General features: G+C 31.4%; 2 protein-coding genes across 5 annotated transcripts; both read right to left on the reverse strand.

Annotated features, from left to right (window-relative positions):
* Positions 1–1,022: 1,022 nt before the first annotated feature.
* Positions 1,023–5,636, reverse strand: LOC132746252 (N-acetyllactosaminide beta-1,6-N-acetylglucosaminyl-transferase-like). The gene is made up of 2 exons (XM_060735334.1): positions 5,111–5,636; positions 1,023–1,847 (listed from the first exon to the last, which is right to left on the reverse strand). Exons 1-2 carry the CDS (start codon positions 5,571–5,573, stop codon positions 1,525–1,527), a joined length of 786 nt encoding a protein of 261 aa, XP_060591317.1. The 5' UTR covers positions 5,574–5,636; the 3' UTR covers positions 1,023–1,524.
* A 6,037-nt stretch (positions 5,637–11,673) lies between these two features.
* On the reverse strand, positions 11,674–29,011 carry LOC132746253 (glycine receptor subunit alpha-3-like). Of its 4 annotated transcripts, none has more exons than XM_060735337.1 (10): positions 28,877–29,011; positions 23,838–23,966; positions 22,792–22,862; positions 21,091–21,158; positions 20,375–20,601; positions 16,413–16,495; positions 14,935–15,072; positions 14,001–14,371; positions 12,602–12,664; positions 11,674–11,865 (listed from the first exon to the last, which is right to left on the reverse strand). In XM_060735337.1, exons 2-10 carry the CDS (start codon positions 23,942–23,944, stop codon positions 11,722–11,724), a joined length of 1,272 nt encoding a protein of 423 aa, XP_060591320.1. In that variant the 5' UTR covers positions 23,945–23,966; positions 28,877–29,011; the 3' UTR covers positions 11,674–11,721. The 4 variants fall into 4 exon arrangements, with proteins under 4 accessions (XP_060591320.1, XP_060591318.1, XP_060591321.1 ...); XM_060735335.1 differs by lacking the exon at positions 28,877–29,011 and adding an exon at positions 26,784–26,917; XM_060735338.1 differs by lacking the exon at positions 28,877–29,011 and adding an exon at positions 24,434–24,488.
* Positions 29,012–60,320: the final 31,309 nt, after the last annotated feature.

Consider the following 60,320-nt stretch of genomic DNA (forward strand, 5'->3'; position numbering starts at 1 on the left):
TTTTGTTTTTTTGACCCCAAAGGCGGTCGTTTTCCTGATGTTTAAAAAAGCATAGGGACCGTTTAACGCACTTTTGGGGGGAAATTGACCCCAAAATGCGGGAAAAACAGAAAGGGGGTTTGGACCCAAAGTACGTAACGCACTTTGGGGTCGGACCCCAAAGTGCGTTTGACCCCAAAGTGCGGTGTTTCAGACCTTCACATACAATTATTATAATATGTACTAGTATTAATTTCAAATAAACCTATTATTTATATAGCATTTTTTTGGGTCTTGCTTATTTCGAGTAAGCTAAGCAAAAAAAAAACATTACTCTTTTACTTATTTGTAACTGCTTCTTTTCAAAAAGTTGTCTTTCTTAGATTACATGAAGCATGAACAATTGGTAATAAAACTGTTTCAATATGTAGTCAGACAACATGCAGCCGGACAGGAAACTTCAAACGCACCATGTAAGACAACTCAGGTCTATAGATTCGCCGCGGATAAAGTGTTGTATTTTACGGATGACCACAATAGGCTCTTTGACGGACTTCTGTACAACACGTTTTAACATTCGTACTTTCAATGCCTGAGATAATGTTTTATATAGAAGGTATATGATATAGATTGGGCGGAATCCTTTTAGAGCAGCACACCTCAAGATTCATGCTAATTTTCATCAAAATTGTGAAAATGTATTTGAACGTGGAATTTTGTGAAGTAATCAAATGGAAGCAATTTACACATTATCGAAGGCACATACAAACCACGTAAATTACCAAAACAGTGGCCAAAATATACTAAAATAGTCTTTACTGCGTTAGTAACACAGTAGAAATATTGTTTTATATACTGAAAAGTCAGTCATTAATCGCACATAATAAGTAAAATATTACTTGAATGTTGAAACTATTTACTTCTCATCTAAGTACATTTTTTAAGTCTGATTTTAGTGAAACATTTTTTAAATTCATTTTCGTGTAAAAATGCACATAGATAGTAAAAATAAACTTTATTAAAGTTATAAATTTTGTCAATACTTATAGTGACTTTCAAAAATGATTAACTAAAACATTCTTTTTACGGAGGAAGTGTTAAACTCTTGAAAAACGACTCGGATGTGTATAAATACAATGATAAATTCTCACTTATTGTTGTGGTCAAAACGTAACATGAATACAAATGATGCTTTGCAGAGCAATAACAACTCAATCAACTGGTGAAATTTGCGTTACAATTGGTACTTTGGCATCTATTTGAAATACAATTTTTAATTTCATGACTTTATGACAAATTATAAGTATGGGAAATCTATATGTCTTGCTGTATCACTGTGAACCTGGAACTATTTAATCTCTAAATGGCAAATGATTTATTTTATGACACTCACATACAATGAACGTATTAAACGTTGTCTTATGACAGCTCTGGTATAAATATATTATCAGTAGGGCAATTTTTCCTGCCCTTTGACTTGCCATATTCATTAATATAAAATGTGAAATAAAACTTCCACAATACACTCAACAAATATTTAATATTTCAAACATGTCTCTTAACGAAACCCAGGTTTGAATACCAACTCGCATCAAACTTTCTTGTCCCTTGGAATTCGTCACGTGTGCGGTTAAATATCAATTCCTCCATGCACGCGTATGGTAAAGGATTATCGTAAAGATGAAATTTATTTGCAAACAGTTCTTTACGGGTCGACAGTGTATGAAGATCCTTGAAGTTGAATATACACATGCCTCTTACCCACTTGCCATGGCACGGCCAGCGATGCATCCGGGAATGGAGCCTGTTTTTGAAACGAGCTAAATATGGTTTCTTCGTGTTTGATATCGCAGTTGTTTCTGGATAACCTGTGACATGAAAATAAAATAAGATTTAACTGCCATGATTATATGACCGGAAGTGGTCGGTGTAATACAAAGCTTCGTCGTGCATATTGAATATCTTGAAAATGATAAAATGTATGTGGCATGTACAGCGCCTACAAAGTCCGTCCTTAAATAGGAATTTGGTGCGTTCATTCATTATTTTATAAATTTTAAATCTACGTTTTTATTTGTCTTTTTTTTTTTAATAAAAAAACGTTTCATTTTTGATACAATGAGTTATAAATAGCTAACATAAAAAGCCATGATTTTAATAGTTTAGATATAAATGATATAATATGAGTGTACTAAAATAGAAAAAAGTAAAAAAAAATACTTCCAAGGGAGGTAAATCAATCAATGAATGCAGTTGTAATTCATACATAGTCCAGACATAGACTTTTGTTTGGTCTGACTAGGGATAGTAGCTATCAATAAATAATATACTTGAGTACTCAGCATTACAGGTGAGTATTGTATATTTGGAATTATTTAAACTATTAAAATTAAGTTAAAATAGTAAATAGATACAAACATAATTTTATGCATTAAACGTTCATTCCTATTTTAAATTATTTCGTTTGGAAGGGGTGGGTTTTCATTTCAAATTTAAAAAAATCCACAAATATGGGGCGGGGGAAAAACGAAACACGAATATGAAAAAAATAATTTTATTTAATAGCCTTTTTAGTAAATTTTGGCCCTTTTTTCCAACAAGGTTTAGAAAAAAAAAGGGCGAGTTTTGTGATTGGGGGGCAGACAGAAAATAGGTCAGATAGTTAAGTTGGTCAAAGAAAAAAAAATAAAATCGGTACTGATTTGTCACAAAAATTAAAAAAAAAGGTATTAATGTGGCCCCCAAAAACGGAAAAAAGACAAGGGAGGGTGGGGCACAGACAGGAAATAAAATCAGGTAGGATTTTTCAAAAGGCCGGAAAAAAATTGGTAAATGATGTGGTCACAACAGGAAAAAAAAATCTGGAGTGAGTGGCACACAAAAGGAAATAGATCTGGAATTATGTTGGTTCCCCAGAAAGGGGAAATTTTTAAACTGGTAGTGAATTTTGGGCACTTTTTGGAAAAAAAATCCCGGAAAAGGGGTGGGTTGGTCCCCAACAGGAATTGATCTTGTTTCAGGGAGGGGGTGGAGTCACAGACAGGGAAACTTTATCTTGGTTTAAAGATGTGGTTTTTACCGAAAGGAAAAAGATCTGGTTAGTGAAAGTTTGCACACACATGAATTTTGATTTGGTAAAATGATGTGGTTTACAGACATGAAAAAAATTCAGGGTAGTTTTGTGGTCACAGTTTGAAAATTTTGATCAGAAAGTGATTTTTAAAAAAAGGGTTTTGGGGTTTTGAAATTGGGCCCCGGGCAAGAAAAGGTTGGGGGAGTGATTTTTGGTTTTCAAACAGGAAAAAAGGGACCAAAAGCAAAAACTAATTTTTTGAGCCTGGCCAAAATTAAAACTTTTAGGGCAAGGGGGGAACCAGTAAGTCCGGAAGCGCCCCAACAACAAGAGATCAAAAAAAAACATGTAAAATTTCAGGGGGCAGCCTTTAACCCCGTTTTTTTGCGGCAAAAAGATTTTTTGGCCCAAACCCAGGGGCAAAGGGAAACCCTTAAAGGGTTTTTTTCGACCAAAAATAAAAAATTTTATTAAAGGAAATTGTAAATATTTCACAAATTTTTTTACGCCCTTTATAAAAATTTTAAAAAAAAAATCTTTGGAATTTTCATAAGCTAGTGCTTTAAAAGCAGTTTCCCAAGAACAAAAAATAAAATTTTATGTAAGTCCTGATCAAGCCCTGCACTTCAGTAAAAAAAGTATTTTTTTACTTTTTTAACTTTTGTGTGTTATTAAAAAATGGGTACATTTTTAATGAAAATTTATGATAATCAATTTTTAATTTTTATTTTTTTTTGTTTGTTGTTTTTTGGGTTTTATTTTACGCCTTTTTCAACAATATTTATAAATAGGCGGATTTTCCAAAACCATCCGTTTTTTGGGGGGTTCAATTTTAGAAAACCCTTCTGGAAAATACCCAAAAATCCCCGGGATAACCCCTCCAAGAGGGGAGGAAAGAAAGTCATTTGAAATTTTTAATTTGGAAAAAAGGGCTGACTGAAGGAAAATTTAAAGATAAAAAAAAAAATTTTTTTACAATGAATTTTAAAAAAATAACAAAGATTCCAAATCAATTAAAGTTTAACAAATTTTTTACCTTTTAATTTTAAAAATCCCGGCACTGTAAAGTGGGTTATGATTTAGCGTTTTAAAAAAACGCTTCCCCGGGATTTCACAATTTACCACCATTTTAAATATCACGAGCTCTACGGTCATTAAAAAAAAAAATCAAATTCCCCGGGGGAAAGGCACATGGACCGCCCCTTGTTACCCCCGAATACCCTGAGGGGGGGGGGTTCTGCTTTTTCCTCTACATCTTCGGTAAACTGAAGTAAAATAAAACATAAAAATTTAAAAATTATTTTTTATCATAAAAATGGAATCGTACATATAAAGGATAAGAAAAGTTTTACTAAAGAAGTTTACTTTAAAGTTTTTTTTTTTAAAAAAAAACCGTATTTAAACACGCTTTTTGTGATTTTTTGATAAAATTCATATTAATTGTTTCATCCCATAAAAGTTATTTAAAAAAAATTGTAATGTTTAAAAAGAATAATTACCTTTGGGCAATAATTTCTAAATAATTTGTCCAATTTTTTAACAAAATTAAATTTCAATCAAATTTTAAAGGGTAGGGAGAAATTTAAATGGCCCGAGGGGAAAATTCACGGAAAAAACCTTTTTTTCAAATTTATAATGATTTGGGATCAAAAAGGGGTATTAAAGTAATTAAAAAAAATTTTGAAAAACACTTCTTTTGTCGCGGAAAAAAAAATATTTAAAAAAGGTCTCTATGATAATTTTGAATTGATTTTGCATTAAAAAATGTATTTGTCGCTTGACGCAAAAATTTCAAAGAAAAGGGGGTTTTTCCTCTTTTTCATTTTGCAAAAAAAATTTGGTATAATAAAAAAGGAACCTTTATGTTAGGAAAAAATTTTCCCAAAAAAAATTTTTTTAGTTTTTGAAATTCAATTTTAGGTAGGATTTTGACCCATTTTTATTTAAGTAAGTCTATGGAAATCAAATTATGCCTGACCATAAAAAACAAATACTCAATTTACAGGGGTTCTACGTCATTAGCCCATTATAGGGCCCGAAAATTTCACTTTCATAATTTTTTCAGCGGGAATTCCTGCCCTGTTAGATTAATAAAATACTTCCATGTTTTATGTCTTTTCCAAAGTTCCTCCATGCATAAAAGTTCTGGTGTCAGTACGGACATCTTACCCCATATAACATTAACTCTTTTGCGTAAAACAAACACATTTTCAAAACAATTTGATATCCCTGACAACGCTTTATATATTTCAATATTAGTTTTTGAATCGACGTGTATACAGTAAATATTTTGTGGCCTATATATTGCACGTAAAAGACGTTCAACTTGTTCGACATTCTTATACATTAAAATGCTGAAAGCGATGGGAAACTGTTGTTCTTCTGTTGTCAAATGATGTGTTATGTACCCTCTTTCATCGATAAAAGATGAACAATTTCTAGTTTTTTCTTTATATTTATAAATTGTCCAAGACGGCAAGTCCTGAGTGACAATTTTACGAACTCTGTTTGCACCCGACATTTCTCTTTTGAAAACATCCTTGCAACCAATTATTTTATGTTTTCTGTTTTCTCCAAAGTACCTGTCCTTTTTACTTTTTTCCTTTATTTAACTTGGAAACCTTTTTGTTTCATACGATTTCTTTTTATGTTTGGTCCCTTCTTTTAATTATTTTGACTTCTTCCTTAACTTTCGAGACCAAACATAGTTCAGCGTTTTTTTTAACAAATTTTTTCTTTTTTTATCATGTACCCTCTTCGTTGTCATTTAAACACTGTGTTGATCATGGACTCTCGTTTCCCATGTAACTTTCCGTTATTTGATCTTTTTTCGTTTGCTGTGGTCCTTTTTATTTTTAACCCCCATCCTTTCAATACCCAAAGACTTCCCTTGCTAAAAAAGTTTCTAAAGTACTTACTGATATAGAAGTTGTCGGTCCAGTAGCATATGAACTAGTCTGTAAATAAACACTTTCATTATAAGATCTTGTTCTTGCAACAGGGTTTAGTACGACGGTCGAGTCGGTATCTGGCACGATGGATGTGAAAGACAGGAAATAAAACAAAATTACCAAACAGATCACTATTTTAAATCCAAACACTCCTTTGTGTATTCCCTTTCCTATTTTACAACGGTACATATTACTAAATCAAATCATATCATTATCTGAAATTATGCACAGTACAGTAACAAAGCGGGTATGCTGATATGATGATGATGATCAATAATAAATCTTAACACATTGTGAGATAATTAATTTATAAAGAGTACTAGCATGTACATGCACAACTGTCATACCATAGATAGCGAATTTATTTAAGAAATACAACAAAACGTGTTCGATTTTCCATAGCAATAATTGTTAATTATCAATTATACATGAGCCAATGAAGTTATGTAATTTTAAGTCCATTTGGACACATGTAGGAAAACAAAAATGTATGTAAAGATTATTATCTCAATAAAGTAAATTAGGTCCTTAGGGTATGAAAACCAATTTGTTGATAAAATAAACAGTTTGTGAAAAATGGCGTACATTTTGATTATCTTCGTTTTTTAATCATATATTCATCTACAATTTTGTTCAGTGTAAGGCATTTAATTATTACGTTATCATTGTTTTTCATTAATGGCAATATCACTTGATAGGAACTCCACTGAGGTTAATAAGCCTCAAAAAAGAAAAGAAATAATTGTTCATGAACACTTATAACAGAAAAATAAATAAAATATAACTAAGAAATATACAAGAAATACATTGAAAATCGTATGTTTGTGCTGTTATCTGTCCGATTCGAGTGAAAAGCGTTTAAACGGTTTTCAATTTGGGGTCATTTTTCACTATAATGATAATTATTTACGAAAAAAACGGAAAGAGCTAATGATCTGAATTTTTGCACATAAATTATTAGTATAGATCTATATCAAATAGAGTAATAATCTTAAAAAAAAATATTTCCTGTCCCGTCATGTCAAAAAACCTCAGTGGAGTCCCTTTAAGCTCTTAAACTGTTTGAATTCTGAAATATTGTTGGCATATTCCCTTTTATGCGAATGGCGTATGCACACTTTTATTACTGACCGGTTTAAAACTTAAAAACAGAAGCATATTAATATTTTATTCTGTGATATTATATTCTGTAAACTCGCAGTTTTCATTTGTGTTAAATAACCTTTATATTCTATGTAGTAACTATTTCCGAGAAATGACTATGAGATAATAAACATTATTATATGATCTAAATTAATATAGCTGCAATCTCATTGGTCCAAACAGTAGTCAACAGATTTTTTTATAAAATCATATTTACTCGGTGTAGTATCATATTCACTGGCTGAATTGGATTTTCCCAGTCTAAAAATAGATTGAGACTCATATTCAATGATCATACACCGTAGACTGTTAATTACGCGTGTTGATTTCAAAATAATTGTTGCTTTTTGTTCTTTATGGCATATTTCTCGATTAAAATATCAATACTTTACTACTATACTTAAAGGTTACACCGCAATGATGATTAATGATCAACATTATTTTTTGTCCAATCACATTGTATTATTTTTCAAATTTCTGCTAAGTCTAACTTTGGTTAATGTGTACTAACTAAATAAAATTTAGTTAATCTGTCGTCTAACCAGTCTAACAAATTTCAATAATGCATTATATTAGGGAGAAGTTAAAGGTGTGATTTGCACTCTGAATTGTAAACTATAAAGGTTAGCAAAACAATGCCAACGTAAAAAAACAATAAAGCGAGGTCAGGTGTTTTTAAATGTGACGATACAATCAAATTAATTTATTACATAGATAATATATGTGGGACATGCAGAGGCAAATGATTACAAAGTAACTTTTTTTTTATCCTTTTAAACTCTGAAGAAAAATGTCTGTTATAAATTGCTGACTGTTTTAAACTTCTTTTTTTATCTAGAAAAGTAACCAAAACATAATTTTTCTTTTCAGTTGATAGGAATGAACTGCATTAAACAATCCTTGATTATAATTAGGAAACAATGATTACATTTTTGGCTGGAAAAACTTCATTGTAAATGGACCCCCTCAACTATTTTTCAAATGAGCAAATCAATAGGGATTTTAAATGTTAGTGAATAACTTAAAGCTATTAACAAATTTGTATAAATTATTAATCTAATGTATTTTCTCACATTTTCCATTTATTTATAAAGGATGTACACATTTCATTAACTCCATTGTTTTTACCTTATTGCATCATTTTCCTGCTGTTTTTTCCAGATATTCTATAGAGACATGATAGTCTTACTGTAGATAAAGGTATGAATTCTGTGACATTTCAGTAAAAAAAATGTGCCTGATTATTTGTTGATAGGGCGCTTCATTAGCTTATCTAAATGTTATATGTTAGAAACTTGACAAGGTGTAGACATCTTGTGTGCGAAAGGGCGGAGCTATCTGTGATTTAGTGAAATGCCTTGTTTTTGGTTGAAAAAATAATGTTGATCATTAAATAGGTTAATATTTAATAACATGCATTAACAAAAATAATTGGTCGCCTGCCTGCGGCAGGCTTGACCAATTATTTTTGTTAATACATATTATTAAACACTAACCTATACGTATAAACTTGAATTATTTTTGTATGCGCAGCGTTCGCGTAGTCGTTGCACGCCCAACACATGCGTCTTTTTTCCCGCGCTTCAACGAGGCAAGATTTGTACATATAATTATAAGGTTGTACTTTTGTGATTTTCTTAGCCTATTCATATGATAAAACAATTATTGACTAGTGAGCCATTGAATATGATATGATATATTCACCGGCAAAAAGTCATATTGACCTCGGCTATCGCCTCGGTCAATATGTCATCTGCCGGTGAACATCACATCATATTCAATGGCACACTAGTCAATAATTGTATAAGAAATGATTTTACCGTTTTTAAATTTCATAAGATATTGCTTTATACCTTTAAATATTTAGCTTTTATAAGCACCAATAACTTTATACATCTGTCTCGTTGAGTAATTATTGTAATAAAGTTCACCTCATTTTCAAATTATATCTTTTCATCCTTTATTCAATATATATCAATATCAAATAATAATAATAATAATAATAATAATGATAATGATAATAATAATAATGTCTCAATGAATAAAATCATAAACATGTCAGAGTTAAGTTCTCTTTGAATGTCGGTTGGTGTCCTTAAAGTGTATTTGAATTTTTAAAAGTGAATGCTTCCAATATGCTTGTATGAAAGAGAAATGTAAGTGTATGCCTTAAAAGCAGATGGCGCCAGACATGCAGTTATTGCTAAACGGTTAAAACCATATTTAAAACAACAGTAAAAAACTTGTTCCGGAACGTTTTATTCTGTTTATGTACACATTCTATGTTAAAACTTTTCGGGAATAGATCATAGTGAAATGGAAACTTTATAAAAATATTAAATTTGATATAGCTGTATACCCTTTAATATGGTGTCAACAAAAATGTTAACTGTTTGTAAAATATTATATACATGTATATAGTTTGTTGTGTTTATACAATTTCTTATCATTGTATTCTTATTTGAAATGTGAAAAGTTTACTCCGGCCAAATATCAAAAAGCACTTCCAAAGTTGGTTTTATAAACACAGTCAGCTGCATTATACCTCTTGTATGTGCAAATAGTGTATTTTTAATAGTATATATTTAAAAAAACAGGTAAATGTATTACTGTACACGGAGCTTCACATTTTGGCAATGATGATATATAATAAATTATAAATTAGTATGAGCCGCGTCACGACAAAACCAACATAGTGCGTTTTCGACCAGCATCCGCTCAGTCTGATCAGGATCCATGCTGTTCGCTATCAGTTTCTCTACTTGTGACAGGGTTGGTAAGCGAACAGCATGGATCCTGATCAGACTGCGCGGATGCACAGACTGGTCTGGATCAATGCTGGTCACAACCCATTATGTAGGTTTTTGTCATGGCACGGATCATCATTTTTTTGTGTAGTTATATAATTTCTACGCTTGCAAAATACCATATAATCTATTATTATTTTCCAGTAAATTTGGCGTCTGTTTTCTGAACCATGCGTTCTCTATTGTCTCTTTGACATTGATAATAGCAAGCAATTATTGCCGTTCATGTCATTCACCTTACAATTTAGGACTCGAAATCCCTGGAGAATTTGATAAAAATTGGTCCTGTATAATTATTCTGAACTTTTTGACTGTATCTGCTTTCAAGTCTCGAGTTTATTCTAATTGGAGAATATTTATGCACACGTCAGCTGAAATTAGACTGTTTTGTTGCTAAGATGGAAGTAACATGAAATTAATGTCCATTATATACTAGTCCCAACAGAAGTATGTTGATATATACGAAGGTCAGTTCATAAATATTTCAAATATTTCATTTAATGCATATCATATTGTGACTAATTTACTATAAAATATCCTTACGGAATCAATATCTATAATAAAAAAATACAGTTTAATTTCGCTGTTACTAACCCACTCCCTGAGATAATAATAGATTTATATTTATAAAGTGTGATATAATAATTGGGATAGTGATATTGCACTGTCTCGGAGCAATTAAGTCCAAAACGTATCCGACGAATATGGAAAGCCATGGCTGTCTGATATTGTTCTTTTTTAATTTATGTAACCATTTGGATAATATATAAGTTCACTTCGACTATATATGAATTGAAAACACCTTCTTATTTAACCGGAACCCATTATATTAATCCACAGTTACACTATATGAAACCATACCGTCAGTGTATGAAACCGAGTTAGCAATATATAAGTTGATTTTCTCTATATATGATTCCAATTCTTATTCTTACCGGTGGCTAGCACTAATCACTTCCGGTTCCAGAAGGTTATGGTTTAAATTGTGTCTAGTTTAGAGATTAAATAGTCGTTTCACAAAAATCAAGAATATTAAAATTAATTAAATGAGCCGCGATCAGGATCCATGCTGTTCGCTTACAGACCCTATAACAAGTAGAGAAACTGATAGCGAACAGCATGAATCCTGATCAGACAGCGCGGATGCGCAGGCTGGTCTGGATCCATGCTGGTCGCGAAACGCACTATGTTGGTTTTGTCGTGACGCGGCTCAAATATAGATGCTTGCTCCAAACATACAAATAGCAAGAAAAAAGAATTGCAGAGCCAAGCTTTTTTAAATAACTTTATTGATAATACTCTAGGATAAAACTTACCAATTATTCAATTAGTACATTAATGTAGATATAAATATAAACATATGGCAACAAAATTAATCAAAATTGGACACATAATTATGGTAAATATTGTAAAGCAATTGTGAGTGGATGACAAAGGAAATGGTGTTTATATAGCATTTAATTTATTTATTATTTTCTTTACAATATTTCGGAAAGCAAAATACAATGCATACTGTGTGCGTACAAATAACTATGACATATTTGCAGTACTTTATAACAGGAAGTGATGATATAAAACTGGCATAAACGTTTTGGGTTTCTGATACTTTCTGTAAACTTCACAGTTATATAATTCAAAGGTATTTGGCAAATTAATTGTGGCATATAATCAATGGTAAGTTATTTTTGGTTTAAGATATGGTGTAACACAGAGACAACAGTCACATTCAATGTTTTATTAAATGATTATGTTAGAGTGCCAGTAACCACTAATCGTCGTCTGGGGGTGGATGTTTGGCCAACCCACAAACCATAAAAAATATGATGAGAAATAAAATGAATGAAATTGGGAACAAAAATCTTGATACAATGTCGACTCTCTTTGCTTTCGTCTTTGCATCCGGGGCAGGACTCTGAAATTAAACCAATCCAGTTGATAAAAAAATAGTTGAACATATGAGCCGCGTCATGACAAAACCAACGTAATGCGTTTGCGACCAGCATGGATCCAGACCAGCCTGCGCATCCGCGCAGTCTGATCAAGATCCATGCTGTTCGCTATCAGTTTCTCTACTTGTAATAGGGTTGGTAAGCGAACAGCATGGATCCTGATCAGACTGCGCGGATGCGCAGGCTGGTCTGGATCCATGCTGGTCGCAAACGCATTACGTTGGTTTTGTCGTGACGCGGCTCATATATAGCATGATTAAAAAATGTTTAAAATTTGCAGGCAACACAAATGTGTTGGTCGTCTACACTGCAAGACATGCGAATCGGGTTTTACTCTACATCGATGTCAAGCCATTGGCGCCGTAAGTATTTGAAAACCTTAAAGATATATCAAATTGTTTGCTATGAGGAGCGGTTGCTAAGTAGTTAAAGTGCCAGTGCTTTTTACATCGACAGCGTGGATTCAAACCCTACTTAGCCCACAACCGTGTTTCCTCATATGATACCCGTACTGGTAAGTTTAATGGAGCGGACCTAAAAGCGGTTCAGATAGGCTTAAGGCTTTCATACCATCGAGCAAAGGTAAATATGTGTAAACTCATACCGTCGCTTATTGTTTTTTTCAAACTGGCCTAAGGTCAACACTTCTTCTCAGGTTTTGTTGCTTTAAAGTTTTAAAGTACATGTTCAAATACTCACTCGAATAAATTCCAGTATTTTTGCACCTCTGCCTTTGACCTCGTCTTTTTCATTTTTAGTATCCTGAAAAAGAAATTCGGTTATGTTATGAATGGATCTTAGATACTTTCATTGTAAACGTGTTCTATAATACGGACCAAATAGCAATTATGTACTAATAAAAACTATTAATTTAGTTAAAGAGAGAACAACATATGTTGCGCAATACAACAACGTTCATAATTGTGTAAGTTCGGTTTGATTGTGTCATTGCATGAACGACAGTAGCTCTTACTCATTACAAGCTTTGGCAAATAAAGAGAAATGGAATCCCTAAAGAACATTGAAAAGATTGTAGGCTCGGTTTGATTAAGCCTGTTCATGGACAGTAAAGGAAAGTGAAAGTTACCGTCCACGCCCCCTAGCACCGGCTTAAACTGAATTCAACATTTAAACACAATGGAATATAGAAACATCCACAGATGTTTCTTTTTTGAATTAGATAGAATGATAATTATATAAACCAGGAAATGTTGTTGGCGTTATTGGGATTTAAAATGCACTTTTTCACAATGATTGACGCAGGGACAAACCAGATTACCGCTGAGCGATATAACTTGATTGGAATCTTATGAATGGGTTATAGATAAGAAAAATACATTATAAAGATAGACAGTGTTGTAAACCAGAACAATTGATGGATTTTCTTTTGAAGTGAAAGAAACAATATATGTAACGTTTGTTTTTTTTTGTTTTTTTTTAATGAGGTCGCAAAATACCTTGTAGATTAATTAACTATATTCCAAACTAAGATTTCATTCAGCATGAAGAAAAACAAAACTTTTGTTCAAAAAATCCGTTATTTTTTTAACTTTGTCTTATTACATTTTATTATTTAAAATATGCCTCAATAGAACATGAAACAGATTAAAATTGAAATTCACTCGAGTGCAGAACTGTGTGATCTCACTCTACACACTGCAAACCCCCTAGTTAAGAAAACAATCTCAGCCAAATGTAAATGGGCTTTTCTCTATCAATGATATCCTAATTATTGAAACATCGAACTAGACATATGCTTTATCATAACGTTTTGACATACCAAATATAAACGCAATTATTGAAATAAGTAATCCTTTTAAATAGATACAAACAATAATTTCACAATTTGCATAAAAAAAATTATAATATTATAAATAATCAGTTACTAGAAGAGAAAAAAGCTCTAACAAAAAAAATCTTAAAAACAAAATTTAAGCACGATCATTAAAATCCTTAAACAATTCAGGAATGTACAGATGGACGGACGGACAACGCAATGCATCAGTATGTTATGAAGACCCGTTTCGGCCATGTTAAATTACCCCTGAAAAATGTGCACTCAATCTAACAACCGAGAGACACACAAATAAATACATACCTCACCATCTGTTTTTCTCAACTCATATGCTTCATGGCTCACTGGGGCTTTCCTTCGTAGAAGAACGTTAACATAGGCGAACTCTAACAATGCCGCAAATACAAACAGCAAACATACAAACATCCAAACATCGATTGCTTTCACATAGGACACTGGTGGAAGTGACTGCCGTATACCCGCGCTCTGTGTTGTCATCGTCAGTACACACGTGACACCGAGAGAAACCCGTGCAGGTACAGCATTTGGGTCAACCCAGAAAGATACCCAAGATAAGACAACTAAGAGAACGGCTGGTACAAACACTTGTAAGAAGTAAAACCCGACTTTTCTGGTAAGGTGAAGCTCTGCCTTTAATGTCGAAAAAGTGCCGGCTGAAATTTAATATCAAAACATGCTATTTATTATTATATAAAATCTATGTAATTATATATATTATAAGTAAATTATATATATACAAATAAAAATAATTTGCTGGCCTACAAAGGGTTCGGGAAAGCTATACCACTTATACTTTGCGATATACTATCAGTGATATACATGTAGATATTATTTCAGTGATAAAATCCAGTATTGCAATTGGCATACATTAATAGAACTATCAAAGTTAAAAAAACTGCGTCCTATTATTACTTACAATAGCAATATTTTCAAATGCTCCTACTTACATTCATATTCATGTCAAAGACACATAAGCCGCGTCACGACAAAACCAACATAGTGCGTTTGCGACCAGCATGGATCCAGGCCAGCCTGCGCATCCGCGCAGTCTGATCAGGATCCATGCTGTTCGCTATCAGTGTCTTTGCTTGTAAAAGGGTTGGTAAGCGAACAGCATGGATCCTGATCAGGCTGGTCTGGACCCATGCTGGTCGCAAACCTATTATGTTGGTTTTGTCGTGACGCGGCTCATATGATAATTTTGAATTGTTATTACTTTGAGAATAAGGGGAGCTGTAATCCGACGTTGTGATATCGTCCTCCGCCAGTTCAAACTGTGGCATCTCAAGATTTTCAGCTGATACTGGGCTTATTTTATACCAATCCAAATTAATGTTATCCTGTGTGTAACCAACTGTAAATAAAATTATTTCAAACATTTTAACGACAATCATATTATAGTCTTAGGTCTTATCTACAAAGCTTATTCAGATTTTCAGAAATAAGTATTCGTAAGTATTTACTTGAAATTGATTCCTAGTATTCAAGCATATGCCTAATCTGACTTAAGTTTACATATGCGGAGCGTTATTTAAAGCTGATTTTAATCAGACTGAGCATTTGCCTTGTTAATTTTTGAAGCCTTATTTAATGATTTGTAAACATATAACGGTATTGACAGTGCAGAGTCAGACTGTGTGTAGGAACAGGCTGTCCCGACCATTGGTTGGTTGACATGGGATGTTGTAAATGACCTCTAAACTCGTCGATGGTGTATCATTATCAAAAACCAAATGAGATAAACGAAACCACTGATCCCTGTAACCAATTGCGACTCTATACAACTCAATGTATACCCTGTTTGCGAACATATACAATTCAAAGTGTACCTTGTCTTGCGACTCTTTACAATACAACGTGTACCATATTAATTCAAAAAGTACGATGTCTTGCGACTCTGTAGGATTCAATGTGTATCATGCCTTGCGACTCTATACAATTTAATGTGTACCCTGTGTTGCGTCTCTATACAATCCAACATGTACCCTGTCTTGCGACTCTATACAATACAACATGTACCCTGTTTGCTACTCTATTCAATTCAAAGTGTACCCTGTTGATTGAAAGTGTTCCATGTCTGCGAATCTATACAATTCAATGTTAACCCTGTCTTGCGACTCTATACAATACAACATGTACCCTGTTTGCGAGACTATACAATTCAAAGTGTACACTGTTTGCGAGCCTATACAATTCAAAGTCTACTCATTTTACGAGCCTGTACAATTCAAAGTGTACCCTGATTGCGAGCCTATATTATTCAATATATACCCTGTCTTGCAAGTCTATACAATTCAATGTGTACGCTGTCTTGCGATTACAAGCACATGTTACTTCCGCTCACTGTACCTTTCTTTGGAGTAAATATATATGTATTTAAACTTAATCTTTCTTGCAATAACAGGAAACAGACTTGTTTATATATTGTGACTGCTATGTTTCTATTTACACATTAAGTCCTTTTTGGTTTAGCGGAAGAACTAAAATTTATACATAGGTCACAGATCATACAAAAAGTAAACAGTATTGAAATTAATACTTTTATAATAATTTACTTGTGTCACCTTCATTTTTGTGAAGGATGTACAAAGGGAAGAGATACATGTTTTAAAAGACATTTGTGGAATAAAGTTATTAGCAAGCACGTGTTAAAGTAGTCGGAGAGTGTTGAAGGTTAATAAAACCGTTTCTTACAGCTTTGTATAATTAGTGGACACCGTTGACTGTCGAATGGGTAATATTGTAACAACATTGTACAGCTCAGTGCCAACGATAACCTGAAAATAAAATAAAATGATCATTTGAGTGTTAAAGATAACTAGATAATAAAATAAAAGTGAGCATGTTAGTGTTGAAGATTACTTAATAGTACAATAAAAATGATTATATGTGAGTGTCGAAGAAAACTAGATAATAAAATAAAAGTGAGCATGTGACTGTCGAAGCTAACTAGATAATAAAATAAAAGTGAGCATGTGAATGTCGAATATTACTAGATAATAACATAAAACTGAGCATGTGAGTGTCAAAGATTACTAGATAATAAAATAAAAGTGAGCATGTGAGTGTCGAAGATTACTAGATAATAAAATAAAAGTGAGCATGTGAGTGTCAAAGATTACTAGATAATAAAATAAAAGTGAGCATGTGAGTGTCAAAGATTACTAGATAATAAAATAAAAGTGAGCATGTGAGTGTCAAAGATTACTAGATAATAAAATAAAAATAATCATGTGAGTATTGTCGAAGATAACTAAATAATGAAATAAAAGTAAGCATGTGAGTGTATAAGATAATTAGATAATAAAATGAAAGTGAGCATGTGAGTGTCGAAGATAACTAAATAATTAAATAAAGAGATCATGTGAGAGTCAAAGCTAACTAGATAATGAATTAAAAGTGAACATGTGAATGACAAAGATAATTAGCCAATGAAATAAAAGTGAGCATGTGAGTGTCGAAGATAAATAGATAATAAAATAAAAGTGAACACGTGAGTGACAAAGATAATAAGATAAAACATTAAAGTTGTATCATAGTTTGGGGACCTTTCTGTTGAAAATGTGTCACAGTTAAATTATGTACATATACATGCAGAGTGCGTTAACTGGAGTGCATGTATTAGTTACCCGCACTCCAGAGCATGCCCATTGATTGGCTCATTTTTGCTGGGGTTTACATATTGTGACCGCAGAGAAAGGAAAAGCGACAGAAATATCATATTCAGATGTTCGTTCATTGGTTCTCTTTTGCCGGGGTTTCATATTGTGACAACAGGGAACGTGTTTTAATGTTTAACTATGATACAAAAGAGAAAGAACATCAAAACACTCGGCAATCTGATTAATACTCGAGGCTACGCCCCCTCGTACAAATCAGATAATCTCGTGTTTCGATGCTCTTTCTATGCACAATGTGTGTCTGAGATAACGAGATAAGTTAAGGTGAATATGCGAGTACCAGAGGTTATCAGATATTAAAATATAAATGAGCATTATAAGAAATAGAAAGAGCATCGAAACACGAGAGCTTTGTACGAAGGGGCCTAGCCCCCCGAGTGTAACTCAGATTGCCGAGGGTTTTGATGTTCTTTCTATTTTGTATCATAGTCAAACATAAAAACACGTTCCCTGATACCACTATATGAAACCCCACAAAAAAGTAACCAATAAATGAGCATCTCTTTATCTGTCGTCACAATATGTAAACCCCGGACAAAAATGAACCAATCAATGGGCATGCTCTGGAGAGCGGGTAACTAATACCTGCACCCCAGTTAACGCACTATACATGTATATGTATACGATTTAACTATGTCACATTTTCAACAGAAAGGTCTTAAAACTATGATACAAGAAATATATGGATGTCTGAGATAACGAAGTAAGAAAGTTAAAGTGAACACCTGAATGATTCAATTGATACAATAGCTGTGAGCATATGTGTGATGCATAAGCATATACATTCTGTTGACAACATAATTATAGTCTGATAAAAAACCAGTGAACGAGTTAGTTTCAAAGATAACAATATAATAAATGAATTGTGTTTATGTTAGGAACCAGTAGAATATATGTAACAAATGATCAGTAAACGTATTGGTGCCAAAGTTAATAGTGACATTTTGTAGAAGAAAATAATAAGGATTAAACACTGTTGAAAGGTACTGATTGAAAATAATGTTTGATGTTAACAAAGACAGATGATGTTATCTTGGAATAATCGAAAACGAATGTATTTATTTGACATCAATTTTGAAAATGCAAACTATTTCTGTAATATTATGATTTGAAAACAATTCTACATTTCTAAGAATTGATTAAAAATAATTTGTAACCGAATCCTTAATATATAGATAGGATATTGAATGCGTGTAAGTTTAATACTGAATTTATTGAACGAGTTACATAATATTATTTTATTCAACGAGTTCAGTAAATTCAGTAATGAACTTACACGAAATTAATATTCTATTTATCACATACCAAAATTACAGACCATTTAAAGTGAAGAAGATTCATTTTTCATTGACGCGGCTACATTTTAACGCTAACAATAAGCGCGTCTTTACACCGTGTTTGCATAACGCAACTGACGTCACGTCAAAATATATGCACGGCCGTGCAGTACCATTTTTAATTAGTCGCAAAATCGGCACGGGTATGTGATAAATATCATTATGCATTTTGTACTTTTAGTATATAAATACGAGGATTTACAAATAACCAGTGAACGTGTGAGTATCAATGTGAAAAACACCTGCTGTTAAATATCTTCCTTGTTTATATATTTGTAAGCCAGGTGATGTACTTGTTACTCCTATATCCACAAATATAGCAAATTTAAGGCGACTTCTACACGAATATTTAAACTCAACAAATTTGTTTTACTGGTAAGACCGATGTACCTTATCCGGTGATACGGAAAGGGCCAAAAAGTTGAGACTGTGAAACCATTTACGATATATTACATATTCTAATTTGAACGGGTAATATATCACCTTTAAAGATACAGCATTATATAAAATCAAACTGCACATCAATTCTTTTTGCGCATCAAATTTTCATACAACACGTCATGCATGTCTTGTTTATCACCTAGAACACGAGTCTTCATAATCCCAGACCATTAAGTTCTTTGTGTCCTTATTAATACTTAATTTAGTCACATGGCTTGCCTTACAGGCGTGAACATTTTTATACACTTCTTTGAATTATTGATAAATATTTTCTCTTGAAAAGGCATATTGTCATGAAATGAGACCATACAGAGCATGCATATTTATGATCGCATATGACTTTTCAACGACATGGATGAAATGAAATTGTATATGTTCATTATTTCACGCAATCTGAAATTTGAAATTCGCATCATTGGTTAAACATATTTTATTGCACCGAATGCATGCCAAATATTATACAAATGGTGAGTCTATAACAAAAAGCAAATGAATTGGGCAACAAGTTCCTGCAACATTACATGACTATATAATAAGCCCTTCTAATATCCATCCTTGTGTGTGAAAAAACAACAACAACAAAAAACGACATATTTTTTTCACCATGCAGGTAAACAGTGAGGTAATGATAAAACACCTGAAGTTAAATATCTTCCTGGTTACAACTTGATATATATTTTTAAGCCAGATGAGATTTATTTAACAAAGTGCCAATGAAGCTGTTATTTTCTTGTTGATAAAGACCAATCTTATATCAACACAGATACACGATCCATGAAAAGGCTCAATCAAACCGAGCCTACAACATTTTTTAATTTTGTCGTTTTGAACGTTCTTTTGGGATTCCGTTTTTCTCTATATTTTTTTTGTTCAAGTCTAATTATGTTATGGTTACATAAAGAGATATTCAACTTTCTCCCGTTTAGTTTCTGCATATGAAATTGATTATTTTTCCGCGAAATTCATACTTTTTAATTTAAACTATCTAAATCTATCTAAATGTGAGTTTAAGAGATGACAATGTTTGGGAAAAAAAATTGTGCAACCACTAACATTAAATGTGGCAAACATCACAGGTTTGCTGGCAGACTGAGTTATGTGCTTTTTGTATAGACCGATTGATATAACCAAAACGTTATTAAAATCAACATCCATAAAATTTACAAACCTTTTAGTTCATAGATTAAAGTTTACAAACCTTATGCTATATACCACTGTTCCATTTCTAAGGATATGAACCAGTTTGTTTGTCGTAGTCACCGAATGGACAGTCGCTCTTTTCTCATTTTCAAAGAATATATCAGGCTGCCAAACATTTCCTAGAGACTTTGAATCCAATTCTAATTTTGAAATGTTGCTTAAGCCGCTGAAATCTAGTCTCTCGTCACGCCACCACATTCGTAAGTAAACGTCCACTGAATATTCCTAAATAGGAAAATCAAAGCGCTGAAAGCACTGTAAACCAGCGAAGCATTCGAGTTGTAATAGCAAACATCTGTGAGTATAAATACGTCAGTAAAAATCTTTAAACAGTTTTTAGTCTATTTAAAAAGAACCGAGGTGTTCCGACACCAGTCAAATTCTTTAAAATGTTCTTCCGTTTTTAAATAGTATTCACACGGATTGGATGTAACCATTATTTATTAACATTTTATACCATTATGTTACAAGAAATTTCACCATCATTAACAACTTTAACAAAGAAATTAAACTGACATTTATGCTGGTTCTGAAATATTTCAAAAGTCATATGTGTATGCTTTTTTCGTTTCGAAACTTATCATAGATTTCTTTTTGCATTTTGCAATTTTTGCATTTTCTACATTCTTTTTTTTCACACTAATGCATCCTGATAAAGGGCTAAAAGCAAATGTATATTTTAATTTTGCAGAATTTAACTGTCAATAAACTTACCATTGTAGTCTCACTGATTGAATGCATGTCATGTATAGTAATTTGAATCGTCACATTTGTAGGATACTCTAAAACAAAACAATGTATTCATGATACGTTTGAATGTTTTATTATACACGAAGATATGCTTCGGATTAATATTTTGTCTCTTTAAGGTTACACACCACTGACAATGATTTATAGTAAATCTTATTTCAACGTGATGTAAACTTTAAATATAATCACCTGCATTTCCAGGCAAAAAAGATTGGAGTAGTGCATATCGAAAGATAAAATTTAAAAATAAAGTGTGGAAGCAGATGTCAATATAAATCTTTATGTTAATCATAGCCAACAGACTAAATTAACGTTGTAGTGTACGGATGGTTAATAGAAATGTTTTTTCTACCATAAAAGATTTTTACTATGATGAAATATGGTTATACAAGTTAATTGCAAAATTAATTCTAGTTACACAGATACAACTTTAACCAGCATAAGAGTTTTTTCGGTATAATATAGTGCAAAAAAATAGAATGACAATATATATATTTACCTTGGATACATCTAAATAGATGTATTTATTAACCCATTACTTCATATACACACCTTTTAACGCCTTTTTCAACCCCACCCCTTTTTTTTGTTGTCTCAAATGGTGAAAAAATGCCTTATTTAGGCCCCCAACACTTGTTTTTGTTTGAGAAATGTTGTTAAAAAAGTGACCACTTTTTCGGCGCGGCCCCCAACCAAAAGATACATCAGGGGGTTGCCAGAAGGGGGATGTGCCCCCTTCTGTTTGGGTGGTTTGAAGGGGGGCGGAGTCCCTCTCATCGCCAAAAAATTTTGGACTTGTGAGAGGCTATAAATGACCTCAGATTGGTCATAGGGTAACGTGTAACCAACGCTAAAAAGCATTTGACTCTATCTCAATCCATTGAGAAGTTGCAGCACTTTGAAATCAATTATGATGGAAAAAATCAACGCAAAATAGTGATTTTTGGCAATTTTGAGATGTCCCCTCGTTGCCATGGTAACAGAAAATTTAAGCCTGAGCATGTTGTTGCAAGGGCATTGGTCCAGTCAACATTTGTGCCAAGTTTGATTAGTGTTGAAGCAGTATTATAGCAATTTGAACTTGTAACGGGAGACTTTTCAATGAAAACAGCCATTTTTCACACAATGCTCATGAAGTAATGGGTTAATATATTAGTGTGTATTAATCGTACGCTATCTAAATTCAGAAATTAAAGCTTCTTGCCTCCAGATGACCCCCCCCCCCCCGCACATGTACTAAGATATAAGTAAAGATACTTTTAATGTATTAGTAAGAATTTACATGTTACTCGCAATGAACGACTGATTTTGCATTACTTGTCAGCATATACTTACTGCGTTAGATACGCAAAAAGAGCCTTTTTTGTATGTTTTCATTTTTATTTGTTAATTTTTGCGCCTTTAAAGAGAAGTTATGAAAAAAAGTCTTTTTTAATACATTTCAAAATTTTTATCAAAATAAGAATGAATCTGGAAGCATGCTGCTTTAAATTACATTCAATAAATAAAACGGTAACAATTACGTAATAGGCAAAGGGAAGGAAAAGAAACCCGTGCTCCGATATAAAACTAGTTACATAAGAGATAAAGCATATGCTAGAACATTAAAAACTTCCTTTTAAACGTATTACCTAGATATGTGTATATGTGTATATATGTACATACCTTCATCGAAGTCTGGCACGATGTTGGAATCATATTTTGATGGATCGAGCAATGTCGATGTGATCGCACGCCTGTAGTGAATAAAATATAAATTGAGCAAGAAAAAAAGCAACACACATATAGGCGAAATAATCAAAAGATTAAGTTTATAACATTGGAGCGGCCTTAACATTGTTTCGAATAGAAATACGATTCACCACAAGCACAATAATGATAACAAATTAAATATTAGATTAATAAATTCATTTGTAGAAACTGCATTTTTTATATGGTTTATGTTTGATCACTTTCATTAACAGATGATAAAAGTAAATATTTATCAAAGAAAGAGGAGAGAAAAAAATAGTAGTAGCAATTAATGAAATTGTAATGAAGGTAGCCCTTTAGACCATTATTAATTATCTAAAAGGAAAGGAAGTGGACAAATTTACTAAATAATTAGAATTTGTCAGAACTATCAAGTGCTATACTTGATGTTACAGTTTACATTTGCAACATTCTGAATCTATATATTAATGTGCACTGTATGCGCGCGTGTTTCTGTGAATGCGTGCGTACTTGCGAATGTTGCTTTTGCATCTGAAATTGATGAAAAGTCTATGTGTGCAGCCATCTTTAAAAATTTGTGTCGGTCATATTGCATGCTGACCCAGATAACAATAGAGACGTCCATATTGATGCTTACATGTTGGAAAAAATGGTATCTGCTGTAAATGTCGTCTGGTAAGTGGATTATGTTCTTTTCATTATAAAACAATACAATATACATGTAGTAGATTAGCAATACTTCGTGTGAGTCTTATCAGTATAACAATCTTGTTTCAATATTTATTTGTTCAAATAGAAAAAAGAAAAAAACAAACAAACAAAATAAATTAAGGTCACCTAGTAAGATAAACTCTATACCAGTTTAATGCTTAATCAAAGTGCAATGCTAATAGAAAGATTTTGTCACGTAAAAAGGTAAGGTAAAATAAAGATGGACAATTAATTTGACAAACACTATTTCTTTAATAGATTGCATGACATTGTAATTGGATACATACCTCGATAGTACATTTTGTCCATGAATAAACCTAATGGAACATAGATATACACATAATATTAAAATTACAAAACGAAATTCCCCCATCATCATGTCACGTTTTTCCATCGTCCGCCTTCTTCAATGAATCCTAAAAGAATACAATTATTTAAGAACGTATTTGTACAACGATAATATTACATTTTATCTTTCACAAAGTTTATGTTGACTGATTTAACTTCCGCAGTGGAACATGCGTCATATTACATTTTTGCGGCTCGTTATACATTAAATAAGATCTAAATATCTTCCCTTTAGTGAGAAGAAAATTTAAATGTAAATTTCGTAGGTAAGAGCACAAAAAGAGTCAAATGATTTAACAGTCATGTTATACATGCTTCACAATGGCGATTTGCAAAAAAAATGTGCATGCCAATTTTCTCAAGATATAATTTTCATTGTAGATACATATTTAGTTTGTAATCCATTGTCGTTTAAATTCAATATGCACCTAAATAAATCATTAAAGCACATTTTCCATCTCTCAATGTACTAAAGTTAACGATTTTATCACTCAAGTTTTCATGACAAACATTTGTTTACAATATCATAACTTACAGTAATCCAGTAGTGCTAGTGATGTAACATATTGGATGTGATTATGATACAACTGGTTCGTTTTTTCATACACTAGAAATATACATCGTAAATGACATATTAGATTAGCTATAAAAACTTCACTTCTCTTGAGAAAGTGCCAGAAATAACGATTAACACCAGTGTCATTAATTCTGATATGTATCATTTATTTTGCATGCTGTCTGTAAATGCGAACGCTAAAAGATGTTCATTGAACTGGAGTGTCTGGAATCTGGATGCTGTGCACATAACCACATAATTATTTGATCTTATTGATAAATATGCCTCCAGATTCATGCTTATTTTGATAAATTTTTTGAAAATTAAAAAAAAAAACATTAGATATATATTATTGTAAAGTTACCAAAAGGAATCATTTTAAACATTATCAATGGCACTTACAACCCATGTTAATAACAAAAAGAGGTCAAAATATGCAAAAATACATTAACTGCGTTAGTAACGCGGTGGAAATATAATTACACATAATGAAAGAATCACTATTTATCGCTCATAACATGTAAAATATTACTTAAATCTTGAGTCTTTCTACTTTGATTTATTAAAATATTTTTGTGTATCTTTAGGCATACTGCTTTAAATCGTTCATATGAATAATTTGTTGCTATTGGTTGTTTTCTTTTTCTGGCTATACGTATCAATTTGCATGATAACTGCATTATTTTAAGTTAAATCTGATTGTGTTAAGAATCTGATTTTCCCAATCATTTATAGTTTTCACTCAGTAAAATGACAGATAATTAAATGATGGCACGAATTTGTCTATCATGATGAGTTAAAAAGAATTAACCTGCTTCGTGGTCAAGCCTTTACACAGTTTTAGAGGTATGACGTTTATTGAGAAAGTAACCGAGGTAAGTATTAGACCAATAGCCGAACACGTTTTAGAATTATTTAATATATTATCTTTTATTACAATTTACAGACATTTTTTTCCATTTTGGTCCTAAACACAAGTGTTTCATGCTATCTTATTGTGTGCTTTAAGACCGTCGCGGTAAATAGTTACACTTTAATTGGATATCTTTTGTAATCCTGTTGAGTACAACAAAATAAGAACTAAATGGCATATCTTGTCATAAAGAACAAAATTATTGTTCAAAATTTAAGAGTTCTGTTCGTACTATCAGTTTAATAACGTTATTAGGTCGCCGATTAATTGGTAAGCATTATTTGAACCTTGACACTCCTAACGATTAAAATACGATGATGTAACGGGACAGGATGGTACCGATATAATAACTTAAATGAAGTAAAGAAAAATGAAGCGCCGTCAATTGGAAATACAAAATTTCAAACAAGAATGATATTGAAGTAAAACTTAATTTATAATTTATAGGACATTTTCTAAACCACTTCAATTACCATGTTCAAATTAAAATAAATAATCAACTAATGGGTTATTTTGTTTCAGTTTGTAAATATGTTTTACATAAGTAATTGGTAATATGATACGCTTAGATTACTATTATATTGAAGTACTAACGGTTGACTGACATGAATCATTATTCTAATCTACCTTTTTGATCTAAAGCATCCATGCTCCGAAGAGTAAACTTCACAGTGCCATGCCAACAGGGAATTGTATTGATTAAATTGTTATATTTTATCGTATCTTTCTGTTGCAATGTAAAAACTGCATCATAGTATTATTTCAACTTGAGTATATCCATTTACATAACAATGAAATGTTAGCGGATAATTAGACATATCACATCAATATCTGTAAAGCTTTAATTGATAATAAATTTTCTTTCACAATTTATTGACTCATGCAAATAAATGAATGCAGTTAGACAATAATTTGTTACCACATCCGTTTTAATTTTTTAATATTGAAAAGATTACATGTGACAACGCACAGTTCAAAAGTCGAAACCAGACTGTTATGCAAATTCGCCAAAGCCTGACATTACAATAACTAGTGCACTCCCGATATTTAGTGAGTGAGTGAGTGGGTGAGTGACTTAGTTAGTTAGCTAGTTAGTAAGTTATTTAGTTAGTTAGTTAGTTAATTAGTTAGTTAGTTAGTTAGTTAATTTGTTAGTTAGTTAGTTAGTTAGTTAGTTAGTTAGTTAGTTAGTTAGTTAGTTAGTTAGTTAGTTAGTTAGTTAGTTAGTTAGTTAGTTAGTTAGACAGGTAAAGGTTAAAAAATCATTGATTTAGAAAATATAATATAGTGATTCATTGATTATTTACCATTTTTTGTCTTCATTTTACACTAGTGTAACAAATTGTTACTTATTGTTTAACGACAAAGTAAATTTGTCGATAAAGAATTTATTTCAAATTAATGAAAACAACTTACAAATACGATATTCCTTTTGTAACCACTTAGTAATCTAAAGCACATTAATATATGAAAGTGAGGTCTACTTATCATACAGGAAAAGAACAATTATAAAACAAGACGTGTATACTTTCTCTTTTACTTCATTTATAGTTTATTTGTGTATTTTCAGTTTCAGTAAATATTTTTGTATATGTTCGTTTTTTGAAACCTCATCTTTTAACTGTAGTGAAATGCTATTACAAACTGAGAACAAAATTCATGATTTTAAAATATATTTTTATTACAAAGTAAAATAACACAATAGATGTCTGTTAGTGCTAATATCTTAATGCCGTATAATAACTATGTTTTGCTTTAACTCGACAATTCGATGTTAAGTTAGTTTTGCAAGTTGGTAACTCAAACACTCCTAAATAGAATGGTTTAAAACTTCACCCCCTTGTTCTTTGTGGCATTTGATGGACACAAGTCACATAAACCGTGGTCATTTTTATATAGCTATGACCTGGTCGCACTGTTTAGCATTGAAGATCGTCAAGCACGCTGTCTTACGTATAGCTCTTGTTATAAATTAAAGTCCAAAGACTTATGAATCATCAATAAAAATCATACAAAACTACACATGAACACATCAAGCATGAATAACATTTTCGTGGTCAATGACATGGTTTATTTTGGCCGTTTACTGTTAAACCCAATTTCTTTTTAGTCACAACTTAAAACCGCCATCCCTAAAACTGAAAAAACCTGAGTTTTTCAGACCTTCTATTTTTTTTTGGTCGGACAAAAAATGTGTTGACTTTTTTCCCATGATTGACTGACAGACCCCCCGTACTTATACGACAAATTTGACAAATTCCCCAGTTGCCCCAAATTTTTTTAATTTGGGGACTTTTTTAATTGCAGTTGTATACAATTTTATGACAAATGGGTTAATCCATATTTTTCAGTAAATTTTATAAAGCAATCACATTAAAAGGGGAATTTCCCATTGACAAAATACCCCAACATAAAAATTAAAAAATATTCTTTTTGATTTCATTATCTAAGTTACCCCCCCCAAAGGGTTTATGCATTATTGCGGGAAGTAATTTTTTATTATAGAGGGGAGAAATGTTAAACACTGTAGGGCCCCTGGGTTATTAAAAATTTTTTGGATTTAAATCCAAAAAAAAAAACACCTCCTTTTCTTTTTGAATGTCTGTTACATTTAGTTCCCACAAAAAATTTCCACCAAACAAGAACAGATCATGTTGACCTATAAAACAAAATTCTCAATATATATTCGGATTATTCAGGGGATAAAATAATTAGTTCTTCGGAAAGTAAAAACCCATCACGTCGTCTCGATCAGAATTTGTATCAATTAAAAAATTAACATCCGACAGAAATGCTTTTTGTCACAAACTATGAAGAAAGAATTTTTTGCATCGTAAGTTTTATGAAAGAGGCTAATTACATTTTAAATTGTTTCATTTAAACGCTATTTTTTAAACAGTCTTTGTTCAAAAGGATGTTGACATCTTCCAACAAAACATTTGCGGTTGAATTCTTTATTGTTTTTTAGTTAGCAAGGACACGGCATGTTTCAACATATTTTCAAATTCATAATCTACCAAATGCCATAACTAATCAGATAATGGCTCAGATATGTCAATTAAATCGTAAAAGTGTTATAATTATGATTTCTTGTCTAAGGAAGAAGTATTAGTCTACTAACTTGCGTAATGAGCTTTCTTTATCAAAACATTTATCAGGTTTAAACTTCATGAAACTAAACTTTATTATAACCTCCATGCTGCAACTGCCTATAAATATATTTTCTTATATCAGGCGTTGACTTAGATTATCAAATTTTTTTTATAACTACAAACAGTATCACATACCTTCAGTTCTGTGATTTTTTTATAACTACAAACAGTATCACATACCTTCAGTTCTGTGATTTTTTATAACTTCAAACAGTATCACATACCTTCAGTTCTGTGATTTTTTTATAACTACAAACAGTATCACATACCTTCAGTTCTGTGATTTTTTATAACTACAAACAGTATCACATACCTTCAGTTCTGTGATTTTTTATAACTACAAACAGTATCACATACCTTCAGTACTGTGAGTTCTTGTCTAGTGAAAGAAGAAATCTGTTGATGTCTAATAAAGTCTAGACACGCAATTAAAAAAAGTAACAGCCACAGTAAATCATAATTAAGAAAATATCATCACATAAAGTTTTTCTTATGACTATCGTTTCAATTATCGTTAATTATCTCACATTGAAGATTAAGCACAAAGTAAATACTTCCAATTGTTGCTGATTTTGTGAAAAATTTGTGGTAAATGAATCCATGTATCACGTCTGCAATAGAACAATTCTTATTGATATTTCCATCAGAATAACAAGCATTATGTTGACATAAATAAAACATTAAAATGAGTTCACTTTACTCCACATCGCATAGCTCGATATTCATGCAATACTTAATTCACTTGCTATTATGAAAGAAGAAAATGCTTCCTGATCGAAAACTGATAGAAAATGAAATTATGCGTGAAATTATCATAGATCAACGTTTCAAATAGATCATCGTTCAAACAAATTACTAGAATTAGGTTAAATTACTGAGGTGTCGTTAATTCTTTACCGGGGAAACAGAAAATCACGCAGTAAAAACGCTTTTTATAGAATTATTGTATTTATATATTCCATTCCGATAGAAAAGTTGTATACTGGCATAAAATCTATGAAAAATTTTGAAGCAGATTGTCATTCGTGGACTAAAAGGCTTCCCGTTCAGATACATATTTGAAAAGGATATTGTGTTTCCTATATCTATTCTAGAAAAAAGCCGTATCGGGGCATTGTAACACTGTTTTTATATTGACATTGGCCCTTATACACAGCCCCGTAATGAAAGAAAAACTATCGAAGAAAAAAGGTTTAAAAAGATTCAGTTATACATTAACAGAACAATTTTGTCTGTATATGGTTCCGGATAGCAAGACACTTTAGTGTTTTAATATTTGAACTCCCTTAAACACTTATGCATTGTCTTTCTCAAACGTTAATATGAATCAAAATGAATTGGATAAAATCTTCGGCTCGTGAAATAACAACCAAATACAACCAATGTTTTAACCAAATTTGTGGAGGTCCTTATTAAATTAAGAAATGCTAAAACCCTCTTTATTAATTTTTCAAAGAAATGTTAATACAATGCATATGCTTATTGGTTTGAGCTTTTATTCGTTCAAGAATAAGCTCAATAGTGTCGTCTTCTGAATGTACATTAAATGATAATAATGAGTCTAAGTTCGCTGATAGAATCTTATAACAATCTGACAAAATGTTTCTGCATTTTGAAGCAATTATTGCAACCTCTTAAGAAATATTTTAGAAAGGTTCGTCTGTAATATGTAATGTTTTATGATATACTTTTGAAAAAATAATCGTTTGAAAACGTATGTTATTATGTCCTACCTCAATGATTTTAATTCATACATTTTAATTGTAAAACAATGTATCTTAAAATAGAATAGTCAACTTATAGCTTAAGCGATATTAAAACGTTAGTTCCATTTATTTATTTCATGCTTTCCAGTGTTTTATTGTAATATATCAGATGATTATATTCTGATAAACCACTAGTGAAATTTTCACTTTAGCCGGACTATATCTGAATGCGGATGAAAAGAAAATCATAACTAAATGGAATAACAGGTAGAAATAAATACCGTCATGCGTAAATTTTGCTTCTTTAGGAAAAAAAGTCGATGCCATCATACATCATGCTAAAAATGTAACAAAATTAGAGAAATTCAACAGACCTAGATTTCAAAATTGATGATGTGATGTTATGATGTGATGGCGTCACAAAGGAGAATGCGCGACATTACGCGGCGAAATTAGTAAAAATACACTTTAAAATCACTTGAAAAGCATGAAATAAAAAGAAAATTTATTTGTTTTACATATAAGATTGAAATATATTTCATTCGTGAACACCAGCTATTATATTTTCACTCGTGGCTACAATAAAATATTACATCTGGTGTTCACCCAGTGAAATTATATTTCAATCTTACATGCAAAACAAACAAATATCCCCTATATAACACGATAGAAAATGAATGAAAGTCAATTTTATACTAATTATGTATTAATCGGAGCTCTCTGGGGGAAAACACAATAAAGAGAAGTACTTTTCCTCCATGAAACATTTCGTAAGACCTTCTAAATAAATCCTCCATACTACCAATCTATCATTTGTAAGTACATGCATGTCTTACATGTCATGTAGGTCTCATGATTGTCATGACAGAACACACTCAAGGGAATATATCAACCTTGTAATTAGCATCGCTTTCGCTCAATTGAAAGGAAATAATCATGCAAGGCATTTTGATAGTCCCTGAGAACAGCTGCGGTGCAGGTCTTTTAAGGTCGCTGTAAATTATGGTTGAGACATTGTAAGTACAAAATTTGATTCCTTTTCCAAGCGTGCTTCTTACTTAATTCAATCGACATTTAAGTTCGCTGTACAAAATGACTATCCCACTAATTGAAACTTATTTTGTGCCAGGATATGGTAACCTTCTGTATGTTGCAGATACAGTTTATGATAGTGTATGATACACATTCTCAATCATAATCTATTTGCTTAAATATTATTAACAATGCTTCAAAATTTCTATATTTCAGGTTGGTAAAGAAATAATGTGTTACACATTGCTGAAACACAAAAACTATGATTGAAGGCTCTTGTCAGGTAATAAAAATCACTTGAAATGCTAACCTTTTACCTCTAAATATGATATTGACCTAGGAGCTAGGTATTTTGGTCTTGCTCATGACACACGTCTGATGATACTACACATTTGCTCCTAGTTGTGATGTTTGGCAGAGTTATGGGCTGGACAAATTGTTTTTTCACTACTGACGTTTGACCTCTTAGTATTACCTTGAAGTTGGAGCTGGGTGTCTAGGCCTTGCGCATGACACACCGTCTGATGATTGCATTATTTTAACTTTCATTAATACTACTTCATCTCAAATAATCATATCATTGTTCTTACAATTTGTATAAAAGTGTTCGTAAAATACTCGTGACATATTTAATTGAAATGTGTGTAAATGCCATATCATTATTCCTTACTAATTCGTCCACTTAAGACTTCATGTTCCCCTTTAGTTCCGAGTGTCCTTTCATATTTTTTTTCTATTTACTCTCGTATTATATTATCACTTGACATGTTTAAGCGCATGTTGCGATTTAATGGCTGCATGTAGAAACATTTATGCGTTGATTATTAAGCGGAAAAGATGAAGCATAACTTTTCGCTGCAGTACAAGATATATAAACAAACTGTTAATGTAAATAGCATAATGATTTCGACCAATTTCGAATTTCTTATAATCATGCATCTAACTGTAATAATGTTCGTCTTAAATTGGTCATGAAACTATTATATCATGTTAATTATATCCTATTATTATGTTCCCGTTTTCCTCCAACTCTGTACTTTTCTTTGTATTTAAATTAAAATATAATACGCCAGTAACATCGTTTGTTAAGAACACAATACATCTGTTACCACAGATATATAAACATTATATTTATCTCCATGCTATTACAATGTTTAGAACAACATATTTAGTATAAATATCAATATATACTCTGTAAATTCAACGATTTAAATTCTCAATTATTCCATTCACGTAAAAAAGCCTTTATGAATAAAAACTGATAAAGATTAAGAAAAATAAATAACAAAACTAATTGGGAATATTCTCGGCTAGTCGTAGTCATGAACCATTAATCGCTAAGAAAAAAAAAGCCTAATGAATAAATGAAGAATGTTTTTGTACACTCTAAATAACTGGTTATAAAGTTCGAAACAAGTGGCGGTGGGAAGTCTGTCTGTCTAATATATAACTAAAACAAAATTCTCAATATATATTCGGATTATTCAGGGGATAAAAAAATTAGTTCTTCGGAAAGTAAAAAACCCATCAGGTCGTCTCGATCAGAATTTGTATCAATTAACAAATTAACATCCGACAGAAATGCTTTTTGTCACAAAATATGTAGAAAGAATTTTTTTGCATCGTAAGTTGTATGAAAGAGGCTAATAAAATTTGAAATTGTGTCACATTTAAACGCTATTTTAAACAGTCTTTGTTCAAAAGGATGTTGACATCTTCACGTCAAACATTTGCGGTTGAATTCTTTATTGTTTTTTAGTTAGCAAGGACACGGCATGTTTCAACATATTTTCAAATTCATAATCTACCAAATGCCATAACTAATCAGATAATGGCTCAGATATGTCAATTAAATCGTAAAAGTGTTATAATTATGATTTCTTGTCTAAGGAGGAAGTATTAGTCTACTAACTTGCGTAATGAGCTTTCTTTATCAAAACATTTATCAAGTTTAAACTTCATGAAACTAAACTTTATTATAACATCCATGCTGCAACTGCCTATAAATATATTTACTTATATCAGGCGTTGACTTAGATTATCAAATTTTTTTTATAACTACAAACAGTATCACATACCTTCAGTTCTGTGATTTTTTTATAACTACAAACAGTATCACATACCTTCAGTTCTGTGATTTTATAACTTCAAACAGTATCACATACCTTCAGTTCTGTGATTTTTTTATAACTACAAACAGTATCACATACCTTCAGTTCTGTGATTTTTTATAACTACAAACAGTATCACATACCTTCAGTTCTGTGATTTTTTATAACTACAAACATTATCACATACCTTCAGTACTGTGAGTTCTTGTCTAGTGAAAGAAGAAATCTGTTGATGTTTAATAAAGTCTAGACACGCAATTAAAAAAAGTAACAGCCACAGTAAATCATGATTAAGAAAATATCATCACATAAAGTTTTTCTTATGACTATCGTTTCAATTATCGTTAATTATCTCACATTGAAGATTAAGCACAAAGTAAATACTTCCAATTGTTGCTGATTTTGTGAAAAATTTGTGGTAAATGAATCCATGTATCACGTCTGCAATAGAACAATTCTTATTGATATTTCCATCAGAATAACAAGCATTATGTTGACATAAATAAAACATTAAAATGAGGTCACTTTACTCCACATCGCATCGCTCGATATTCATGCAATACTTAATTCACTTGCTATTATGAAAGAAGAAAATGCTTCCTGATCGAAAACTGATAGAAAATGAATTATGCGTGAAATTATCATAGATCAACGTTCAAATAGATCATCGTTCAAACAAATTACTAGAATTAGTTAAATTACTGAGGTGTCGTTAATTCTTTACCGGGGAAACAGAAAATCACGCAGTAAAACGCATTTTATAGAATTATTGTTATTTATATATTCCATTCCGATAGAAAAGTTGTATACTGGCATAAAACCTGAAAATTTTGAAGCAGATCGTCATTCGTGGACTAAAAGGCTTCCCGTTCAGAAATATATTTGGAAAAGGATATTGTGTTTCCTATATCTATTCTAGTAAAAAGCGTATCGGGGCATTGTAACACTGTTTTTATATTGACATGCATTATACACAGCAGTAATGAAAGAAAAGCTATCGAAGAAACGTGTTAAAACGATTCAGTTATACATTAACAGAACAATTTTGTCTGTATATGGTTCCGGATAGCAAGACACTTTAGTGTTTTAATATTTGAACTCCCTTAAACACTTATGCATTGTCTTTCTCAAACGTTAATATGAATCAAAATGAATTGGATAAAATCTTCGGCTCGTGAAATAACAACCAAATACAACCAATGTTTTAACCAAATTTGTGGAGGTCCTTATTAAATTAAGAAATGCTAAGACCCTCTTTATTATTTTCAAAGAAATGTTAATACAATGCAAATGCCAATCGTTATGAGCTCTTATTCGTTCATGAATAAGCTAAGTAGTGTCATCTTCTGAATGGACATTAAATGATAATAATGAATCTAAGTTTAATGATATATTCTTATAACAATCTGACAAATAGTTTCTGCATTTTGAAGCATTTATTGCAACCTCTTAAGAAATATTTTAGAAAGGTTCGTCTGTAATATGTAATGTTTTATTATATACTTTTGAAAAAATAATCGTTTGAAAACGTATGTTATTATGTCCTACCTCAATAATTTTAATTCATACATTTTAATTGTAAAACAATGTATCTTACAATAGAATAGTCAACTTATAGTTTAAGCGATATTAAAACGTTAGTTCCATTTATTTATTTCATGCGTTCCAGTGTTTTATTGTAATATATCAAATGATTATATTCTGATAAACCACTAGTGAAATTTATAAAATATAATTTTCACTTAAGCCGGACTATATCTGAATGCGGACGAAAAGAAAATCATAACTAAATGGAATAAAAGGTAGAAATAAATGCCGTCATGCGTAAATTTTGCTTCTATTGGAAAAAAGTCGATGCCATCAAACATCATGCTAAAAACGTAACAAAATAAGAGAAATTCAACAGACCTTGATTTCAAAATTGATGATGTGATGTCATGATGTGATGGCGTCACAAAGGAGAATGCGCGACATTACGCGGCGAAATTAGTAAAAATACACTTAAAATCACTTGAAAAGCATGAAATAAAAAGAAAATTTATTTGTTTTACATATAAGATTGAAATATATTTCATTCGTGAACACCAGCTATTATATTTTCACTCGTGGCTACAATAAAATATTACATCTGGTGTTCACCCAGTGAAATTATATTTCAATCTTACATGCAAAACAAACAAATATCCCCTATATAACACGATAGAAAATGAATGAAAGTCAATTTATACTAATTATGTATTAATCGGAGCTCTCTGGGGGAAAACACTAATAAAGAGAAGTACTTTTCCTCCATGAAACATTTCGTAAGACCTTCTAAATAAATCCTCCATACTACCAATCTATCATTTGTAAGTACATGCATGTCTTACATGTCATGTAGGTCTCATGATTGTCATGACAGAACACACACAAGGGAATATATCAACCTTGTAATTAGCATCGCTTTCGCTCAATTGAAAGGAAATAATCATGCAAAGGCATTTTGATAGTCCCTGAGAACAGCTGCGGTGCAGGTCTTTTAAGGTCGCTGTAAATTATGGTTGAGACATTGTAAGTACAAAATTTGATTCCTTTTCCAAGCGTGCTTCTTACTTAATTCAATCGACATTTAAGTTCGCTGTACAAAATGACTATCCCACTAATTGAAACTTATTTTGTGCCAGGATATGGTAACCTTCTGTATGTTGCAGATACAGTTTATGATACTGTATGATACACATTCTCAATCATAATCTATTTGCTTACAAATTATTAACAATGCTACACATTTTCTATATTTCAGGTTGGTGAAGAAATGGTGTTACTAATTGCTGAAACACAAGAGCTGTGATTGAAGGCTCTTGTCAGGTAATAAAAATCACTTGAAATGATAACCTTTTACCTCTAAATGTGATATTGACCTAGGAGCTAGGGATTTTGGTCTTGCGCATGACACATCGTTTGATCTTACTACACATTTGCACCAAGTTGTGATGTTTGGCAGAGTTATGGGCCGGACATAGTTTTTTTTCACTGCTGACGTTTGTCCTCTTAGTATTACCTTGAAGTCTAGGCCTTGCGCACGACACATCGTCTGATGATTGCATTAATTTAACTTTCATTAATACTACTTCACCTCATTTTATCATATCATTGTTCTTACAATTTGTATAAAAGTGTTCGTAAAATACTCGTGACATATTTAATTGAAATGTTTGTAAATGCCATATCATTATTCCTTAATAATTCGTCCACTTAAGACTTCAAGTTCCTTAAGTTCCGAGTGTCCTTTCATATTTTTTTTCCATTTACTCTCGTATTATATTATCACTTGACATGTTTAAGCGCATGTTGCGATTTAATGGCTGCATGTAGAAACTTTTATGCGTTGATTATTATGCAAAAAAGATGTAGCATAACTTTGCGCTTCAATCCAAGATATATAAACAAACTGTTAATGTAAATAGCATAATGATTTCGACCAATTTCGAATTTCTTATAATCATGCATCTAACTGTAATAATGTTCGTCTTATATTGTTCATGAAATTATTATATCATGTTAATTATATCCTTTAATTATGTTCTCGTTTTCCTCCAACTCTGTACTTTCCTTTATACTTTAATTAAAATATAATACGCCAGTAACATCGTTTGTTTAGAACATAATAGATCTGTTATCACAGATATATAAACATTATATTTATCTCCATGCTATTACAATGTTTAGAACAACATATTTAGTATAAATATCAATATATACTCTGTAAATTCAACGATTTAAATTCTCAATTATTCCATTCACGTAAAAAAGCCTTTATGATTAAAAAACTGATAAAGATTAAGAAAGATAAATAACAAAACTAATTGGGAATATTCTCGGATATGAACCATAAATCGCCAAGAAAAAATTGCCTAATGAATAAATGAAGAATAGAATGTTTCTGTACACTCTAATTTACTGGTTTTAAAGGTCGAAACTAGTGGCGGTGGGAAGTCTGTCTGTCTAATATATAACTATTTTATACTATACTCACGTAACACTTTAACGTTTCTATTAATAGTTTTTATAGCGTCTAGTATCTGCTGTGTGATATATTAGAGCCAGTTATACATGAAAGTTTATTTATCGTCATGCTCTTTAATATCTAAGTAGCTAAATAACCAGTTATAACTTGTTCTAGGTGGAATATCTATAATAGTGATCAATGTATTACAATATGCAATTGTTAGTCCTGAAGGAATCGTTTGCTGTCATATTTAAGTCACATCTGACAGGCGAAATGTCGATATAAAATAAATTTATAAAATGCATACTTCAGTTTCAAAATTTCTTCAGATTAACTTTCTTCTCTGTGTTTAAACAAAAAAGTTATCTTTAAATGAAGGTCTGAAATAAAGCCAGGCAGAAAGTTATATTATAGTAAATCAAGGCTGTCAGTCCAGTTGAGAAAGGTAAGTCAATCCTGTTCAGAATTATATATCAATGGGGTCAACAAAACATAAAATGTTCACTTTTCACCATCTGTAATAGTAAGTTAGATCAAAATTAACATCCGACAATTTATTGACTAGCTATAGTCTAATTAATTGATGAGTTAACCCGAAATTTGCTGAATTCAAAAAATGAATTTAACCTGCCTGAGCTTGTGAGCAATTTATTTAAAATTTGGAGAATTCAAAAATTGAACTACTAGCACTACTTTACTAGTCAGACTGCATGAACATGCTGGTTGGTCGGGCTTTTAACTGGTGGCAAAAGCGTATCTGTTTCAAGCCAGTTCATGGTTATAGGACAAAAATATAAATATTGGAGTTTTAATCATGTCTTATTTATACTTATTACACTATTGTGTGATCGCTTATAAGGTTTTCTTTTTTATTTGTCACAGACCAGGAAATAAGTGTAAAATATACAAGGGGATTCGTTACCATTTTCTTTGATGATGAAATTAAATAAAATGGTTATTTATCAACATGATAAAATGCCACAAATTTTCACTCGCCGTCGCGGCTCGTGAAAATATTTCTCATTTTATCATGTTTCGTGAAAATATATTCCATATTTCACACAAACGAAAAAGTATCTTCTTATTATTTGTCGTTATTTGTTCATTATTAGATAAGATATGAAACACATACTTGGCATTACATGATGTTGACAAGAAGTGGTATCAATAAATAGTTCATATGAATTATTTGTTGTTGTTGTGTCTTATTTGTGTTTTGTTCTTGCTATACGTATATATTTACGTGCTAACTGCTTTATATCATCTAAATTTGATTGTGAATGTTTCACTCATTTATAGTACTCTTTCAGAAATAGGTTGATAATATTCAACTATTACTGAAATAATATCACACAATCTTCCTTAATCTGACTATTCAAACATGGTATACGACGATTTAACGGGACAATATTAATTGACAAGCTAAGTTGGTACACATTTAATAACTTAAATGAAGTAAAGAAGTTCAAGTAAGAAACTGTCTCATTAGATGACATATACTTTTTAACAAGAGTGGCATTGATATTAGACTTTCATATTCTCAATGCTGTGCTCACGATAGATTTAATTTATAGGACATTTTCTTTATCACTTCAATTACCATGTTAAAACTCAAATGAATTATCAATCTTTTTTTTTTCATTGCGTAAATATGTTTCAATTTAATCTAGTTATTGATAATATCCATGAATAATCATATGCTCAAATTACTATTATATATCAATGTGAATCACTGACGGTGAACAGACATGAATTATTATTCTAATCTTCCTTTTTATCTAAAGTTTTCATGCCTTCAAAAGCAAACTTTACGATGCCATGCCATCAGGGAATTGTATTGTTTAATTGTAATAATTTTCAATTATGTTGCAGTCTTAGAGCTGCATCACAATATAATTTGAAATGGAGTATATACATTTACTTAACAATGAAACAAACGTTAGAGCATAATTAGACATAAACATTTGAAATATTATCTCGGTAAAGCTTAAATTGATAATGCATCCAAATTTGCAAATACACCAATGCAGTCAGAAATTAATTTGTTTTACAAATACCTCTTGGTATATTGACAAAAGTCCAAAGTCTTATGAATCCTCAAAACGGTATGACCATAAAAAAGGATCATACAAAACTTCACATATATATATCAAGCACGAAAATCCATGTAGTTGTCAATGTCATTGTTAGCTTGACTTTCAACATTTTGACCTCAAAATCAAAAGAGGTCACCTCTTTGTCATGACCAACTTAAACACGAACTTTAAGATTTCTGGTCCAGCAGTTTCTAGTTATTTGGCCAAGAAAAGGATGAGATACTTTCCAACAGACTGAATGCTTGACGAGCGAGCGGGCGGTTGTACAAATGTACGGTCGGACCGACACATTCACAATTCCCCTCCCCCCCCCCGCGCTTTAAGTTGGGGCATTAAAATTAGAGATGAAAATAATACAGTGACAAATCGTTTATCCATATATTTAGTCTACTTACAAATTCCCCGGTAAAATAACAATCACATATAATTAGGTAATCCATTGAAAAACTATCAACTTATAAAATACTCTTAAACTTTCAATTAGATTTCATCATCGTTAATTATCTCACATCCTTCTGCATTATTGCTAGAAGTATGTTTTTATTATAGACAGAGTAATGTTAGAACACTCTAGAGTTCGTTATAACAATTAGTGAGATAAAAAAAATACCATTAGCAAAACCAAAATTAGAACCAAAACCCTTTTATGAATGTAGGGTGAGCTACTAATGTTTCTACCAGACAATATATTAGACTATGCAGACCTATATTAAACAAAATCATCAATTTATAATCGGTCTAGACAGGGGACTAAGTAATTAATTCTTCGGAAAATTAAAAAAAAAACACACATATTGATAAGATTTTTCAAAAAATATTCAAATATATAGAAACACCAGAAAAGCTTTTTTGTCACAAACAATGCAATTTTTTGGCATCGTATGTTGTATGACAAATGCTTAAAACATTTGACATCTTTTCATTTTAAGGCTATTTAAAAAAAAAAACACACACAACAGCAGTATCTGTTTATATTATACTTCAAAAGGATGTTGACACCATCACTTCAAGCATTTGAGGTCCATTTCTTTCTTTTTTGAGTAACCAGGACACGGCATGTTCTACACATTTTTCTCATTCATTATATACCAAATACTAGAATACTACATCTAATCAGATAATAAAATGTATCCCTTGTGGAAAATGGCTCAGATATGTCAAGTAAATCGTAAAAGTGTTATAATTTTGATTTCTTGTCTCAGGAGGAAGTATCAGTTCAATAACATAATTAATGAGCTTTCAGTATCAAATCATTTATAAAGTTTAAACTTCATGAAACCAAACATTCCTATATCCCATTCATTATAGCAATAAGTATATAACTACCATGCTGCAACTACCTATAAATTCATTAATTATATCAAATGTTTACTTAGGTTATCAAATGTATAAATACAAACTGTTTCACATACCTTTAGTTCTGTAAGTCCTTGTTTGGTTAATAAAGAAATCTGCTGACGTACGATAAAGTTTAGACACTCAATTGACATAATAACATATTGACATAATAATCATGATTAACAATATAAGATCCCATAAAGTTTTTATGTCTATTGTTTCAATTATCGTAAATTATAATATTATCATAATGTCCTGGAACGGTGCCGTCAATGTTTTGATTAACATAAACATCTTTGAACAGAAAGCAAAACAAAAAACTACCTATTGTTGCTGATGTAAACAATTTGTGGGAAATGAATCCATATATATATCAAGCAATATTTAACAATACGCGTCTGCAACAGAACTATTCCTATTTTTATTTCTATCAGAATAACCAGCTTTATGTTGACATAAATGAAACATTAAAATGAGGTCACTTTACTCCACATCGCATCGCTCGATATTCTTCACTTGCTATTTATGATCAAAAACTGATAGAAAATGAATTATGCATGAAATTATCATAGATCAACGTTCAAACAAATAACTTCAATTAGCTATATTACTAAGATGCCGTTAATTCTTTACAAGGGAAACAGAAAATCACGCAATAATGCGCATTTTATAAAACTATGGTATTTACAAATTCCATGTCGATAGACAAGTTGTATACAGGCATAAAACCTAAAAATTAAAGAACAGATCGTCATTCGTGGAAGAAAAGGTTTCCCGTTCAAAAACATATTTGGAAAAGGATATTGTGTTTCCTATATCTATTCTAGTAAAAAAAAGCTTATCGGGCATTGTAAAATAGAGAAAATAAGAATCCCTAAAGAAAGCCCAAATCGACAAAATTGAAAATGCTGCAGGCTTGGTTTGATTGAGCCTGTTCATGGACGGTACTGGATATTGCAAGTTACCGTCCATGCCCCCTAGTACCGGCTTAAGCAGAATTCAACATTTAAACATGAAATGGTTAATTTTTGAATTTAGAAACATCCACAGATGTGTTCATACGACGGTTATCATGGAACCCTCAATGTGACACTTCCGTGCCATTCCATGAAAAGCAGCGAATGGTCTCAAGTAATAGAAAGTGTGTGCCCTTAACGAGAAAACAATGGGCGTAACTAAATAAAATGGAATTTTGTAAGGGGGTCAGAGGTTATGAAGCCTTTTTATAAAAAAAATATTTATTGGCATGCATTATACAAAGCAGTAATGAAATAAGAGCTATCGAATAAACGTCTTATAATGATTCAGCTATACATTCTCAGAGCAATTTTGTTTGTATATGATTCCGGATAGCAAGACACTGTAGTGCTTTAATATTTGAACTTCCTGAACCAATTATAAAGTGTCTTCCTCAAACGTCAATATAAATCAAAATGAATTGGTTCAAATCTTCGGCTGGTGCAATAACAACCAAATACAACCACTGTTTTATGGTCTTATTAAATTAAGAAATGCTAAGACACTCTTTATTTTCTTAAACAATGTTAATACAATGTATATGCTTATCGGTATGAGCTTTTATTCGTTCAAAAATAAGCTCAGTAGTGTCGTCTTCTAAGTGTTTTAGTCTAAGTTTGTTGTTAGACTCTTCTAACAAACTGACAAATAGATTCTGCACTTTTAGCAATTATTGCAACCTCATGAGAGATATTTAAGAAAGATTTATCTGTAATATGTAATGTATTATGAAATACTTTTGAAAAAAATAATTGTTTGAAAACGTATGTTATTATGTCCTACCTCAATGATTTTAACTCATACATTTAAATCGTACAACAATGTATCTTGCAATAGAATGGTCAATTAATAGCTTAAACGATATTAAAACGTTAGTTCCATTTATATGACACGATAGAAGATGAATGAAGGTCAATTTATACTAATTATGTATTAATCGGAGCTCTCTGGGGAGGAAACTATGATAAAGAGATGTACTTTCATTTCATGAAACATTTCGTAAGACCTTATAAATATATCCTCCGTACTGCCAATCTATCATTTGTAAGTACATGCATGTCGTAGATGTCATGTATGTTCATGATTGTCATGACAGAACACACACAGGGGAATATATCAACCTCAAAGTTATCATCGTTTTCCCTCAATTTAAGTTCGTTGTACAATATGACTTCCCCACTAATTGAAACGTATTTTTGTGCCAGGATATGGTAACCTTCTGTATGTTGCAGATACAGTTAATGATACTGTATGATACACATTCTCAATCAAAATCTATTTGCTTAAATATTATTGACAATGCTACAGATTTTCTATATTTCAGATCGGTTAAGAAATAATGTGTTTTACTCATTGCTGAAATACAGGAGTTGTGACTGAAGGCTCTTGTCAGGATATAAAAATCACTTAAAATGATAACCTATTATCTCATTATGTGATATTGACCTTGGAGCTAGAGATTTTGATTGTCTGATCATACTACACATTTGCTCCTAGTTGTGATGCTTGGCAGAGTTATGGGCCGGACATAGTTTTTTTCACTGCTGACTTTTGGCCTCTTAGTATTTCCTTGAAGTTGGACTTTGGTGTCTAGGCCTTGCGTACGACACACCGTCTCATAATTGCATTAATTAAACTCATATTGATACTACATGATCTCCAATTATCGTATGATTGTTCATGTAATTTGTGTAAAAATGTTTGTAAAAAATTCGTTACATATTTACTAGTAATTTAAAAGTGTGTAAATGCCAATTCATTATTCCTTAGTTATTCGTCGACTTAAACTTCAAGTTCCATAAACTCCGAGTGTCCTTTCATAACTTTTCTATTTACTCTCTTATCATCTTATCACTTGGCATGTTTAAGCGAATGTTGCGATTTAATGTCCGCATGTAGAAACTTTTATGCGTTGATTATTATGCCAAAAAGATGTGGCATAACTTTGCGCTTCAATCCAAGATATATGGAAAAAAATGTTAATGTAAATAGCATAATGATTTCACTTATAATCATACATTTAACGGTTAAAATGATCGTCTTATATTGTTCATGAAATTATTATATCATGTTAATAATATCCTATAATTATGTTCTCGGTTCCTCCAACTTTAAACTTCGCTTTTGTTTAGAACATAAAACATCTATTACAAAGTTTAGAACAACATATTCAGTATAAATATCAGTATACATTCTGTAAATTTAAACGTAAGTCTCAATTATTCCGTCCACGTAAAAAGCCTTTATGAATTGAACTGATAAAGTTGAAGAAAAGCAACCAACAAAAATAAATGGGAATATTCACGGCTATTAGTAGTCAACCATAAATCGCCAAGAAAAAAATATTGCCTAATTAATAAAAGAAGAATGTTTATGTACACTCTAATTAACTGTTTATAAAGGTCGAAATAAGTGGCTGTGGGAAGTCTGTCTGTCTAACATATAACTATTTTATACTATACTCACGCAACACTTTGACGTTTCTATTAATAGTTTTCATAGAATGTGATAAGTTAAGCCAGTTATACATGGACGTGTATTTATCGTTATGCTGTCAAGTATCTAAGTAGCTGAAGAACCAGATATAACTTGTTCTAAGTGGAATATCTATAGTGATCAATGTATTACATTAATATGCAATTGTCAGTCCTGAAGGAATCATATGCTGTCATATTTGTGTCACATCTGGCAGGCGAAATGTTGATATAAAAAGAATTTATAAAATGCATACTTCAGTTTCAAAATTTCTTCCGATTAACTTTCTTCTCTATGTTTTAATAAATAAGTTTGTCTTTATTTGAAAGTCTGAAATAAAGTCAGGCAGAATGTTTTCATGTTATCATATAACTTTATAGTTTATCAAGGCAGCCAGTCAGTCTAGTTGTGAAAGGTTAGTCAATCCGATTTAGAATTATATACTATCACGAGCAAATTATACATATATTTTCACTTTTCCTCATCTGGTATAGTAATATGGATCAGAATTAACATCCGAAAAATTAATTGCTTGTCTTATAAAAGGATCTGTTAACCTGTAATATAGTGAATTCTAAAAATGGACTTAACATGCTTTGATTTGTAAGCAATTTATAAAATTTAAGAGGATACAAAAATTGAACTAATTGCAGTATATAGACTAGTCAGACAGCACGGGCATGCTGGTTGGCATGGCTATAAATGGCAAAAGCTAAACCGTTTCCAGCAGGTAAATGGTTATAGAGGCAAATCTAAATATTGGGTGAGCTTTGATCTTGTCTTATTTATACTTATTACTCTATAGTATAGTTGTGTGATCACTTATAGGTTTTTCTTTTTTGTCACAGACCACCAAATACGTGTACAATATTGTTTATTTCAGAAATATTTATGTGAACAAAACAAAAAGTTTGCTTCTCGAATTCGATACCTTCCGAAACTTAGATAGTTTGTAGGCCAAACAGTTTGGCGATCACGACCATGATGACTTTGATTCTTTTTAATTTTTTTATCTAAAAAACATTAGGTCTCAGTTATTTATTATGTCCAACATATAATTTTTTTTTAAATGAAGGCCGAGTCGTTCTCTATGTATTGCTCGAACAACGTTTAGTAGTGATTGCAATGATAACGTTGGTCTGTGACATTTTCACCTGAAAATCAATATGAGACAGGACCTCTAGGACGAACTGTCTCTAGGACGAACAAGCTTTTAGTGGTCAAAGCCATGGTGATAAAGTGTTATGAAAACTAATTTATCCAGATCTTTGGTCTTTTTCTACAAAGACCTTTGTAAAATAACAATCACTTAATAAATAAATAAATAAATAAATAAATAAATAATTAATTAATTAATTAATTAATAAAAAATAAATAATAAATACAATTAGGTGGTCCGTTCACAAAATATCATTCTATAAAATGCTCTTCAATACTCATTTCGCTTTCATCCCCTTTAATTATCTCACAAGCTTATTGTTGGGAGTATGTAATTAATAGAGAGGGAGGAGAGAACGAGTTATGTAAGAACATTTTACTGCTTGATATGAAAATAAGTGAGATAAAAAAAATCCATAAGCATTCTCTTTTTATGAATGTCTGTTACCGTAGTACGGCTAATGTTTCCACCAGACAAAAACAGGCAATGCTGACTTACATAAAACAAAATGCTCAATATTTGATTGGTCTGGTTAGGAGACAAAATAATTAGTTCTTAGGAAAGTTGCAAAAATACAACTTTGAATGACAAGAACAATGCATATGTTTCTATGACGATGACATAAATTACATCATCCGAAAAATCAGCAACATGTTTGCAAACTAAAACGAAATAGCTCATCCAAAACTAACACATAACATATTTAATCAGATAATAGAATTATCTTTCATTGTGTCAGTCATTGCAGGTAAATTGTCATTCGTAGAAATGTTATAAACAAATCTTATTACAGATAAAAGTATAATTTATAATACACACAATTTGAGCGTTCATTATCAAAACATTTATAAAATTAAGTTTTAGTTAAACATCATACATCCCTTTCATTGTTACAATAAACATAGAATTTACGTGCTGCAATTGCCTATAGGTACCTCAACCGCGACTAAGTTCAAGCTTATTTCAAACGTTTACTTAGATTTTCAAATTATAAGTACAATAGTATTGCAAACCTTGAGTTCCTCCTCTGTTTAACGAAGTAATTTGCTGATGTATGTCCTAGAACAATGTTGGCAATGCTTTAAATGACAAAAGCAACTTAGAGCACAAAGCAAAACAATATACAACTACCTGCTTCTGATTTTGTAAACATTGGTAGGAAAATGAATCCCTGTATTAAAATTCAAACTTCATTTAAAAATACACGTCTGCTGTAGAACTAGCTCTATTGATAATTCCCTTTGTTTTAAAATATATAAAACATTAAAATGAGGTCACTCTACTCCATAGCTCGATAGTCATGCAATAATTCACTTGCTATTTATGAAAATTGAAAACTGATATAAATTGAATTATGTATGAATTAATCATAGAACAACGTTCAAATAAATAACTAAAATTAGCTACTTTACAAAAAAGGTTGGTGCCGTTAATTCTTAACAAATGAAACAGAAAAGCACGTGTTATAGAACTATTGTTTATATATTCCTATCCGATATTAAAGTTGTATGTTTGCATAAAATCTGAAAATTAAAGAGCAGATCGTTATTCATGGAAGAAAAGGCTTCCCGTTCAAAAACGTATAAGGAAACGGCTATCGTGTTTTCTGGTATAAGACGGATCGGGAATAATACTGTTTTCAATAAAACATGGTGATTATTTATATATAGTATATTGCTATGAAACATGCCAAAGAAAATCTGATTTGCAATAAAAGCATGTGAATGAACTGTGTTATATTCGGTTATACATTTTCCGAACAAATTCATTTGATATGATTCCGGATAGCAAGACGATACAGTACTTAAATTATTTTAGCTTCAATCGCAAAAATATGAATAATGTCTTTCTTAACCAATTATACGAATTAAACTGAATCACATAAAACCTTAAGCTCGTCAAATATGCATTGTATTTTAAACAAAATTGTAAAGGATTGAGAAATACTTACAGCTCGTGTTTGTCATCATGGAAGTATATTACAGTTCGACCCTTAAAATGATTCCTAAGTCCCAATTTTCATTTTTTTTGTTTCTCAAAGAAATATTCATATAATTATGCTAAACGTTTGTAGCTAATAAGCCCAGTAGTGGCGTCTTCTGTATGTTTTAGGAATTAAATGATAATATTGAATTCCAGATTGCATATAGAATCTTGTAAAGCATTGATTTGAAGTTACTGCACTTGAAGCGTTTATTGCAATTTCATTAGAGATATTTTAGAAAGATTCATTTGAAATATTTGATTTACTATGAAATTTTGCAAGAATTTGTTTGGTTGGAAAACGTAGATGTATGTAAATATGATTCAAAGTGATACGATTTAATTTTAGAAAATATATCTTGCTATGGAAGACTCAACTTAAAGCTTAAACGATATGAAACGTTAGTTGCATTTATATGTCACGATAGGGAATGCACCATAGTCAATTAATACATATAATGATACTAGTAATGTACTAGTCGGTGCCCTGAAGATCAAATAGCGATAAAGAAAAACATTTTATTCTATGAATAATTTCGCAAGACCTTTCAGGGTTTCCTCTATTCTTCCAATCTATCACTTATAAACACATGGAACACACTCGCAGAACAATGTACAGTAAGGAATTAATCATGCACAGTCAATTGTTTGTATTTACGAGAGATCAATTGAGGCGCAGTACGTTTTACGTTAAGGAATATAAATGAAAATAAAAGCTAAATGTTTCAACCTTGCATGCATGAAATTTAATTCATTTTCGGTGCATGCTTTTTTATTCAATCGTCGATTAAGGCTATTGCACGGAATGACTTCCCGACTAATTCAGATTATTAAATGCCACATATTTTGTGCTGGGACTTGATAACCTCCTATATATTCAAGTACCAGTTCATTTTATTTCATGTCACACGTGCTCAATTATTTCTCTATTTAAATTTCTCTTTTGGCGTTGTGCAACAATGCTACAGACTTTTCACTTTTTCAAATCGATGAAGAATTTATTTGATATTCAGTGCGAGAAAAGCGTTTTGCTAAATTAAACGAGTTGTCTTTGAAGGCCTTTTTCAGGTAATAAAAACATCTTGATGCATGACAGAGATATAGACAGGACAAGGATTTAAAACGCACATACCGTTACGCACTTAAGTTACACTTTATGCACCCTTGCCATTATCATGGCAATACACATAGCATATTCTAGGAATAGATGTTTAATAAATTAGTATATGTTAAAAGACAAATTACTTGATTAGCAAACATCTTTGATATATAGTTAAAACAAAAGAACTTAATATTGTTTAAACATAAAAAGAAACATTTAAATCTCGTTATGTATATTTAAAAAGTGTAGAAAAAAAGAACAGTAAAGTAGGAACATATTAAGTAATTAGCGTGTCAGGCAAATAAACGTTTTTTTCTCTTAGCAGATTTTGGCACCCAACCTCACTCTTGTTTCCTCGAGTTGTAATATTTTTCACTCTCATATAATTATTCAAATCAATCCAACACAGCTTTGACTTTGCTAAATAATTCCTTTCATTTTTCATTTTACAAAAATATATTCAAAGCTACTCGTTTGTAAAATATCAGTACTTTTACAATAAGATGCAATACAACATATACTCGTACATTTGACTGTAACACCACTATGTCTTTAAAACTGATTCATTAAAAAAGATCTATTCAATTGCATGCCTTTTCCGCCATTACCTATACTTGTATTAATTTAGGTCTTAATATTATTTGTTCTCCAATTATCAAATCATTTTGTTCATGCAATTTAAGTAAAAAAGTTTGTCTAATACTCAAATCTTATTTACTTGAGAAATATGTCAAAAAACAAGTCATTATTTCTTAATAGTTCGTCTCGTCCACTTACCTTTAATTACTGAAGCTCTGTCGGCCAGTTAATGTCCTTACTATTTTACTCCATCACTTGACAGGGTCAGAGTCATGTTTCGATGAAATGTCTACTTGGATTATTTCATGCGTTCATGAATAAGCAAAAAAGATGAAGCATAAACGTGTGCTTATTTACAAGATAAATGAAAATATGATTATGTCATGCTAATTATATCTTATAAATATGGTATCCTCTCGTCCAACTCTATACTTTCCTCTATATTTTAATTAGAATATAATACGTTAGTAGCATTGTTTAAATCTACATATTTATGAGAAAAAGGATTTCAATTATTCCATTCACGTAAATGGGTAAACTAATACAGTGAAGGCTATTTTTGGTCCTAATTATAATCGTGAAACATAAAAGTGCCAAAAGTATGCCTATTGAATTAATGAAGAGTGTTTTTGTACACTCATATTAACTGGTTATTATGGTCGAAACTTGTGGCGGTTGGAAGTCTAACATATAACTATTGCATACTATACTCACATAACGCTATGTACTTTATTATTCTGCTGTTTGATAGAGCCAATTATATATGAAAGTTTATATATCGTTATGATGTTAAGAATGCGTATCTAAATAACCAGATGTAACTGGTTCTAGATGGAGTATGTATCATGCAAAATGTATCAAAACAAAGCGCAGCTATAAGGTTTGAATGAAACCCATCTCCTATTATAATAACAAATTTGCAGTTAAAATTACCATACGAAATCAATTTAAATAATGCATGCTGCACACAATATGACTAATGCTGATTAAATGCTGCATTTTCAACGTTTTTGGAAAACTTATATTTTTTTACAGTTAGCTTAATTTAATTTAAAAGTAAAGTATAAATTCCGACAGAATGTCTTATAATGCCATTGTATATTGTTTGTTATCGTTGACACTATAATCAAGATAGATAGTCATTGAGGTCATTCTGTAACACAATTATTTAGGATCAGCAAAACATATAATCTATTTTATTTTTCCCTATATGAAATAGTAATCAGAAGCCGAAACTCAATCGGCTTGTCTCAGAAATAGAGTTATTTACCCATATAATATTATGTCGAATCGTTTATTCATATCTTAAGTCAATTTATAAAGTCAATCACATACAATAAGGTAATCCATTGACAAAATATCAACATATAAAATACTCTTAAATATTCTATTTGATTCCATTATCGTAAGTTATCTCCCAAGGTGATGCATTATTGCTGGAAGTAAGTTTTTATTATAGAGAGAGTAATGTTAGAACACTGTATTGCTCGTTATTACAATTAGTGAGATAAAACAATCCATAAGGAAAACAAAAACACCTCTCTTTTTTATGAATGTCTGTTACAGTAGTACCACTAAATATGTTTCCACCAAACAAGAACAGATCATGTTGACCTATATAAAACAAAATTCTCAATATATATTAGGATTATTCAGGGGATAAAATAATTAGTTCTTCGGAAAGTAAAAACTAATCACGTCGTCTCGATCAGAATTTATATCAATAAAAATCTTAACATCCGACAGAAATGCATTTTGTCACAGACAATGAAGAAAGATATTTTCCTGCATTGTAAGCTACATATGAAAGAGGCCAATAACATTTGAAATTGTTTCATTTAAACGTTTTTGGGGGGAATATACAGGACATGTTTCCGCACATTATCTAACAAATACCTGGTTAATTAGATAATAAATATATTCTTTTGAAGAATGGCTCAACAATGGCAAGTAAGTCAACAAGATTTGTCTCAAGAGGAAGTAAAAGTTTAATTATTACTACATACAGTATGTCATACCTTCAGTAATGTAAGTCCTTGTCTGGTTAATTAAGAAATCTGCTGACGTTTGATAAAATTTAGACAAAATAAGAACCACAGTAAATCATGATTAACAAAATATCATCGCATAAAGAATTTATGTCTATTAATTTAATTATCGTAGATTATCTCAAAATGTCCTGGAACGATGCCGTCAATGCTTTGAATGACATAAACAACTTCGAGCACAAAGCAGAACAAAATACTACCAAATGTTACTTATTTTGGGAAATGAATCCATGTATAAAAATTTAAGCTTCATTTAACAATACGCGTCTGCATAAGCAGTATTCCTATTGTTATTTCCATCAGAATAACAAGCTTTATGTTGGCATAAATAAAACATTAAAATGAGGTCACTTTACTCTACATCGCATCGCTCGATATTCATGCAATTATTAATTCAGAAAATGCTTACTGATCGAAAACTGATAGAAAATGAATTATGCATGAAATTATCCTAGATCAGCGTTCAAATAGATCATTGTTCAAACAAATAACTACAATTAGCTAAATTACTAAGGTGTCGTTAATTCTTTACCTGGGAAACAGAAAATCACGCAGTAAAACGCATTTTATAGAACTTTTGTTTTTTATATATTCTATCCAAATAGAGAAGTTGTTTACTGGCATAACTTTTCTATGTACTCTCTTATCATCTTATCACTTGGCATGTTTAAGCGCATTTTGCGATTTAATGGCGGCATGTAGAAACGTTTATGCGTTGACTATTAAAGGATAATATTTCGCTTCAATACAAGATATATGAACAAACTGCAAATTTAAAATGCATAATGATTTCGACCAATTTACCTCATAATCATACATCTAACGGTAATGATGATCGTCTTATATTGTTCATGAAATTATTATATCATGTTAATTATATCCTATAATTATGTTCTCGTTTTCCTCCAACTCTATGCTTTCCTTTATACTTTAAATAATACGCCAGTAACATCGTTTGTTTAGAACAATATACATCTGTTACAATGTTTAAAACAACATATTCAGCATAAATATCAATATATACTCTGCAAATTTAAAGATTTAAAAAATCCTTTATGAATAAAAAACTGTTAAAAACTAGAACTATCACTAAATGTGATTAATACCCCCGCAAGACTGCTTCGGAAATGAGGAAGTTACAAGTAACAGAATACCTTGTTAAAGAATTGAAATAGAGTTATAGTTGCGGGCAATTAAAGATAGCTGTTGTTTTTGTATGTTGCATTTCCTTACAATATGGTTGACCATTGATGAAGTTTTATTGAATTACTCTGTAATAAATCCAGAAAGAGTTACGCTTCTTGATCACTGCACTTCCTCTCATTGCGCTTGACCATTGTATGAAGTTGCCATGAATTCTGAACATTAGTTTTAAGTTATGCACCGGACAAGGAAAAGGAACAAAGGGCAATAACTCTACAAATACTGAAGATTGAGTTATGGTTATTGTACACTGCATTTCCTCTCATTTCGCTTTACCATTGTATGAAGTTGTATTGAATTCCAACTACTAGTTTTCAAGTTATGCACTGTACAAAAAAGTAACTAAGGACAATAACTGTAATGAGTCAAAAAAGAGTATTGCTTCTTCTGCACTGCACATCATCTCACTGCCCTTGACCATTGTATGAAGTTTCATTGAATTCAAAACATTAATTTTCAAGTTAACCACTGGACTTTTAAAAGTAACAAAGGGCAAAACTCTTAAATGAGCCAAGAAAGAGAGTTAGTGGGGTTTTTTCATCGCTCCCCCCCAAAAAGACCAGGAAAAACGGATTTGTTTTTTGCCCCTGGCCTCCTCTCAATTCTTGACCATTTTATGAAATTTTTGAAAACAAAAATATTTTCAAGTTTTGCCGGGAAAAAAAAGTAACAAAGGGCCCCAAAATCTTAATACCCAAAGAGTTAGGTTCTTTTGCACTGCCTTTTCTCTCAATACTTGCATTGTATTAAGGAAATTCAAAAAATTATTTCCGTTATTTCTCCCAAAAAGGAAAAAATGGAAAAAAAAAAAGGGGGAAAAGAAAGGAAAAGGTTTTGGCTTTTCTTTTCACTTTTTTTCTATTTCTTGCCCTTATGAAAAAATTGAATTCAATATATTTCAAGTTATGCCCCGACAAGGAAAAGTAACAAAAAAGGGGGGAAAAACTCTTTTAAAAGCACTATGGAGTTATGGTTCTTGTGTACTGCTCTTCCTCATAATGTGTTTGACCATTGTATGAAGTTATATTGAATTCCAACCATAAGTCTTCAAGTTATATTCCGGACAAAAGAAAGCAATGGAAAAGTAACGAAGGGCAAGAACTCTGAAATAACTTTAGATAGAGTTATGATTCTTGTGCACTGCACTTCCCCTTATTGTGCTTGACCATTGTATGAAGCTGTTTTGAATTCCAACTAGTAGTTTTCAAGTTATGATCCGGACAAGGAAAAGTAACAAAGGGCAATAACTCCTTAATAAGTGAAGATAGAGTTATGGTTATTGTACACTGCACAACCTCTCAATGTGCTTGCCATTGTATGAAGTTGTATTGAATTCCAACCATTAGTCTTCAAGTTATGCTCCGGACAAGGAAAATGCAACGGACGTCTGGACCGACCGACCGGCCGACCAACCGACCGACCACCGGGTGACTCCTATATACCCCCCAAACTTCGTTTTGGGGTATAATTAAGAAAGACAAATAACAAAACTAATTGGGAATATTCTCGGCTAGTAGTAGTCATGAACCATAAATCGCCAAGAAAAAAATTGCCAAGAATATTTTTGTACACTCTAATTAACTGGTTATAGAGGTCGAAACAAGTGGCGGTGGGAAGTCTGTCTGTCTAAAATATTACTTTTTTATACAATACTCACGTAACACTTTGACGTTTCTATTAATAGTTTTCATAGAATCTAGTATCTGCTGTGTGATAAGTTAAGCCAGTTACATTTATCGTTATGCTGTCAAGTATCTAAGTAGCTGAATTACCAGTTATAAATTGTTCTAGGTGGAATATCTATAGTGATCAATGTATAACAACAATATGCAATTGTTAGTCCTGAAGGAATCGTATGCTGTCATATTTAAGTCACATCTGGCAGACGAAATGTCGATATAAAATGATTTATAAAGCGCATACTACAGTATCAACATTTCTAATGATTAACTTTCTTCTACATGTTTTAACAAATATATGTTTTAACAAACAAACAAAATATTATCTCAAAAACTATATGTCTCATTTATTTATTACTAGTATGTCTAACCTCTACACAAAATTTAAAAAAAAAGAAAACCGAGTCGTTCCCTAGGCATTTTCTCGAACAACCTTTTAGTGATGATTTCAATGGTAACCATGATCCTTGACATATTCGCCTGAAAAATGTGCCAAGACCAACCTTCACATCAAATCGTATGGCTGAGATCCACGCTGTCTCTAGGTCAAACAAGATTTTAGTGGTCAAGGCCATGGTGACCTATGATTAATACAGTGTTAATCCAGACTACAAAGACTCCTGTAAGATAACAATCACTTCATAAATAAATGAATAAATAAATAAATAAATAAATAAATACAACATATCATTCTATCAAATGTTCTTCAATACTTATTTCGATTTCATCCCCGTCATTTATCTTACAAGCTTATAGCTGTATGTTTAAACAATGAGGGGGGAGATATGTAATTACGAGTTATGTACGAGTAAAATACTTTACTGATTGGTATGAAAATATGTGAGATATAAAATCCATAAGCAAAACATAAAATCACCTCTCTTTTTATAATTGTCTGTTACCGTAGTACTACTAACGTTTCCACCTAATGTTTCCAGCAGACAAAAAAAAGGTTTAAAGCCCCAAACCCACATTTAAAAAAACTTTCCCCCAATATTTTAGTCGGTTTTTAGTTGGGGGCAAAAAAATTTAAATTCCTCGGAAATTTCTAAAAAACAATCTCGATCCCAAGTTTTTACCTTCAACTTCTTGAACGAAAAAATATTTTACCACACAGAAATGCTTCCTTGTCACAAACAGTGACGGAAGAATTTTTCTTGTATCATATGTTGTATAACAGTGGTTAATAACAGTATCATTTATCAATTTCAATTATCAATTATTTCAATTATCATTATTATCTTTATTTGGGAAATGTACTCGATGTTTAATCATGTTTATCCTTCTTTTTCAGGTAACTACTTTACGAACAATTTCCTACTGATAAAAACATAAATTTCTTCTTTAAATAGGTGAAATCAGTCAATTTTAAATGACAAGAACAACGCATATGTTCTTATGACAATGACATAAATTACATTATCCGAAAAAACGGCAACATGTTTGCAAACTTAAACAAAATAGCTCATCCAAAACTAACACATAACATATTTAATCAGATAGTAGAATGTATCTTTCATGAGTGGCAGACATGGTAGGTTAATTGCCATTCGTAGAAATGTTATAAACAAATCTTATTTCAGATAGAAGTATAATTTATAATACACACACTTTGAGCGTTCATTATCAAAACATTTATAGTTAAAATTAAACATCCTACACTCATTCATCATTACAAGAAGCATACAATTTACGTGCTGCAACCGTGACTTATTTCAAGCGTATTTCGAACGTTTACTTAGATTTTCAAATTATTAAAAAATTATTCAAATTATTAATACAATACTTTTGTAAACCTTGAATACCTACTCTGTTTAACAAAGTAATTTGCTGATGTATGTCCTAGAACAATGTTGTCAATGCTTTCAATGACAAAAGCAAGTTTGAGCACAAAGCAAATACAAGTCATTGGTTGCTGAGTTTGTGAAAGGGGCCTCCGTGGCCGAGTGGTTAAAGTCGCTGACTTGAGATCACAGGTCCCTCACCACTGTGGGTTCGATCCTCACTCGGGTCGAAATCTTTCATGTGAGGAAGCCATCCAGCTGGCTTACGGAAGGTCGGTGGTTCTACCCAGGTGCCCGCTCGTGCCTGAAATAATGCCCGGAGGGGCACCTGGGGTCTTCCTCCACCAATAAAGCTGGAAAAAAATCGACGAAAAATCTCGGCGGGACGCTCTAGGATGACCCGACTTGAGTGTACGGTCGCCCATATGGGTTTTCCGGCGGCGACCTTAAATAAACGCATTAAAAAAAAAAAATGAGTTTGTGAAAATCGGCAGAAAAGTGAATCCATGTATAAAAATCCAAACTTAATTAAACAATACACGTCCGTCTGCTTTGGAACTAACTCGAAATTTCGACTTACTTATCTCGAAATTTCGAGTTACTAACTCGACATTTCAAGTAACTAACACGAAATTTCGAGTAACTTATCTCGAAATTTCGGATTAGTAACTCGAAATTTCGACTAACTAACTCGAAATTTCGGCTTACTAACTAGAAATTTCGAGTAAATTATCTCGAAATTACGAGTTACTAAGTCGAAATTTCGAGTAAGTAAGTCGAAATTTCTAGTTAGTAACTCGAAATTTCAAGTTAATAAAAAACATACACCTGGCACTAATGCTCTTCCGTATAGATCAACGTTCAAATCCATAAATTTTATTAGCTATTAAACAAAGGTTGGTGCCATAAATTCGTTTCCAGTGAAACAGAAAAATACGTACAATAAAGGGGGTTTTATAGTACTATTGTTATTTATATATTCCTATCCGATAGAACAGGTGTACGCTGGCATAAAACCTGAAAATTAAAAGGGCAGATTGTTATTTATTACAGAAAAAGTTTCCGTGCAGAGACATATTATAAAATGATATTGTGTTTCCTGTAACTTTTCTGGTATTAGACCGATTTAGACAATAATACTTGGAATAAAACTATTTTCAATAAAAGATTATGATTATTGATATAATAGCTATGAAATATGCACAAAAATATGTTATGAAATAAAAGCATGTTAATGGAATGAGTTAAAACAAGTCGGTTATACATTCTCAATACAAATTCATTTTTTTTTATTATTCCGGATACAGGACGATATAACTAGATATAGTTCTTAAATAATTAAAGCTTCTATCAAAAAAAATTGAATAATGTATAAGTGATTATACGAATCGAAATGAATCAGATTAAACATTAAGCTCGTCAAATATGCATTGTATTTAAAGGTTGGGAAATACTCAGAGCTGATGTTTGTCATCATGGAAGTATATTATAGTCCGTCTCTTAAAATGATTCCTAAGCCCCAATTTTCCCTTTTTGTTTCCAAAAGAAATAATCAGACTGTTCCATTACTTATTCGTTTCCCTCTTTGTTTCTCAGAGAAATATTCATATAATTATGCTTAACAGTTTCAGCTTTTATTCTGTTAAGAATATTTCTGAAAGTTTTAGGAAATAAATGATAAATTGAATTCTAGATTGCAGATATAATATTGTGAAGCATTGATTTGCGGAGCGATAATTGCAAAATTATCAGATATATGTTAGAAAGATTCGTTTTAAATATTTGATTTACTATGACATATTGCACGAACTTATTTGGTTGAAAAATGTATATGTTATGTCCTTATGCCCTACTTCAATGATTTTAAGTAATACATTTTAATTTTCTGAAAAATATCTTGCTATAGAATGCTAAACTTAAAACGATATAAAACGTTATCTGCATTTATATGACACGATAGGGAATACATGATAGTCATTTTATATATACATAGGATTGTGAAAATGTTTACATGTACAAAATACTTTTCAAAAACACTGGATCCCAAGAAGAATACAAGAACATAGACAGAATGACAATAAAATGGGAGAAAATAAACGTTCATACATTGCTGAAGTATAAATACCCCAAGTACCTTCCACGTACTTTCGGCGTATAATGCCTTCACCAGGAACGTGTTTTACATGTATAACACAATAGAGCCCAAAATCTCTATACGTGTCTTGAAGTATTCTATGAATAATTTCGCAAGACCTTTCAAGGTTTCCTCTATTCTTCCAATCTATCACTTATAAACACATGTATGTCTCATGACTGTCATGATGGAACACACTCTAGGGAATATATCAACCGGGCAGAACAATGTACTGGAAAGAATTAATCATGCACTGCAATTTTTGTTTACGAGATACCAACTGCGGTGCAGTACTTTTAAGGTTACGGCTATTTAGATAAAAATGAAAGCATGTTTCAACCTTGAATGCATGAAATTAAATTCTTTTTCGGTGCAAGCTTCTTTATTGAATCGTCGTTAAAGTATGTTGCACGGAATGACTTCCCAACTAATTCAGATTATTAAATGCCACATATTTTGTGCTGGGATATGGCAACCTTCTATATATTCCAGTAGCAGTTCATTATATTTCATGTCATATGTGCTCAATAATTGCTCTCTTAAGTTCTGTTTGCTGTTTGAGTTTGATCGAGCGAGTTATTTATAAGTTTATATATCGCCATGATGTTAAGAATGCGTATCTAAATAACCAGTTATAACTGGTTCTATATGGAACATGTATCATGGAAAATGTATTAAAGGAAAGCGCAGCTTTTAGATTCAAAACCCATCTCCCATTAAAATAACAAAATTGCAGGCAAAATTACCATACGAAATCAATTTAAATGATGCATGCTGCATATTATTTGACTTATGCTGATTAAATATTGCATTTCCAACGTTTTGGAACACTTATATGTTTTTCCCAGTTAGCTTTATTTAATATAAATTCCGGCAGAGTGTTGTCTTATGTTTCTATTGTATATTGTTTATTATCGTTGACACTATAATCAAGATAGGTAGTCATTGAGGTCATTCTGTAACACAATTATTTAGGATCAGCAAAACATATAATCTATTTTCTTTTTTCCTACATGGAATAACAATATGGATCAGTTACCACTATGACAATATATATGGTTTTCAAAACTCTTCGAAAATGAATTAAAAAATATATTTGTCAATGCATAAGTAACACGGATTGTTTATGGTCTATAGCTACAATAGTGCGCTACCTACATATACCTTACCTAGCGTTGTCCATCACTTACATGTCAGAAACACTTTGACTATATTCATGTGTAACATAGAAAGTCTACGTCGAAACATTGTGTCAAGATAATCAATACTTACATGGTGGATTTCTTTCTGTTGCTGTGATTTAAGGAATGGTACAGCAGTATCATTACGGAAAAGGCTTCCGTACAATTCCTGGTGAAACTCGAGTCGAAAGCGGTGAGAGGCAAGAGGTTCGATGACAACCACTCGATCGCTGACGCCCTTTTAATCTATATTTAATATCAGGTGGTTTTGGTTCAAGTATCATAGTGATAAATAGAGTTTGAATTTTCTTTTGTTGAGATATTTTTAATATGTAAAACGTCAACTGTTTCGTTTGTTAAGTTTTCTTATTGTTACAAACCTATTTATACACATAGGAGGCCAGTTCCCTTTGCATGTACAACACTAGTCTCAATTCCAAATCATCCTCTTATATAAAGATTTTTGTATATATAAAATCTTACTAATTTTAACCTTGCTGGGACATTTCATTATACATCCTGGACCACAATGGAAACAAGTGAATTCACACTTATTTTTTGTGTCATCCTGTGTATATGAAATCTATCTCCTGGTACACCTTTACATTTTACCAATAACATCGAGGTATTTGATATCTTTTATATAAAGTTTTTTTTAAATTATTATTATTATTTTATTATGTTTAAGTTTGTCTTCCTATCACTCGTCTAAATGTTTTATTTTACAGTGATAATTAATTGCTTTTTTATTATGCTTTTTATTTGTTGTTGTTTTACTCATAACAAGACTTATGTGATATTGTTTTGTTATTATTATTATAACTTAATGATAAAATATATATTCTGTTCGATTTGTCATAAACAGTCTTTATTGTTATTCACATATGTTACACTTTCATTTGATCAGATATATGATAATATAAATTTATTTGTTATCTAAAGCATTAATCAAGTGAAACATATGTTATTGTTGTTTTGAATTTCATAAGAAAGGTCACAGTGACACAGTAAAATTATTTGTTCACCATTAGATTTACATCCACTACTGTTTGCATGAATTTCAAAATTAATTATAATTGAATTTAACAGGTAAATGGCAGTAAAAGAAGAGGAAGTGACATATTTATTTGCTACTTCAATTTACATTAATTTTAAATGACAAGAGCAATTGAAATACATGCATGTA

Source organism: Ruditapes philippinarum, unplaced genomic scaffold (assembly GCF_026571515.1).
Source record: "Ruditapes philippinarum isolate M1 unplaced genomic scaffold, ASM2657151v2 ctg5543_1_1_1_1, whole genome shotgun sequence".
NCBI classification, from domain to species: Eukaryota; Metazoa; Mollusca; class Bivalvia; order Venerida; family Veneridae; genus Ruditapes; species Ruditapes philippinarum.

Bases quoted from the DNA above. Each gene is read 5' to 3' on its own strand.
- LOC132746252 (XM_060735334.1), bottom strand. From the start codon at position 5,573: ATGTCGGGTGCAAACAGAGTTCGTAAAATTGTCACTCAGGACTTGCCG. The intron at 1,848-5,110 runs AATTATGAAAGT...TTCATGTCACAG, and splicing joins GCAGGAATTCCCGCTGAAAA to GTTATCCAGAAACAACTGCG.
- LOC132746253 (XM_060735337.1), bottom strand. From the start codon at position 23,944: ATGGAAAAACGTGACATGATGATGGGGGAATTTCGTTTTGTAATTTTA. The intron at 22,863-23,837 runs GTATGTATCCAA...TATTCACTACAG, and splicing joins GGACAAAATGTACTATCGAG to GCGTGCGATCACATCGACAT. The intron at 11,866-12,601 runs GTGAGTATTTGA...GTTTAATTTCAG, and splicing joins AAATACTGGAATTTATTCGA to AGTCCTGCCCCGGATGCAAA.